Consider the following 55,336-nt stretch of genomic DNA (forward strand, 5'->3'; position numbering starts at 1 on the left):
CAAAGGCAGGCACTCGGTTAGAATAATAAACAAGGAAATAAAAGCATCCGATTCGAAAGAAACCGGCTGAGTTCCGAATACATACGTTTTTTGAACATGCTGCTTAGACCACAAGCGGACAAGAAGCATTCGTCCCTAAAAAATTCATGTTTGGGCACCCAGTTTCTAGGTACCCTTATTATCTCTCCGGATGAGAGGGTGTCAGGAACTAATTCAAAAAACCCGGAGTCAAGGATGATCTCTCTATCATCCTCCGGGACAGGGGGCAGGCGGCACTTGGTTCCCAAGAGTTCTGGTTTCCGGTTGTAGATCCGGAATTCTCTGTTCTCTGCCGTAGTTGGGGCCTTAACCAAGTAGAACCGGTGCTTCCAGTCCGACCATTTGGATGGCTTGTCCAAGGTCATAAGGTATTTGGGCTGGGTGGTCAAGGTATACCAGGCTCTCCAGCCGCCTGGGCTCCTACTCAAGTAATGCATGTGGGCAAACGCCTCCCAGCCGGGGTTGAGGCCCTGCATCTCGCAGGCGGCGATATACCCTAAAATATTTACTTATGAGTTGGGGGTTAATTGCCAGAGACCTAGGCCATACCCCCTAAGTATGGCTTTTATTGTGTTGTGGAGAGGGAAGCGGACTCCGGCCAAGAAGGCCGCCTCGTAGCACCCGAACCAAGCGTTCGCGTTCGGTTGTTCATCCTCCCACCATATTTTTCCCAGAGCAGATGGGATTTTTATTGTGTAGTCACCCCCCAGCGGCCGCCGTTTGATAAAATTTGGCAGCGCAGCTCGCATGAGGTCGCGGTCCTTAGAGGAGACGACGATCATGAGAGGATCGTTCCTATTATCCCAAGAAGGCCTCTCCGCCTCCTCGCTATCCTCAGATTCGGTTAAGTAGCTGCTACTGCTACTTTGAACGCGACCGGCATCAGAGCCGGCTGGGGAGTTGGAGACCTCCTTATCAGAGCCTGCTTGCTCTCTTGTCTCATTAAGGGGAGCAGTCTCCTCATTTAAAATGCTATCACCCGGGGTGCTAGGAGTGCCCCCGGGTGAGCCTCTCTGCTCTACCTCTCCTTGCTCTACTTCTCCGCCTGAAGCTTGGACCTCAGGCGGCTGCTCATCTGAGCTCCCACTTCTGTAGTTGGGATCTCTGGCAGTAGACCGGATTCTGGCCATTGTGTCCTGCACAGACACAGAGTCGGTCGATATGGGTGTTGAAAAAGGGTTGTCCCAAAGAACAGAGGCGACAGACCCAGTTCTAGACTCAGCCGTACTAATAAACCGGCTGAGTTCACAGCTAGGTTCCGGGTATGGGTATAAGGGGTCCATCTACTTATGGGACCAATGAATAAAAATGCGAGTAAAAGACTCAAACGGAAATATATGAAAAAGCTAGAAAGAATAGAGACGGTACCTAGAAGAAAATCTGGAAATTCTTTGGGATGCTTGCGAAGACGCAGGCGGTTCAAAATCCGGCTGGGTTTCTCTGATTACCCTCGCGAAAACCTTTAGCTAGCTTGCAACGACCCAGACGGTCTGTAGACCAGTTGCTCTCAACAAATTTCAACTCCGAATGCTCTCAACTCTTAAATTGCCGGCTGCTCTCAAATTTTCAGAAATTTTGCAAAGTTTGTAAATGAGAGCTCGGGGGGCATCTTCTCCTGCTTATAGGATTTGTCCCGGAGGGTGAAGAGTCGTGACTCTTCGCCTTCTGCTTTTCCATCCTTCAAAAAAGAATCTGAAGAGCTAAAAAAAAAAAAAAAAAAAAAAAAAAAAAAAAAACCATTCACCGGCGCCACGTGGCACCCTGCCACGTCAGCACCAGTGAGGGGCAAATGTTTGGGGTAAAAATACCCTAAACACGTGGCCCAATGGCCTAGTGACGCGTGGCACCCAGCCGTTGGTCAGCAGGGTTCCAATCCTCTGCTGACACGTGTCCTCTAAACCCTAAAAGGGGAACCATCCCTTCCCCACTATAAATAGTGGAAGGACCCTCATTAATGGGCATCTGAACATTTATTGCTTACATTGAATACTCCTCAAAAAAAACAAACACCTACCCCGAGCAATATTAATTGCGGAATTCTCCCATTACGCGAGAAGTAACTTCAACAATACGTGCATTCTACCTCCCGTATCTTTACTAACTTGATCGTCGGAGGCGGAGCTCCTACCCCCAGGAGTCTTCGTGATTTTGCAGGCACAGGCGTCGAAAGGCATTCTTGGAATTGTAACTCTCCCGCAGGACACATCAAAAAACCCCGAAACACACATCACTTATAGCATTCCCATTTACGAAATAATTAAGTATGGTAATAATAAGTTGAACATATAACTGATCAAGGGCATCTCACCCGAGAGCCAAAGCTGTTCATATACAAACAAATCATGTTATAAAATTTTAAGAATTTTTTTTAAAAAAAACCCTTAAAATACAATATTTAGATATATTTTTTGACAATTGTAATTACATACGCAGTCTACAAGACATTTTCACACACTCGTCATCTTCAATGCATGGCTGTAAGTGAGGTGACTATATAAAGTCAAATTCTAGCGCTTTATCATGTATTAGAGATAAACCTTATATTAACGAGAATATGGAAAGTAGACGAGAAAGAGGTGACAAACCTTTTCTATCTGAACAACTCTCGTTTAATATTAACCATCAAGCACTAAGAATCAACCGGATTAAATGCTCCACTAGGTTAACCGATCAAAGTTTCAAAAGACGAAACTCAAGAGCCGATCAAACCTCATTTATATCACTTACCCTCTTAGACTCTCACTCCACAAAACAAAAGTCTAAGTATGACTTTAATTAGTTGAACATATAACTAATCAAAGGAATCTCACACTGGAGCTTAAATTGTTCATATATAATCAAATTAGGCCATTAAAAAAAAAAGATTAAAAATACAGTATTTATATATAATTGACATTTGTAAATACATACGCACTCTATAAGCCATTTTTTACACACCCTTCATCTTCAATGCATGATTGTAAGTGAGGTGATGATATAAAGTCAAATTATAGCGCTATATCGTTCACAGGATATAAGCAATACAAGTATATTACAAAGAATAAAGAAAGTAGACGAGAAAGAGGTGACAAACTTTTTCTATCTATAAACTAGTCTCATTGAACAATAAGAATCAAACAGTAAGAATCAACTAGAGTGAATGCTCCACTAAGTTAACCGTTCAAAGCTTTAAAATATGAAATTCAAGAGCCGATCAAACCTCATTTACATCACCTACCCTCTAACACTCTCACCTCACAAAACAAAAGTCAAACGTATTAGGTTAAGCCCGATCCAAATCACCCATTACTGACCCACACAACCAAGGACTGGGCTTCAAGTTCTAGGCCTTCAACAAACCACTTTACACAACTGGATTCAGCTATCATCATCCAGCCTGAGCAATATCAATATTTACAGATTTCTTTGATATTTTTCTGATTTATTTCCATGTATTTGATGATTTATTCTATCCTTAAGATTCTGAAAAAAAAAAAAAAAAATAACAAGGACGAGTGAGCGTAAAGTTTTTATATATATATATACACTTATAAATAAAAAAAAAATATTAAAAAATAATTTAAAAAAAAAACAGAAAAAAAAAACGCCTCCTTCGACGTTCTAATCTCCCCAACCTCTCTTTCTCTCTCCTATAAACACCATAACTATATACATACAGACTCAACAACAAAACTGAGCTCTGTTGTTTAACCCCTAAAAACATCACTTTTTTTTTTTTTTTTTTTTTTAGTTTTATTCAAAAAATTTGTTCTTTTTCTGCTTTAAAACCCTTAAAAATTCACCCCCATTTTACTATTCTATTCCATTGGAGGTTAATTTTCAGATAATCAACCACTTCTACAGAACTTTATACCATTAGAGGTAATTTAATTTTCTGGGTTTTATTCTAATTTATGTTTTATGCTGTTTGTAATTATTTTTTTGCATGGATTTTGATAATGGGATCTTGTAGCTTTTTTAAATAGCTTTTTTTTTGGGTGAATTTTAATTTTTGGGTTGATGAATTGTGGGTTTTTTTTGGGAATTCAAAAAGGTCATTGTTTGATTTTTCAGGAGAATGCAATTATGGTATATGGTAATTCAAGGTCTTGGAGCCGCAGAAGAGAGTTTTTAGTTTCTGAGTATTGTGCTTCTTGTTGACCTTAATGGCAAATCCAGGAATCAAAGGTTTGATTTTTGTATTTTTATTTGCATTCAAATTTAGATTTGTGTGTTGGAGACGGGGAGTCGGTTTTTATTGATTGAGACTTAATTTCATGATTTTGTTACCATGTTATCTTGTTTGATTTTGTAATGTACATTGTCTTGTTCAACTTAACTAATGGTTGAGTGGAGAAAATGAAATTTTTAATTTATTATAGCGCCCTTAGTTTCACAATCATGGCCTATTTGAAATCCTGTAGTCCTTTATACTGTCTACTAGTTTCGTTTTTGGTATGGATTGTGCATGCTCGATTGCTGTGATGAACTGTATTGGTCCACTGATTTAGATTACCTTTGAATCAATTTGTTTAATCAAGTCTTGTACGGGCTTTAGATTTTCGTAACACTCCACTTGAGGTCACTATGGATAGAGCTGTGCCATTGTATATTATGTTGAGATTTCTAGATGGATTTGCTATTGAGCCTTAAGTATAGGTGAGTAGATTCAGTATAATCTCTTAGTCGGTTTTCCATATTAGTGTATCAAAGGTTTGATGTTTGTTTTTGTATCTGCATTTACAGTTAGATTTGTGTTGGAGACGGTGAGTCGCCTTTATTGATTGAGACTTAATTTTGTGATTTTGTTTCCTTGTTATCTTGTTCTTCGTTTTTGTAATGTACATTGTCTTGTTCAACTTAATTGATGGTTGAGTGGAGAAACTAAATTTTAATATATTATAGCGCCTTTAGGATCACAATCATGGCCTATTTGAAATCCTGTAGTCTTTGGTACTGTCTACTAGTTTCGTTTTTGGTACGGATTGTGGATGCTCGATTGCTGTGATAATCTATATTGGTCCACTGATTTAGGTTACCTTTGAATCAATTTGTTTAATCAAGTCTTGTATGGGCTTTAGATTTTTGGAATACACTCCTTGAGGTGACTGTGGATAGAGCTGTGCCATTGTATATTACATTGAGATTTTTAGATGGATTTGCTATTGAGCGTTAGGGATAGATAAGTAGATTCAGTGTAATCTCTTACTCGGTCCAAAAAATATTACTTCCATATTCGTGTATCAAAGGATTGATGTTTGTATCTGTAGCTGCATTTACATTTAGATTTGTGTGTTGGAGACAGTGAGTTGGTTTTATTGATTGAGACTAATTTCATGATTATGTTTCCATGTTATCTTGTTAAGTTTTTGTAATGTACATTGTTTTGTAAAACTTTGGACTCGTTTGGCATTGCTGTGGTTTTCTGTTTTTTTGTTTTTCAAAATCACATGATAGATGTCATATAATGAATAAAAAATTAATTAAATTTATTTAAGTCATGATAATTTTGAAAACTGACAACAAAAAGGTGGAAACATTTTTTTTTCTTGTTTCATGTTATTGGTTTTTAGTTTTTAGAAAAACAAAAAACTGAAAACAAAAAACGATGCCAAACAAGCCCTAGTTAATGGTTGAGTGGAGAATCTATATTTTTTATTTGGTAATACCACCTTTAGGTTTACAATCATGGCCTATTTGAAAGCTTGTAGTCCTTGATACTGTTACCAATTTTGTATTTTGTACCGATTGTGCATAGTAGTCCACTGATTTAAAGTTTTGGGGAAACAATTTGTTTAAACAAGTTTGTATGGGGTTTAGATATTTGGAATACGCTCCTTGAGGTCACTATGGGTAGAGCTGTGCCGTTGTCTATTACATTGAGATTTTTTGATAAATGTGCTATTGAGCATTTAGGATAGTTGAGTAGAACCAGTGTAATCTCTTAGTCGGTCCAAAAATTAGTGTACTTCCATATCAGGTCAAAGTGGGAGTTCAGGTTGAGCGCTTTAATCTTGTTCCTCCACCTCTTTGTGGTACTTATTAATATCAATGTTCTCAAATTCTTGCCGACCTTGCTCTTCGTTCCACTTGTACTTTTATCATGATGAAAATATTCTTAATGTAGAGCTATCAGCCATCCTGGTGAAGCCCATAATCATACTGATATTGTGCACTCTAACAGTGGTGGTCTCTTTTGCCATTTCGTTGTACTGTTTTGGATGTCATCCCCCCCTCCCGATACTTTTGTGATTATTTACTTTTGCATTGCTGTTGGTTGGTAGCACATGTGCCAATAAGCTTAAAGCTTAGTAAGTCTTTAATTGGCAAACACTCACAACTGTGTGCCATGGGTTGATTTCTGGTTGTAATATCTGTTCTTGGTGTGCTTTAGGGTCTCCTGAGATTTAGATTGTTCACTCTGCCTTTATGTGTGTGTGTGTGTGACTGTGTGGGAGGGGGGTGTTAGCTTCCAACTTTACACTTCACTCTAAATCATCAAGGCCCACCCCTTTTGCGGAACCTCATTTAGATTGCACCATACGTGCCCATATGCATGAACCCATGTAAGATAAGTATAAGGAGCTCTTGAAATGTTTGTAAAAACCAAGGTTTAGCTGTTAGTGAAAGGCATGCTTCTTACTTTTCAGTAATTCAAGCAAATTAAAGCAGGACTGTTGGGCTCTTTGCCTTTTGGTCTTGTTCAGGTAAACTTTTCTAGAAGTGTTCAATTTGATGAATCTCTTTGGGATCATTTGTTTTGTTGATCTTTACTTCGCTTTTGAGAGCTTGCAAATCCCTGTTAATATGCCCCGTCCTTGCACTACAATGCATCGGATCTTTCTACCATGAAGGCATGAAGGTTAATGATCTTCTCAATAACTTAACATTCTTTTGGAATGAAAGGGCTTTATTTTTATTTATTCAGATTACAGTGGTAAATTTTAGTAGGATAATCATTGAGGATATTTAAAATGTTTACTAAAATACTTTGTTAAATTCTTTGAGGATATCATAGTGTTCCTGTGATTTGTCAAGACTTTGCAATTTTTAATATGTGTATGGCTGAGAATGTCGCATTTGCAATTATTGTCCAATGTCAAGACTCAAGTAGACCTTTTATCACTGCCTACATGCTACTATAATACTTATGATTAGAGGACATGCAGGCCATAAATTTAATAAGCACGAACAATTTAGTATATGTATTGTAGTTGAGGGAGATAATTGAAGCTGGTCATATTATGTCTCATTTATCCTGGTAAGAAATCGAAGATTGTTAATCCTTTATGCACTTCTCTATTCTTTGGTTGGGACTTGGGTTTGAGAAGGGGTTTTTCTAGATGATGCTTATAATTATAGCCTAAGACATCAGAGTTTTGGTCTGTTCAAATCTTGCATTTTTATTCTTCAGTTAGTTTTATCTGGATTAGCTCGTGCATAAAATTTATATGTTAACAACGTTATTTCCTTAATCATCTTTAAAAGTTAAGTTTTGAAGTGGTTACATGTGCTTGTCTGCTTCTGTTCAGGAAATATGGCTCTTGAGAAACACATCCCTGCTAGAAATCTGACTGCTAATGTGAAACCTTTGAGTTTCCCCCTTAAAGTCCGGGAAAAAGCAGCTCTTGCAGATCCAGAGACGAACACTGATTTGGAGGCTGACATTGATGTTGATCTCAGAGAAATTTATTTCCTTATCATGCATTTCTTGTCTGATGGGCCATGTCAAAGAACTTGTGGACAATTTTGGAACGAGCTTCTTGAGAATGACCTACTACCTAGAAGATACCATGCTTGGTATTCTAGGAGTGGGATTCCTAGTGGTGATGAAAATGATGACGGCTTGTCATTTCCATTGAGTTACAATAAACTAAAGGAGCGGTATGTTTCATGTGTATTTTCTCGATCAAAAGATTCAATACAGATGATCTCTCAGCGAAGATATGCTGTAACTATATCACTGTACCATTCGATTATGAGATTTCTCTCACTGGGTTGTTTTTCTTTCTGTAGGTATGCTCATATCGGAAAGAATCACTTAATAAAGCTTCTGAGGCAGCTATTACTTAATAAAGCCAATCCACATGGTATTGTTGCAAGGAATGTACCAAATGCAGCTGATGTTCCTACACTTTTGGGGGCTGGATCATTTTCACTCTTGGCCAGTATGTTCATGTATCTGCACATCTATATTTTTGTTAGTATTCCTTTGAATGATTTATTGTTTGTTTAGGAGATGCAATTCCATTGTTACAAGTGTAGATGCTCTGATGAACCTTGTATATATATCTGAAAAATACAGCAAACTTACGATTAAGAGTAATAACTTTATTTTCCCCCACATTTCCTTGCAGATGATGGGATCAAAGGAGACAATGAGATTGAACCACCGCCTGTTTTCATGCGTTGGCCTCATATGCAAGCTGATCAGGTGCGTGGGCTGAGGTTGAGAGAAATTGGTGGTGGATTTGCGAGACACCATAGAGCACCATCTACACGTGCAGCCTGTTATACTATTGTAAAACCATCCACTATGGTGCAAAAGATGCAAAATGTAAAGAAAATAAGGGGACACCGTGATGCTGTTTATTGTGGTAAGCTGTTTCTCCATTTAATCCTTGTCCTGAGTCTAGCTTTTACTGAGAGCAGATTTATCCCTTTTATTTGAATTTTCAATGTTTTTGGTAGGGTAGAAAATACTTCCTCCGTTCCACAAATATTGCAACAGTTACCATTTTATGAAGTTTTACAAATATTGCACCATTTCCCTATTTACACATGTTTTCTCTCTTTCTCCTCCCCACATGGGTCCCTATCTGTATTCCTCTCTATCTCTCTCCTCTTCTTAAAATCTGTGTCCTTCCCCTATGTTGCAATATAAGGGGAAGTGGGGAACGGAGGAAATGTTATTATAATTTTTATAGTCTATTTGATGTCTAAATTTGTGGTAGTTATAAGCATGAATACATCAAAGAATATAGGGGAAAGCCTGGCTCTTTTCTTGGTTTAATCTATTAGTTTTTCTCTTTGTACTCTTCTCATTTCATGATTAATGTTAGTTAAATGCTGGTAAAGTAATTTTCAATTTGGCTACTAGTATGATGAGTAGTTTGTAATGTTGTGTGAGATCAAGAGAAACCGATACCACATTTCTATCTGAGATATAGTTGATGTATCCTTTATTCCACATTTTCTTTGCTTGTCATGCTATTTATTGTGCTATGACTGCTATCCACTTTGAAGATCTGATCTTTCAGATTCTTTTAGTCTCTTAGTGGTTTAGTTTACTTCACCCACTGATTGTCCAATATGCTTGATGCTAATTAGGCTTGTGATATGGCTTCATATATTAATCAGAATTTTTTACAATTTTGGCTAACATTGAAGTTCACATATCTTGCTTTAATTTTTCATATAAAGAATCTCTGAAATACCACCAACAACTAAGTCATAGTCCCAACGTGATTTGAGATCAATCGTAATAAAAAATTGTCTTTGAAAAATGAAACAAGAAAGTAAAGAGAATCTCTGATGTACCAGGCTCACATATCTTGCTTCAACTTGTGAGATACCAAACTTTTTGTATTGTGGCTTTACATACCACTTAAATTTGTGAATCTCAAGTTTTTGTTACCCCAGTCACTAAATTCTTTTCCTTTAAAGATTTTTATAGGGTTTGGGGAAGGGTTATGAAACTTCCATTTTAGTCAAAGGAGTAATTGCTAATAAAGCATTGGATATTATTGCTTTGATATTGTTCTGCTGGTACTTTTTTTTTTTTTTTTTGAATTGTTATTAATGCACAAGGATTTTTATACAAAGCATTGGCTTTTGCAATTTATGCAACAGAGGGGTACCCCGACGGTATCCATAGCATAAGACTCAGAAAGTCAACTTTTTCTGGAATCAAATTCAATAAGAAAGCCTAATTCGAGAAAACTTATAGTAATTTTATGTATTTCTTTCCAACCACAACATCCACAAAATTGCCATACAAGCAGATTGTCGTAGTTTTTTTTTTCCTTCCCGTGTGGCCTCCAATCCAGTATAACATGTAATTGTTCCATAATAAAAACTGTACAAATCCACACCAACCATATAATTTTAATGGAAACAAACAAACATGGCTTCCAGTCTCTCCACCACAATAAGTTTAACGCAAATGACTTCAATTCTGATGGATTTATTTGGCTTTCAAATCTTCTACTTTGTGTATTTAGTCTTTACAAAACAGCTGTAAATTTGCTAAGTTATTGAGATTATTTAAGTACTTATATCTGATATTTTGTACTACCCAATTCCAGTTAAGGTTTTGACCCATATTTACTCTATTTCAATTTTCATCAACACCTTTTACCATCTTACCCCTCGTTACCCCAAACTGTATCTACCTTTTCCATCTCTCTTACTTTATCGGCTTTTTCAGACACTGACCAACCTTATTTCTTTTCTCTCTTGATTTATCCAACTTTTTTTCACATCCACTCACTTTTTTAATAATTTTTTTTTGTTTGCGATTATGTATTGAGTAGAATAAACAAAAAATTATGGAGCTTTTATTTTTAGTTGTCAAGGAGTAATCTCTCTTTTTTTTTTTTTTTTTTTTGGCAGCTGTATGTGACCGCTCGGGAAGGTTTGTCATAACAGGTTCAGATGATCGCCTTGTGAAGATTTGGTCCATGGAAACTGCTTATATCTTGGCCAGCTGCCGTGGGCATGAAGTGCGCTTTGATGCTTTCAATTATTTTAATGATTTTCAGACAGTTGATTTTTTATTCTTATTTTGTTTCTTATTTACACTTGCTATTATCTAAGGGTGACATCACTGACTTGGCTGTGAGTTCCAACAATGCTTTGGTGGCATCTGCTTCAAATGATTGTATTATTAGAACTGTGAGTGTCTGGTTCTCATGCAACTCTGATATTACAACCATTGTCTCTTGTCTCCTCGTATAGAGTACCTTAATCTGTTCATTGTGGTTTACATGACAGTGGCGTTTGCCAGATGGGCAGCCAATTTCTGTTCTGCGAGGGCATACAGGAGCAGTTACTGCCATTGCCTTTAGCCCAAGGCCTAGTGCTATATATCAGCTTCTATCGTAAGGATTGTCCTGCTTCAAATTTTCTTGTCCTGTTCTTACATCATATATTGCTAGATGTTCTTAACTTTAAAGACTAGTTCTTTTAAACCTTGTGCTGTGTGAGCTAGGAGATATTGGTATTACATTATTTACTTTTTTTTCATTGAATCATTTACTTTTGTAGATGTATCTCATTTCTTGTTCAACGTTATGTGTCAATTGTGTTTTCTTTATCCGCTTTTTTTTGGTGAATGGAATGTGCCTATTCTGCCTAATGTGCTTTACACATAAAGTTTCTGGTGAATAAAAGCTTCACATGCTACATTAAGGGGTAAATATTACCGCATTAATTATTTTGCAAGTTACTGATGACTTAAGCTTGTTACCTATGTAGCAAGCTAGCAAAATATTGGTCTTCCCTTGTCCTTATTAATGTTATATTGCAACTTGTTTTGTTCTGTCTCATGGTGATGTTAGAATATATCTAATATACTAGACTTATGTAGTTATGTTCGATTTTAGTTATCATATCACTTTTCAAATTGCACTATCAATGTGACAACTAATTCACATAGAGAGTTGCTGTCTCCAATTTCTCAGCTAGCCATTTGCTTGATTTTCTCATGTGTTATGATTCATACACTGTATTTTCTGGTCTGTAGATCAGCTGATGATGGAACATGTAGACTATGGGATGCAAGGTACTCGCAGTTCAAGCCACGTATTTATCTTCCCAAACCTCCTGATGCAGGTTGACTTTTACTTCATTTGCAGCCGGTTGTTTGTTATTATGTATTTATTAATAATTTTTTAATAAATTAGTAGAGTGATTTACTGAAGCTGGAAAATGTTGTAGGAAAAAGCACTGCTGCTTCATCCATCGCTGGTGAACAGAATCATCAGATCTTTTGTTGTGCATTCAATGCTAACGGGACTGTCTTTGTGACTGGTAGCTCAGATAATCTTGCAAGGGTACGTTCTATTATGCCCGAGGTTTAGTTTATCCAAATTGAAACTGTTTCATGTTGATTTTATGAAGGATATGTATTGAACTTAATCTATATTTCACCTTAGTTAGCTGTGGCTAGCGGAAGGCTTTTATGAGATGCCACCCTTCCTCTACGCCCCCCCCCCCCCCCCCCCCCCCCCCCCCCCCCCCCCCCCCCCCCCCCCGCCCCTCTTTTCTGTAGTTTAACTGTATAGTAAAATGTGAATGAATGACTAAGAAGGAGGTGGAAGAAGGGAAAAGGAAAGGGGGCAGGGGATATACTTCAGAATAATGATAGCTTCCTTGATTGTCGCTCATTACGTGGGTCTATAAAGGGTGGAAGGGCTATCTCTTATTGGTGGGTTAAGTCTTGCCTGGTCACTTTTCCCCTTTCTTCTTTCTTGTATTTGTTTTTTTTTTTTTTTTTTTTTTTTTTAAGTCCTTGAGGAGGTGCTTTCTTCAACCAAATCAGGAATTAGGTGTGGGAAACTGGTAATGGAATAAAAAAAACTTGAACCTGCTGTTTGGTACAAAATTTTGCACCCGAATTCCATATTTTCAACCCTTTTAAAACTTATACCTTAATCCCAAGGAAGAGCAGAGGGATGCCCACAACCTGCACCAATACCAAACACCACAACTGTACTTACCAGCGCCAGTACCATCCCTATAAACTATAATCACTTCTGACTCTCTTCCCCCCCCCCCCTCCCCTCACCTCCCAACATTGCAATCAAGAGTTACAGATTATATTTTCCCGACCAAACAACTGGAATCAGTTTGAGGTTTGATAGCCAGCCCGATACCTGATACTAGTGCCAAAACCAAACAGGGCATACATTTTCGGAAATTTCCTGCACCTTAGCACAAGTACCTCGCATAGTGTATTTAAACCATTGTACCGTTTCTTCTCCCATTTGTCTTCAATAGAGGTCACCCTCACGTTATCTATAACGCTTTGCTTTTGAAACTGCGTGATATTGAGTTATGTACTGCACTTGAATAAATTCTAGTAATGAAATCAATTTTGTTTTCCTGCAGGTCTGGAATGCTTGTAAATCCACTACCGACAATTCAGAACAACCTATCAGTGAGATGGATGTTCTCTCTGGCCATGAAAATGATGTTAATTATGTGCAATTTAGGTCAGTTCACTTCAAATTACTGTAGCTATAGGGTGGTTTGTCTCTGTAGTAGCTGGGTGCTGATAAGAGATGGGAGCTTCAACATTTCTTACAGCCAGGATTGGGGTGGGTGGGGGTTGGGGGGAGTTTAACCAACTTTTAAGCTCATGGTTGGGGTGGCTACTTTGGCTTTAGCCTGAAAGAACCCAGAATTATATAAATGAATGTTGATATGCTAATTATGTCTTGCATGCACTTTATTGGGTAGTGTTCAGAGTTCTATTTTCTAGTTGAGATTGACTAAACTTGTTATGTTTTTGCGAAACAGAGGTTTCCCTTTTTATTCAGATTGTCCCTTGACATGATTGGATGCTGATAAGTTGTGCTTTTCTACAGTGGTTGTGCTGTGACTCCTCGATTCTCTGCTACGGATACAACCAAGGAAGATAGTTTTCCCAAATTCAAAAATACATGGTACTTAAACTGTTAACCATCTATTTGTTTCCCGGTTTTTCGCGTGTACAGTGTGGTTGATTTCAGTGAAAGTTTTTTGCTTTGTGACAAATACATCTCCCAAATTTGGCAGGTTTTCTCATGATAATATAGTTACCTGTTCTCGTGATGGTAGTGCAATTATCTGGATTCCAAGGTCACGCAAATCACATGTGAGCTATGGCTGGAAATCATTCTTTTTATTAGGTGATTGGATTAATTCCTCACTGAGAACATGTTTTCCTGTCAGGCAAGAGCTGGGCGTTGGACTCGGGCATATCATCTCAAGGTTCCTCCTCCACCCATGCTTCCACAGCCTCCACGAGGGGGTCCAAGACAGAGAGTTCAGCCTACGCCTCGTGGTGTTAATATGATTGTGTGGAGTCTAGATAATCGATTTGTCCTTGCTGCTATCATGGGTAAGTTGATGAAATTTTTTGTTCAGTTAAATTTCTTAAAAAGGTGCTTTAAGAGCATAAATGTTTTGTAACTGCTTCAGGTGATCTTCTGTTTGATTTACCATAAGGTGGTATTTAGATATTTTATTAAACTGCCTTTTTAATTCACTGTACATGTAGGTATTTGCTTCGGTTTAGCCGTCATGTCGAATGGGGTATTAGAAGGATTGTGTTGCCCATCTTTTCTAGGAGAACCAATTTAAAGATGTAATATCAAGTTAATAAATAGATGTGGATCCCCGTTCAATGCTTTTATCTATTTCGATTATCAAATACTTTCTCTAGCTCACAGTATTTGTCATTTTAGAGCTTTGCACATAAACTAAGGAAAGCAAAGTGAGAGTATACATACTTAGTATTTGATTAAGCAATTGATGTATTTTTCTAATCTAAATAAATTTATTGAAATAATGATAAGATTAGTTATGAGATTCAGGAGAAAAAGGGGGAGGAGGATAAGTTGGACATGGCTTTTTGTGGATTACATTGCTAGATCAAACTAGTAGAATTTACCCAGTGTAGATACATAACTAAGTTAATTTTAAGAAAATTCCTGCCCTATCAACTTCCAACAGTATTTTTGGTCATATCTTCATGGGGCACTTATGTTTGGAATTGTGTATACAAATATCAGGGGTTTTATGTGGTACTTTTATTTTCACAGCCTATTCCATGATGGCCATTCATTAAGGGAAGTGTATTGAGAGTTTTACACTTATATTGAAATAGGAATTTCTTGTTTGTAGTGTGTTATACATCAATTCTGAGTGTAAACAAGGCACATGGCTAGTATGTGTTTTTCTAGGGCTTGAGCTTGTTTTGTTGAGTGATGTCTCTGTTGGTTGAATCTATGGCTGATGGTGCTAGTTAGAAATTTTAAAGCATCTTTTATTGGATTTGCTTATTGAATTTGCTTGTTCTACACTACAACAACAACAACAAAGCCTTGTTCTAAACTGTAGATAAAAATTTTCTATGGTGCTATTATGTTAGTGGGACTGGTTTTGTCTCTTGACCTTATCTATATTACTATGTCTGCCTTTTTCTCATGACAGATTGCAGAATATGTGTTTGGAATGCTTCTGATGGTAGCTTGGTTCATTCATTGACGGGTCATACCGAGTCGGTAAGTTGTGGTTTTCCTTCCAGAATTCCAGATTGCATTGCACTAATTATCAGATTTGGATGAGCGGTTTTGTTATCTGTTAATTTGTCTCTTCTTCCTCCCCTCCCCCTGCACCGATCAATGGTTCTGGAAGGGGTAATGTGCATCAGACTGAGATAATCAGTGGTACCATTGCATGTTATACTCCTCTTTGCTGTCCCAGTGGCTGTCCATGTTGCCCTTCTTGCAAATATTTGTAAAGTTACTAATGTATGCCTGAGTATTGTGACATACACTCCTGCTCTTTAATATGCATTCTCATCTTGATGTTTCATACCTGAATAGCAGTAGGAAAGGTTAGCCGAACAAGAATTTGGGAATTTGGAGTTTAGTTAAATATGAGACCACATTCCAGCCTTTCAATTCATGTGCTGTAACATTGACTATGACAACTTTCAGTTTCTAATTTGTGTATCAAAGAGAGTGCCTAAGTGCTAATACTTGCCTAAGGTACTGCAAGGCTCACAGAGTGATTGCCTCTTTGGACCTTGAGGCCCTTGAGACAGAAGAGGTGACCATATATCTATTGGTATTTTATAAAAAGGATATCATGTGTTTTAGTGTTTCTTTTTTTTTGTTTTTTTAAATCCTGATATATTTCCTCTTGTTTCCTATAAATCGCAACAACTTGAATCACATTTGTTGGCACGCAACTTTGGCCATTATTATCTTTAATTTTTTGATATTTCAAAATTATATAAAGTTGAATCATTGAAAAATATACATTTTTTCATAATGATCATAGTACTCGCACTTTATTCCACTTTTGGCACACTCATTTCACCACCTTAATTTTTTTTTTTTTGTGCTAATAGTAAACATTGAGAACATTATGTAAGGGTGAATCTATCTTCAATTTCCTCGTGCATTGTAAATTGTCTATCATGTAGTTGTACCAATACCTTGTTTATTTCACTTGTCTGAGATTTTATGATTGTGTGACATGGAAAAGTGTTTGTCCTGTATGTTTCTAATAGACATATGTCCTGGATGTTCACCCTTTCAACCCTCGCATAGCTATGAGTGCTGGATATGATGGGAAAACCATAATTTGGGATGTAAGTTTCAGTGAACTTTCCTTATATACATTCCACCAGACTTGTGTGCTTAGTCTTACTAGTACCGTTTTATTGCAGATATGGGAAGGAAAGCCCATTCGAATATATGACACTGGACGGTTTAAATTGGTTGATGGAAAGTTCTCAATGTAAGTGGTCATGTTGGCTTTCGTCTGTTCTTTTTCTTGTGCCACAGTGCTTAACTGCTTGTTACTGCATTTATTGTCATATGGAGATGCATGTGCCAGCTCATCTGAATGTCCTTTGTTAGTTTGTGTTTTCTCATATATATTTCTCTCTCTCTCTTTTATTTCTTTAAATAGGGATGGGACCTCAATTGTACTTTCAGATGATGTTGGTCAACTTTATTTTTTAAGCACTGGTCAAGGCGAGTCACAAATGGATGCGAAATATGATCAGGTACTAAGAGAAATTACTCATTTCCTTATATTTTTATCCTGTGTAAGAGAAAGTACCTTTTTTTAATATCTTATAATTGCAAAATTTGCAGTTCTTTCTCGGGGATTATCGTCCACTTATCCGAGATACTAATGGAAACGTTATTGATCAGGTTAGTTTGTAATATCCATAAGGCTTCCATAATTCTTTATGAATGATTATAATTCTCATTTTATAAAAATATAGTTTCTTAAAATAATAGTTTGCTGTTGTGAGCTGTGGCTGTACTGGCGTTATGTTTAGGAGTATTCATGTTGTTCATATGCCTCTGTGGATATGTGTTTTTGAATTATTGATCTCTCTTGGTGCAGGAAACTCAACTTCCTCCTTATCGAAGGAACATGCAAGACCTTCTTTGTGATTCAAGTTTGTCTTTGTTCCCATCACTTTATTTCAAGTGGTTAAGTAAATATTACTTTGTATTCAACATTATTGATTTTTGAGATTTATTTTCTAGGCATGATACCATACCCAGATCCCTACCAAAGCATGTATCAGCGAAGACGGCTTGGAACTCTGGGCATTGAGTGGCGCCCGTCTTCTGTACAGTTTTCTGTGGGTCCAGACTTCAGTTCAGGCCAAGACCATATGATACCCCTGCCAGATTTTGATGTATTAATTGATCCACTGCCAGATTTTGTGGATGTCATGGATTGGGAGCCAGAAGTAGTAGTTAGTGATGATACTGACTCTGAGTTTAATGTTACGGATTCCTTTGGCGGCAATGGAGGACATATTAGCTCAGCATCATCCGGTGATTTGGAATGCAGTGAAGAAGACACTGATGCTGATTGCATTCACAGAGATAGTGTTCGTAGATCAAGGAGGAGAAAGAAAAAGAGAGAAGTACATTTTCTTATATGTTTTTTTTTTTTTTTTCACAAAAATAATCTTACTCCGTAGTTCTCAATGACACACTTATCTTTTTACCTACATAATATTATGTCTATTCATGTGTGTACATTTTTTTGTTTTGCAGACAGAGATAACTACTTCTTCAGGGAGGCGTGTTAAAAGAAGAAATCTGGATAAGTGTGATGGTAGTACCCACAGAACCGACCCAAGCAGGAAATCAAGAAATGGGCGAAAATGGTCCAAGAAGAAGTCATTAAAGGCTTCAAGACCCCAAAGAGCTGCTGCTCGAAATGCTCTTAACTTGTTTTCCAAAATCAAAGGTACTACCCCAGATCTTGATGAAGTTGTATATGACTCTGAAGGTGATACATCAGACAGTGAATCTGTACTTGAATATTCTAACTTTGAGGGTGAGGAATCTGATAAGTTTAGCCCAGATGAGAGAGCAAAGAATCTGAAGGGGAAAGAAGTAATGGTTGATGATTCTGAGGGTACATCTAGATCTAAAGTGTTCCCTGGAACTCACGAGAGTGCTGGGAACAGGAATAAATTAGTTCTAAAACTTCCAGTTCGTGATCCAAATCGAGTTCTATTTGCAGGTAATTCTATCCCGACCTCTGGAAATCAGATAGAATTGGCAGGCTTTTCATCTTCAGCATCAGGTGGTCCTTTAGAAGTTGGAAAAGATTCAACCCAACAGGACATGAATTACTTACATGGCAGTGCAAACCTCCGTAGATATGATAGACTGGGTTGGCTAGGTGGATTAGGCAATGATGCCATAAAATGGGGTGTGGTCAGAGCTCGTACTTGTAACAGAATTAAATTGAAAGGAGCTTCTGTATTGGTTGCTTCTGGGTCTAGTTCTTTCAATGACAACCAAAATGAAACTGATAAGGAGCTTGGGGCAGATCTAAAATCTGTAGTTGAGCGAAGTGATGATAATGTCAAGTTGCAGGAAATTGCACAGCATAATCATGAGCATTTAGGGAATCCTAATGGGTTAACTGATGGAAATATTATAGAGCTGTCTGATTTCAATAGATCCCTGGCTTCTAATGGAGTGCAGGATGAAGTTCATATGGCTACTGGGAATGGAGCTCCGTGCTCAAATAGCAGTGATGCAAACAATGTGTCTACATTGTTGAGTATTGCAGAAAAGAAGGCTGCATCAGATTCAAACAATACTTATGAGATGAAAGCTATACCCAATGAAGGGGATGAAAAGAATGGTACGATTCTTGTGGAGCAAAGATCTGGTGCTGAAGAGCTTGAAGAGGAAAACCCCCACATTAAAGATGGTTTGGATGGTAATGGAGAACAAATTTTGGATGGAGATAAAGCAAATGCTAGCTCTGCATTGCTAAATTCACAGGCTTCACATTCACAGAAGACTGATAAGATGTACAGTGCTGTTTACAGAAGGTCAAGGTCCTTCAAGGCAGTGAGGACATCTTCAGATAGCAATGTTGTTCATGTTGGTGAAAATACCTCAAATGCAAGCTGTCAAAGTCTGAATGGAAGTGCTGATACAAATGGTATTATGGTTAATGGCATTAACCAGGCCCAATCTGTGGAGCTTAGGGACCCAGTTGAAGAGCAGTTAACGAGATCGGTAGAGAGGTCAAGAAGAATTGAGGATTCTGCATCGAACAAGGTTGATCGGCGTCCTCGAGAAGAGTGGGGATCTAGTACGACTGTGGGACTGAGGTCCACAAGAAATAGGAGAATTAATTTTATTCGTGATGCTAGTCTAACGGATAGGAGGAAGTCAAGTCAGTCACAAAGAAAATTATCCTGGTTGATGCTTTCTGTTCCTGATTGTTCTCGATATATTCCTCAGCAGGGAGATGAGGTTGCATATATGAGGCAGGTAATGATTTGGTATCTGGATTTTCTAAAGGTTATATTTGTCTAAATCCACCGTACTGTACCTTCCCCTCCTCCCCCTCTTTTCTTTATTTTTTATTTTTTTCAAAAGTTAAATTTGTCTTGTTAGGATGAATCTGCTCTTCTATATTGTCAAATGAGATTGTTGAATAAGGGATACTATGACTTTTCTTACTATAGATGTTTGTAGGAGGGTACATTGGTAGTTGTTATGTATAGAGAATTGACTAAAGCCAGATATTCTTTCTGATTACTCTCCATCTTTTGTTGATGTTCTTGTAGGGGCATAAGGAATATATATCTTGTAATAGCTCTTCTGTGAGAGGACCTTGGGAATATTTGAAAGGAGAGATCAGAGCTGTGGAGCTCTGCAAAGTTATTGAGCTAGAGTATTCTGTTGTTCCAGGCTCGGGTGATAGCTGCTGTAAAATGACACTTGAATTTATAGATCCATATTCTAGTGTCTTAGGCAAGAAATTTAAGCTGACATTACCAGAAGTTTCAGATTTTCCGGATTTTCTTGTTGAGAGAACAAGGTACGAGACTGCTATTGAGAGAAACTGGACTAAGAGAGACAAATGTCAGGTTTGGTGGAAAAATGAAGGTGATGGGGATGGTAGTTGGTGGGAAGGTCGAGTTCATGATGTGAAGGCTAAATCCCTTGATTTTCCTGATAGTCCCTGGGAAAGATATATCATTCGATACAAAAGTGATCCAACCGAAATACATGAACATAGTCCTTGGGAACTTTATGATGCTGGCGACACTCACTGGGAGCAGCCTCATCTTGATGACCACACCACAAAAATACTGCTGTCATTTATTGCTAAACTAGTGCAGTCAGGAAATAAAGCTCAGGTAGTGACAGTAGATAACTCTGGGGTTGATTTGATAATATATCAGTTTTTTTGGATTTCTACTTCTTGGAAATTGACCTATTTTTTTCATAAAACTTTTCAGGATATTTACGGGGTTCAGAAATTGCAGCAGGTTTCTGGGAAGTCAAATTTCTTGAATAGGTGAAGTACACATGAATGCTAATTTGTTTTTCTGCATGATGTCTTCTTTTCTTATTGTTACATTGAAAAAAATTTCTAAGGGAACCCTGATTTTTGCCTCAACAAGTATGTGAATTGCAATAGATTATGATATGTCAACATCCATGTTTTTTCTTGGGAAAAGATCCTTTTAATTCAACTGGAATGACCTGAATTGAGCAAAAATTGAGACTTGAGAGATTGTTTTCCCTAACTATTTTTATGTACCATGAAAGTAGTACATAGTAGTTTTACTCAACCAATGGAGTGGTCAATTAGAGAGATCGGAAAGGAGTCGAAGCTAAATACATGATGAGCCATTGCTCTAATAAGCCCAAACACCGATTTCTGCAAGCTCTTTCCTTGTGTCTACTGCCCACTGAGATTCTGACTTTTGTTAAATTTGACACAATCATGTTTTTGTAAATATGCAGGTTTCCAGTGCCATTATCTCTGGAAGTGATCCAGTCGAGGCTAGAAAATAATTATTACCGAAGCTTGGAGGCAGTGAATCATGACATAAATGTTATGCTGTCAAATGCAGAGAGTTATTTTGGGAAAAATGCAGAGCTTTCGAAGAAGATTAGACGGTTATCAGAATGGTTTGCAAAGAAGTTATCATCATTGTAGCATTAGGGATCTCTCCTAATACAATTTTGTAGAGGAATATTCAGTTTATTACAAATTTTTAAGTATCAAACATTCTGTTTTTCATTTTTTTTTTTATTTTTTTTATTTGTTTTATTATTCTGTTTTTTCATTGTAGATATGTAGCAATTCATAACCCTCAATTAGGCGCCCCACCAAAGAGTTAGTTTCTCAGTGGGACATTCTTTTTAGCTTAGGAAATAGAGAAACAGGTAGGTTGCAATTACTGCCAAATCTGTATATACATACTACAGCTTAGAAAATGAAAATTAATCTTAGTTTTTCTGGCGAAATGTATTCATGTTCTTTGAAAAAAGCTGGAATGCAACTCTTGATTTTGCCAAGATCAGATGTGGCTGTTGAAGCTCTAAAGTGGAATGTAAGGGCTGATGACTGGTCCAAGACCGGACCAGACCAAACACCGGAATTTTGAAATTCAAGAATCGGAGACCAGACCGAACCGGTTTGGAACGGTTTTTGATTTTTTCTATATATTTTATAGTTTTTACTACAAAGTATGATATTATGGAAAATAGAAAATATAAATCCAATTCTGCATTTTAAAAAGTTTGTGACAACTCTTATGAATATTGTTTAGACAATTATACTCTTTAAAATATTTAACTCATTTGTCTTCATTAATGTTTATTGCCTATTTTTTTTGAATTCTTAATAATGGATTGACAACATTTATACCCTTAAAGATATGTTTACATATTTATCCTTATTAAATCGATTAACAATTAATTTGTGACGTAAGGCTAAATTGAAAGAGCTCTCCAAATATGACATTACGCGCGTTAACCACCTATAAGGAAAATGATTATTAAATGTTTATTTTGATCGTCTAAAATGAAATAACTCACAATATAAAGATATTTGTAGCATATTGAATATAAAATGAATCATTTAAAAGGTTTATTCATAATATTAAAAAAAAAAAAAAAAAAAAAAACACTGATCCAATCCAAGACTAGTTTTTTAAATTTCTTGATCCAGAGAATGAACCGGTTCCTTCGGTCCAGTCCATCTATATGGTCCGAACTGCTTTTTGAACAGCCCTCAATGTGTAAAACGAGGTGGTCATAAAGCTAGACACGATGAAAGAACGAAACCATAATCCCATTTTATAGTATGCCCCCTTTTAACACATTTGTAGAGTCAAGGCCTCCTTTACCCTTAAACTATAAACCAGATTGTGTAACTAAACCACAAATGTTAGTCCTGCTGTTGGTTTTAGAATATACACGATATCAGGAACAGCTGGTAAGAGCAGATTCATTAGCATAAAGTTGGGACGATCAATCTCTCCAGCGATGACCACAGCTTGGATTGCAGCAGACAAAGAACAACGTCATACCTTCCTCTCCTCTAGATGTTGCCTGAACAGTAAATCCCATGTGAATTGAATTAGAAAATTAACTTGGTTGTCAAAAAAAAAAAAAAGAAGAAGAAAATTAACTCAAATCAACCACTGAAAGGTTGTTCATAGTAAATTGTAATCTTAGAACAGCAAGCTGTAATAAATAACTTCAGAAGTATAGCAATATAAAACTGAACAACTGTTCATTGAAATGTCATACATTTTTTTTTCTACTAATATCTCATGTCCTAAATTAGATCTAATTCTGCAAAAGCATGAAATAATCTAATATATCATTGTAAAAGTGGTGAACCAGGCAAAAACATACCCCCCCCCCCCCCCCCCTCTCCCTTTTCCATGGTGCCACAGCTCCACCCTGCCCTACCTGACATGGATATCTAAACTTTGCAGGGACAGAATGATCTGATCAGTAAGCACTTACACGAATCTAGCAATATCTCGGAGATTTGCAAGATTCAGAATATTGTTGTCTTGATTCAGTAAAGATGCTATAAGTATCACAAGAACATAGTGGCAAAGAGAATTTAGTTGGTAGCAACAACCTAGAAACATAATGTCGTAGCAACTCTTGCAAAATGGCAATCACAATAGGCTTAGTCATAGCAAGTTTTTTATTAAATAGTTTAGCTCCCCTTCTCCTTTTCCCCGTCTAGTGCTGAATTTAGATTTTAGAGTGATAAAATGAATAAATTACTGCATTGTGAGTTCCATAGTAAGGTGCTCAAGATAGCAGCCAAAGATATTGTAGGTGAAAGGAGTCCACCCACAAACTCATGTGCTTACAAGGATTACAACCAAAACTTAAAGTTCACCTGGAAAAATACAGCCTCTCCATGATTGCATTGAGTACAACGGACTGACTTCGTACGGGGAAGAGTTGGATCTGCAGCTACATCTTGTAAGACCTGAGTACGTTCACCAACAGCATGATGTATCTCATTTCTGTATACGCAATTGTTATCAGCAACCTCCTACATGAAAGATAAAGATCATAGGTAAGTTAGCAAGCAGCCAAAGTAAAGAGTTCGCAAAGCAGCTATGTGAAAATTACAGATTCAGAAAGCAGTTTGAATGCTGCAAATAGACATTTCACCCTGCTATACTAGATTCAGTCATTGGGTAATACGGTAATTCACAGCGAAAAACCAGTCACCAGTACATAATTTCAAAGGCGACTAGTACAAAAGGACAAAATGATGAGCTCTTTACTGCTAACGCAAAAAAGGAAAAAAAAATAAAAATTAAAGGCTAAAAGAAGCACCAAAAGAGCTCCATCCTCACATCCCCCTCCCCCAACAGAAAGGCCGAAAATAAAGCAAACAGAGCACTGTTCACCTTTTTGAAAGAAGTGCAGAAGTTTGCGACATGTATCAGGAATCTCAGGACATAATCTAATCAGAACTTCTGACTAACCCAAAGTAATAAATGATTATAACGATAAAATCTTATATCATAAACAGAGACTTGGCTTCTATTAACAATATTAAGAGACTTTACTAATGTTTCATCGTAGTAACACAGACTTTGAAGTTCAAAAAATTAGAAGTCACAGTTGAAGATATAATGAATCACATACACTAAGAGGAAATAGAAACACTGAAAATGAATAAGTATAAGACCATGATTGCACAATCAATTCCATTTATATCCACAAGATAATGTATAGAACCAATACCACTGCTATGCAACACTCCTACAACAAGAAAAGGGTGTGGATATTGCCAAGGCAAAAAATCCACATCCAAGGCCAAATTATCTACCCCTACCCAATATTTATGAGAATCTATATACATCAAACTTAGAAATTCAATGAAATATTTTGCAATCTTTTGATAATCTTTTGTAATATTCTATTAACTATAATTTTAGTAGCTAAATATTCCAATTAAAATCATTCCAACTAATTATTCTGGTCAAAATCCGCCATTAATTATTAACTTTTGGTGTAAGAAGACTAACACCCAGCAAGTCTAATACTATTATTTATGTAGGATATATACTTTCATAATCACTCTTAAAATCTAACTTTTGGGCATTCTAAAAGATTGGTTTCAAAACATTTTTTAGTAGACAAAGGTTTTAAAACAGCTATACTGTTTAGGAAAAATTACTTTAAATAATCAAACTTTTGCCCCATTCTCCCAAAATAAACCAACCTTTGGATTATTCCGGAATAAACCAACCTTTATATCCCATCTTCCCATATCAACCCAGCACGTCACCAAGCCGATATAGCCGGTTGCCATGTCTACATGTCATTTTCTTATTGGTTTATTTTTTAATTTACAATTTTTTATTTTATTTTTTTTAAAAAAAGCCCACCCCACTTCTTTCTCTCTCCTCTCTCCTCTCTCTTTCTCCATGACCACCTCCTTCAATACCACCATACTTCCCCTCCCACTTACTCGCCAACAACATCACTACAACCCACAACAACCACCACAAAACCTGCCCCAAATCCCCACCTTCCTCCATTTCCGTCACCCCACCACAAACCCGGCCGAAATCCCCATCCACCTTCATTTTCGTCACCCTCGAACGCTTTGACCACCATCAACGCCAAAATTAGCCACCGCATAGGCACATACTCCCTTTAACCACCACCAACACCAAAAAAAACCACTAATCGATCTTTCTTTATCAAAAAACCACCACTTGCAATTGAAGCCGCAACATTCTCCATTAAAACCACCACCTTGTCCACCGTGAATTCGCTACCGCCCAAAAAAAAAACGTTTACCTCCATCCTTAAAGCCACCTAAATGACAGAGAAAGAGAAAGAGAGAAACTAGTGCTTGATTTAAGGAGGCTAACAATTCCCCTACACTTCTGAAAGGAAGAACAGAAAGCGGAATGGGGATTGATGGAGGTGCGGTTGGCGTGGGGGAGGACAGAGAAAGAAGAGAGAGGGGCAAATTTTTTTAATTCTTGAAATTAGAACTAAAAAATAATTTTGAAGGTGGTCATGGAGGAAGGATGAAGGAGGTGGTCATGGGGGTGGATCTTTGGGTAGTGGTAACGGAGGAAGATGGTGGGATGGAGGAGAAAGAAAGGGATGACCGATTGTTTAGGTAACCGGTCATTTGGGTTCATTATGGGAAGAAGGGGTATAAAGGTTGGATTATTATGGAATAATCCAAAAGGTTGGTTTATTTTGGGAGAGTGGGGCAAAGGTTGGGTTATTTAAAGTAATTTTTCCTATTGTTTATATATTTTTTTGGCAGATTATTGGTAAACATAATGTTCAAAAAATTTAGTTAGTTGTAGTATTTAGCTTTTGATATTAATTATTGGCAAAAGCAAAAAAGATTATTAAAAGATTACAAAATATTTTATTGAAGCAATATATTTGACATATATAGATTCTCATATATGGTAGATAATTTGGCCTTGGAAGTGAATTTTTATGCCTGGGCAATATCAGCACCCCAAGAAAATTAACCACATTACTCAAAGGAAAGGTGTTCCCTCTCAACCGCCTTTCAATTCCTATAATATGCAAATTGGCCATCTTCATTCATACTATGAAGCACTAGTCCATATTTTTTCTTGACAATATTTAATACAATCCTCATCTCAAGTTGGTTAAGTATTGCCGCCATCGATGCAAATTTAAAGTTATAGTACAGCTTCCTACATCCAAATCCCTCACTCTTTTCGTAATCGAAACCAATGTCATAATGCCAAACTATAAACCCAGTTAATATGACTATAAGATCAAAAATCTTATAGCACAAAAATTTCAGCTTTTATCATTTAATGTAAAACCCAACAATGTTTCAAAATTCAACTACTCGATATTACAAATTAATGTAAGAACAATTAAGAATCAACAAATTCCTGACTACAAAACCCTAATTAGTAAACTTAAAACTGTAATTAAGAAAGCTAGCAAACAGAAAAGGAGAGAGAATTGAAAACCTGGTGATCGCAATTTCGGCAAGCGTAAAGGAGAATCTTGTGATCTTTGTCCTCCTTTGGGTACAGAATATTGTTGCTGTTCATTCACGCACAAACACAAACAATAAAAAATTAGAAAAAAATAGAAATTTATCAATATTAAAGCAAGAAAATTGTTGAATTAATTGATTAAATTTAATTGCAGAAGAAGAAGATGAGAAGATCACTGACCATTCGCGGCAAAATTTCATAGTACTCATCTTGGATAATGTATTAAGCTCGAATAAAATCAATTGGGGAAAATTTGGAGAAAGAATTTTCGGAAAATCAGATATCGGAGAAAAAGAATTGGATGCCCTAATTTTGCGTTTTCTTACTCTTGTTCTTCAGTCTTCACTAGCAGCGGAGCTACGGAGCTGAGGTTTTAGAGTTTAGTAGCCCGGAAATTAGTTACGAGTTTTGTTGGGATTTAACAGTTAATTAAACTTAAAAGCCTTATAGTTACTCCGCGTATACTACCTCCGTTTTTTTAATTGACACGTTTCAACTTTACCACTTTTCACACACTTTCTTTTAAGTGTGTTTTGTAATCTATAGTCATGTGGAAATGTAAAATCTTGTTAGATTCTTTATAGTACATATTTTCAAAACAACTTTTTATAATTTTGTTTATCAATAATTAAAGATATTAATGGTTGAATTTATGCATGACAAACGCGACTAAAGTAGTAAAGTCCACTAAATTACTAAAAAGAAATGGAGGAAGTACTTGGTTTCTACCCATGTGATACTTGGTTTCTACCCATGTGATGTACGAATATACTACGTATATATTTTTTTTTATGTATTATTAAAGTTATAAATCAATCTTATTCAAATGGATAATGAAACTTGTATTGTTGGCCTGAAAAATTATAATTATGGAGATTATAGACTAAATTGTCGCAATTTAATCAATTTGATGTACTAACGTATGATTATAGATGTGTCAAAATCTGACCCGATCTGAAAAAATATCCGATTTAGGTTTCGATTCGCATGAACACAATAATTTAACATGACTCAAGTTTGAAATTAAGTTTGAAATTAGACCCGACTGACCTCACCAAACCCGAACCGAACATCCGAATTGACACCAATTGGCATAAAAGGTTTATCGAGCATAAATGGCATTGAAATTGTGAAAAACTATATTTAGAGAGAAAAAAAAAAGGTAAGAGAGTCTCCTCTCTCCAAATGGATGGATGGAAAAGGAAGAAAAAAAAAAAAATATATATATATATATATATAAACAAAAAAATTGGAATCCTTTCAATTTATAAAACCAATGTATTTAAAAATGTTTGGATGCAAATGAAACCCTCATGCACAAGAGATTTAGTCAGCCAGGATCATGTATTACCAATCGTTGAACTTACAACTAAACATTGCTAAATTGTGAAAACACCAAAATTAAATCTGATGTAGGTTTCCAAAAATACAATTTAGAATGATTAGAATCATGAACAGGTCAGCAGATACATCAGCATAAAGAGGTGGCAATCAATCTCTCCATTTATGACTACAGGTCGGATTGCAGCAGACAAAGAACAATGTCATACCTTCCTCTCCTCTCAGTGTTTCCTGGATAATTGCCCCAAATGAGATGGATTAGAAACATATAGTGAAATTCATCATGGTATAACTGAAAGTAGTATAAATTGTATTCAGAGAAAAGCCAGTCCCAGGTTAAGAAGTATGACACATAAGAATCTCATGTCCTTATTGAAACCTAAATGTCCATGATGAGCATGAAAGAATTTGAGATATTATCGTTGATAAGTGATAGGACAACTTCCACACTACAATCTGCCAATCCCCCTGCCTCTCCTTTTTCCAAAAAGAAGTAGAAAGAGAAGAGCTAAAAGAACTTGCATGATTCTTTCAGTGTCTCAGAGAAAGACCAACAAAATTCAGAAAACTGACGTGTTGAGTCAGTAAGATGCTATATGTATCATACAAATGGCGTCAAGAGAATTTAATTGGTAACATCAATTTAGAGAGCAATATATCTTGTTAAGTGTTGCAAATTGCCAATCAAATTACAGGCTTGGTTGAATCTTATTAGCCCATGCTCATTTTTATAACATGTTTCCCCTTTTACAAATTCCCCCGGTCCCCCCAAGTTAGCACAGCATGTAGAACTTTGCATTTTACTAAGGAACCAAACCACAATATGAGGTCCAAATAATAAATTGATCGCCACATCATAAGATCCAAGAATTGCCACGATAAGAAAGTAAAAAATTGATCACTGCATCATAAGTTCCATAGTAAGGGTGGTCAAGGTAGCAAACAAACATGGTGCTTGGTCATAACAGCTGACATATCACATATCCTTTTAAGAAGAATAACCAAAATTTGAGGTTCACCTGGTAAAAGACAGCTTCTCCGTGATTGCATTGAGTACAACGGACAGACTTGGTCCGGGGAAGAGTTGGATCTTTAGCTACATCTTGTAGGGCCTGAGTACTCTCTCCAACAGAGTGATGTATCTCCTTTCTGTATACGCAAATGTTATCAGCAACCCCCTACATGGAAAACAAGGGTCATAAGTAAGTGAGCAAACTGGCAAAGAAAGGAGTTGGTTACGGATAAGAAAACATTAGCCATGCTTATAGCTTTTCATCCTCCTATCATCAAGTAATAAATAAATAAATAACCACCATAAGCGCCCTCCCCCAATGAAAAAAGGTTGACAATCAAGAATAACAGAGAAGGCCAGCTTCTAAATGAAGTGTGGATATGCAACACCAATAAAGCATTTTTATTAACTAGTAAATGCAATGAATGATCGTGCAAGAATAGAAACTTTTCTATCAATTCTTTATGAAAGCATCTAGGTTTATAATGAAACTAGAGACTGTCTTTCTCGAATTAAAAGTATGACACATTTTTAACCTTCCATCTTATAAAGCAATAAAAAGCACATACAGTAAATGAAACACCAAAATTACACAATTATAAGATAATGGACACAGAAGAAAAATCAATTTCATATAGAAAATAAAAATAAAAAAAACTAACCTTGAATGATGGCTCACTTGAAGCAATATGAGCACATACAGTATATTGAACAAGTCCAAGATCAAGGTCACATCAGAAAAAATCAATTCCATTTATATCCAAGAGATGGCAATAACACTACCATGCAACATTTCATCAACAAGAAATTTACTACAGGAAATTATAGTGAAGGTATTCCCTCCAATCGCCTTTCATGTCCTCTAACAATGCTAAAAACCAGGTTCCACAAGCAAAGAACACATCTTTAATAATTTAGAAAAAGAAAAAGAACACTATTACAAGTCACACTATGACACTAATAATATTGGTAATAGCCTAGTATTAGTAGATGGGTGATTTATCAACTCACTTACTTAATCGAAACAGGATTAAACAAACCCACCTACTATATCCTAACAGGTTGAAAACCTTATTCCAAACACGTAATATTCATGTCGGGTTGTAAAATCTTGTCATTCATGTGATTTAGTCACTTAACATACATTTATACAAGTTAAACAGGATCATACTAGGAAGCATAAAGAATTTGATTTATTTCTATATTATATAATTTCTATGATAAACTAGAAACTATCCTCTACTCATATCCTTATTGAAGTAGTACTACAGCCACGGCTCATCCATGCCATTTCAAGCAAGAGAAATACAAATTTCCAAATCCTACATCCAACTTGATTATTCTTCGAAGGCGAAAACAATGGTATGAACTTCCAATTCATAAAGCTAATCAATATTAATATAGTTCAAAATTCATAAATCTTCTTGCATGCAAAATTGAGCTTTTTAAAAAAGTTGCTGCAATACTAATACCCAATTGCATTGCCATTTATACATTCATAAGTACAGCAAAATTAAAACAACAGAAACCCAAATTAGTAAACCTAATAATTTAACCAAGAAAAGCTAACAATTAGTTCAAAAGGAGGAGAGAGAAAGTTGGGCGCAACCTCATGGTGGCAGTAGCGGCAAGCGTCAAGCAGAATCTTGTGATCCTTGTCCTCTTTTATGTACAGAATATTGTTGCTGTTAAATTACAAACACAGTTCAAAAAATAAACAATACCCCCACAAATTCCCACTAGAATTTAAGTAGAATTTAGCAAGAAATCTATTCAAATTGATGTTAAATTGTTACATTAGTAGCAATAAAGATGTGATCTTGACAGAAGAAAATGAGAAGAATACTAACCATTTACTGCAAAATTTCATGGTACTCATCTTGGAAAATGTGGTTAATTGGAAAATTTTGTAGCCCTAATTTTGAGTTTTCTCACTCTCTCTTCAGTCTTCACTGCTACCCACTAAGTCACTAGCAGCCTGAAGTGAGACAAGTGTGGGAAAAGTGGGGTTTTAAGTTGCTATTCGGAATTTAGAACTCAAATCAATTATTTAAGTGGGTGATACAAATGTTTTGTTTTAAAGCATAATGATTTGATTAAGAAAAATGGTTATTTAGTATCCATATGCTTTTGTATCGAATTAATGAAAAGGCTAGGATTACATTGGTGAGGTGAGTAACCGATAATATTGTGTTAACTTAGCAAGTCCTACTAAACAGAGGAGAGAGACCAAAATGTTGGAATCTTTTTATGTGCCGCTACAACCAACTCAAAATATTGGGAGGGAAAGCTGGGTAGCACAAATTTTGATCTTTTAGCAAGCGGAGTTGAGCGGGATAGTTTCCCTTGACCGCCAAACAATCAATGGTGAATTCCTCAATAATGATCTAGCATACAACGACAGCGATAGGAGGAAGTGGAGAGAAAGTCAGGATATTAGTTTTTGATGTAAAATATTAAGAATTACAACCGTTTTTCATTAATTAGGTAGTTAAAAGTATAGGTTGAATTTAAACTAAAAACGAGCACAACAATCTAACTTATAATTTTGTATTATTATTACTCGTACTATTATTTCTTTCTAAAATCTCTCTCAAACACCATCATCCTCTAACATAATGTGTTCTGCAAGAAATTGAAGATTAAAGGACTTCCCACATAGGAGAGCACCAGCATGCATGTCAATCAAGACACTTAAATATCTGGTGTTGAATACTTCTCCGGCTGTAATCCAATGATGCAACAAGTATTAAAAAAACATAAACCTAGGCGCGAAACTATCACTACATGGCTATCATCTATGTTCATATATTTGAGTATCCACAAAATGTTCTACGTACTCTAGCGGTGAACATAAACAACAACAAACTTAGGTTGCAAAACAATAGCAGAAGCCAATACTGCTACATCTAGAAAATCCCAGTAAGCATATTAGCAGCAGTAGCAATAGCTGCTCCAGTGATTGCAGATTGCACAACTTGCTCATGTGTTGTATCATCAGTCGTAAGTGCAAGAGTCATGCCTGTTATTGCTCCAGCTACAGCACTGTTTTTCTGTGTGAACATGAAAGAGAAACAGTTAAGATACTTGATACTTGATACATTATCTACGGAGTAATCCTCAAAAGATAACATCACCTGTCCAACTCCTAGTTAAGCTGAGTTGCACATGTACAGCTAGAAAACTAGAAAAGCATATCAGCAATTCAGCAAATGAGCTATTATATTGAGCATTAAGAAGCTACAATTGAAATACCTAGTACTACAATTATATTTCCGATAAGGAGGAGAAAACAAGAGTGTCGTGATTACCCAATCGTGATAACCACAAGCCTCATTCAGCCCATAAGTCAGACCAGAAAACACCCCTGCAGCCAACCCTGCAACGATGAAGCGTGTTTGTGAGCCACCAAAGTTGTTACAATAAAATGGCTCCAAAACTCATTTTACATAAAACCTTGAGTCTAATGAACAAAAAATCCATTGAAAATGATGTACTCCTAGAGTCCTAGACCCCTAGTACATTCACACTACTGCAGTACTGCACAAACAAATTGGAGTTGATCTTTACATGTTTTACATAGAGAATAAACTTACCCCACTGAAAAGTCTCTTTGCCTGTACTTTTTACCTGAAAAACATTATAACACAAATAATTAAATCAATCACTGTAATAAGGTAACTAGTTACGGATATATTTACGCCTGGCACGCACATTTGGCTAAGTCGATATATCAGCTAGAATGCCCATTGATGATAAGGTTATTAGCAAGAAAAAGAACATGAACAAACAGCATGCTTTGTTAATTAAGTTGCCACTCTTTAAGTCTGTATGTAATAACACCACAAGATTAAAAAAAAAAAAGATTCGAGAGCAATTACCAAAGCCTCAATTGACTTTCTGTTGGTCTCTCCTGCACAAGACGATTAACAACAATTAGTTTGTTTATTACTAGCTTACAAAGCTGCATTGCATCCGCCACTATCCACAACTACTTACGATAGAATATATGATTACCTCTAAGATCTGGAAATCTTTTCTTGGCACCATTACCATCTGTTGAATCAATTCCCACACCTGGTTCACAATTAATTCGTTAAGTTCGAGTTGAACAAGTACCAAATGTAGTCCACTTCTTATGCTAAATGGTGGCAAGAAGTTTCGGTGTCATAACTAGGCCAATTCAATTCAGCTAAGCACTCAAAGCATTCAACAAGAAAGCATGCCAGTATGTCAGAGAAGTTTTACCCTCAACCACAGTAAAATAAGCTTCACGAGACACAGCCTGAAGAGCTCCAATCTATACAAACCAATTTATGATTAGAAGTTTCATCAAAACAAAGAACCCAAGTGTGCATTAATTTGGACATAAAAAAAACAGTACCATTTCTTAAAATCTTAGAAAAAGGATGCACATGTTCTTAGCAACAATAAGATGACATTAACAATTCAATCATTCGTTACCAATATGTCTAGAATTAGTTCACATAAATGTCAACTTATCATGATATTAACAATAATTTACTAAATGTGTTTATTTGGTTAAAGTTTTTTTTTTTTTTTTTTTTTGTTGTTGTTGTACTGGCTTTTTAATTACTCATTATTTGACATTTTATTTGTTTAAGGCCAACACCCAAAAAGCCAAAATCATAATGTACACCCGAAAGTACATACAATCCTATGTAAAAGTACATACTTCAATTCATAAAAGAAGATTCAATAAAATTAACATAGAAATATAATACTATCAAAAAGAACTTTCACTAAACAAACAGAAAAACAATATTAATCGACAGCATAATACACGTCATGTTCCCGAAATATACAATCGGAGAAAACATACGTACCCCAGCAGCTTTAATAAAGCTATGGGCAATGCGGTTGAGAAGAGGATGTCCCAAATCAAAGTAACCTTCTTTCTCAAAGCTTCTCAACTCATCCATGACTGACATTTTCCCCAAATTATCAATACTACTATTAGCTGGTCTAGTAGTTGCTGTTACAGTTACACTACTCATTTTCTACTTGTTATTTTCTTTAATGTAATTCTTCTTTCAAAATTCACCGAATTTTGAAGGAATTGGTTGATGACAAATTCACAAACCTTGTGTGTCGTGTCATGGTCTGCATGTTACGTGGAATACGTGTAGGTTGATGAGAAATTGAAGATTGTGTAGTGTTGTACTACGTGGCAATACTTGGTCAATTTCGTGCCACCTTTCCAATTACCCCATCAAATTTTGTATTTTTCTTTCATAGATAACGTAACTCATTCTTGGAGATTATCTGTCATAGTGAAATAAACCATTGTAATGATCTTAATTCATTTTCTTATTGTAATTGAATCTGTTGTAATTGAACTATAAACTGACGTCCTTGCATATGATCCAATATTTGTTTATCTATTATAACAAGAAATATTAACGGTTAATAATATGCATTGATACACATGAAAATTAAAACTTTGCCAATAAAAAAACTGAAGGAACGAGTAGACATACTAGAGAATTGAACGCTATACAAAACTTTCAAGATGTGAGAAGTTGAAATGTTTAGCCATATTTTTTTCACTATACAATCCATTTTAGCTAAATTATACATATAACTTTAAAAGTTACACGCCTCATTCGGCAATCTATTATAACTATACAATCTATTTTAGCTACATTATGAGCCTTCTTTAGCAATATGAGAGGAAATTATCTGTAAGATAACTAAAGACGAACACTATGAACACTTCCAATGAGGACGGCTTCAAATAATAGTAGTGAAGTACTATAAAAATAATGTACAAGAAGCATCTATTAAGAAGATGAACTAATGTTCCGAATCAAGGTCACTACTCACTAATAACTTTATATTACAGTGATCACAAAATTGCAACACTAACAAGGAAAATATGCGCGATGGCAAATTATTGATTGCCACTCTATCAGACGATTGTGATTGCCAGGACGAAGGGAATGTAGGAGAGATTGCCAATAACAAAAAAGATTAGGACTAAAATGAGTTTTACAGAACCCACCTTTTTTACTCGGGGAATATCAATGCTAAAGCAAGTTTTTACAGAGGCAACTTGTATATGCTCAAAACACATACCAGGAGGCCAACGCTTGAGGGAAATAATACATTCTTTCTTGTCATCTGACGGTCTTCGTTATAGCTCTGTACAAAATCACCCCTCTATATATAATCATATATGAACCCAACAGCACATCACTCGCTTGTCTCACCTGATAAATCTGCTCTGCTGATAGGGGTGCGATTCTCCTCTAAAATCAAGGAACAGATGGCCATTCAGTTCAAGATACATAAAGCAACTGTTATCTGGTAGTATATCCGCTCGAAATTGAACATCCTGTGATAAAATCAAGATCCATTTACCACCATCTCTGATGAGGAGTTTGTGGGTAAATGAGGAAGTTCCTCCCCCTCCATTTGTCCATTTTCTCGACTTTTAGATGAAGTACCAGAATTATTTGGAGAAGTAATGATCTCTTCGCTTCCATTTTCATCAGCCAAATTATTTTGGCAAGTAATGATCTCTTTGCTTCCAACTTCATCAGCCGAATTATTTGGAGAAGTAATGATCTCTTCGCTTCCATTTTTATCAGCCGAACTGTTTTCATCATAGTGATTTCTAACTACTTCAGCTTCTCTCTTTTGACCATTGTCCATGTCCACAGTACTCTTTGTATTTGAGCTTTGGGAAGCATTATGTGCAATACTCGCTGCTTTTTTGTTGGGCAAAACTGCCTGGCTGAGAGTCGTGCACAAGGAAGCAAGAATGCTCTCTCTTGACACTTTCTTTTGATCAAGCCGCTGCTTCTTGACTAATCCAGGCTCCTCCTTAGAAGCTACCTTCCTCTTCATACTTAATGACTCTAGAATACCTTCATCCTCATCAGAAGCTTCTGTCTGTCTTTTAGGTGGAGGTTTGTAATCTTCATCATCCTCATCATCATCATAATCCACTAGTCCACCAGGTTTAGGGCTGCAAATATTAACGTATAACTATTATATACAAGCGGCAATAGTAAATGAATAATATCTGCAGATTCAATTTACCTTAATGTTGCACAGCTAGGAGCAGAACCGTTGGATGAAATAGGATGCTCTTGTACCCTTCGATTGTTGTTTGACACTGAAGCTGATGCAGTGTCTTCCTCATCACTGTAAAATGACAATAAATCTTACTTTATTGTAAAAAAAAAGTAGAAGCGGAAGCCATACATCAATTCTATTATATTGGACAGGATTACAGCAGATACCTATCCTCATTGAAGTAGTCTTCCTCTTCTTTCTCCAAAGCACGATCTTCAACCTGTTTTCTTGAATCCACATTTACTGCAGATTTTGTTCCAACGCTTTCCAGGGACTGCAAAGTCTCAGATCAGATAAGTGCATTCCAGAAGATAGTAGTATAAGACAACAATTATCTAACAAGATACCTGCTCATATTTGACTCTCAAAGATTGAATAGAAGCCAACTTATCAAACTTGCTTAGCTGACTCCAGAAAGATTCCACCAAATACTTGAGCAATGGCTTCACACTTTCCTGCAAGAAACTTCACCCCATCAGGACTAGAGCTCATATGACATCATTTATCAGCAACAAAGTGTGAAAATAAAAGTGCAGCAAGCACCTTGCGTATGTACTCAAAGAGCTCCAAAGCTGCAGAATTGAGCAAATTATATCGATCACCATTAGCAACAAATGCATCCACTATGGGTTTGAGAAGGTTGCGTCTCATAATATAATTATTAAGATTTTCATCCTGCAAAATAGCATAACTGTTCAATTAATTTCCAAAAGAATCAAAGGTTAACAAATCACAGCTTTAGGCTTAACATGAAGTAATTTAGAATGGCTCATGATACTACCTCAGTTCCTATTGATAATAATGTAGCAAATGGTGGTAGAATATCAATTAAAGGATTTAGTTATTGCCTTATTGCAGTGGTGATGGCCAAAGGGTAAAGCCACCAAGGAGGCTCTTTAGATGCAATGGCCACTGAGATAATGTCAGTGAATTTAACGTTTAAATAGCTATTTGTCTAAGTTAACTAGACCCGGTGAAGATGGAACACCTTTGTTTCAGCATTAGCAGCCAAAAACACCAACAGAGAGTAGGACTGCATCTAATGAAGTCATAAAGATACAAAGCAACAACACCGCAAAGTTAAATATTAAATAAATAAATAAATATTAATAATAATTAATAAATAAATATTAATAATTGATTTGGACATTATTATTGATCAATTAGCCTATATCTACAAGGCTAACAACGTTACAAACAAACACTTCCACAAATGTGACTTCGTTACGAAATAATTTGGTGGAGAATATTTTCGTCATTGATATCAATATTTCCGGTCAAGTACCAATTTTCTGATTTTTGACAACCAAAAGCACAATGGCTCAGTTACTTGAATGATGTGATAGCTTCAATGCCTCATAGAAATCCATGAATCTCACTTAGCATGTCATCTATCCCACACCTACTTGGAAAAACTCACTTACGTAGAGTCATGTTAGCCTGTATGCAGGCACCAAAAGTCCGAAGCGAGGTAGAGAGCTGAGACCCCTAAAGCTCAAGAGTCTTTTAGGATTTTACCATCTTCAAAGGAGGAAAATACATCTAGCCCTGATACAATACTTATATCATGACTATATGATCTAATAAAATATAATCTCACTTCAAATTTAGTAATAAGCACCACATGTCAGGTAGGTACTTCCATGACTACCATGCGTAGGCACAACATGCCCGTAAGGCCATAACACAATTGAATTCTCATTTTACCCAAAAACCCATATCCAAATATCAGACAATGCATGGCCCTGTTTTTCACGAAGAAGATGTAAGGCCCTCTTTTTGATGAACTTAACTTATTTTTACTAAACTGAAATTAATTTTACACTGAAATTAATTTTCCTAAACCGAAATTATTTATACTGATTCTCTGTTATATTTATTCTTTAAATTTACTGATTTTTACTAAATTGAACTAAAATTATTTTTACTGAATATTATTTTTTTAAGGTGAAGCGAACAGGGCCTAATTCAATTGTTACTTGTATTTGATCAGACTGATCACTGCTTGGTCTATTGTATATCCAAAGGCTCGAATACCACATCACATAAATATGCTACTATACAAGATAGTGATTCCCGAATAAAAGGTAATCAACGAAACGATCATGGCCAGGTCAGGCTTTGGCTAAAATGTGTCCTATATTGGGCCAAATAATTCTTGTCCAAGCCCACTGAAATCGGGTTGACTTGCAGACCAGGGTTAGACCTAAAAGTGCATTTTCACTGTCCAAAGACCAGCTTTTCTATCTTAAAAGTCTGAATCCCGCATAATTTCTGGACTAGGTCAGACTGGGCCAATTGATGATCAGCTATCCTTAACAAGCAAAGCAAAAAAACAAATTGACTGCATTTTTTATATAATTAGCAAATTTGCCCTAGTCTTAAAACTAACCCTCAAAGTTTAACTAATCAATGTGAGATAAAATGACTTACATTACGAGAAATCACAGTGCGGACAAATCTAACAGCAGCAACTACCAGATACTTCTCTCTTCTCCTCGTCAGATATAAAACTTTGTCCATGGAATTGTTCAGCAGGAAGTTGCACCTGCACCATAAAAGAAAAATAATAGATATTATGCCAAATCAGAAGCAACTAAAAATACCAAGATATAATTTATATCACTGGAAAAACAGGAAAATGAATATTTACTTTATCTTGTATAGATGATGCACAACGCAAAAGCACAACAGCTCGCACACGCTCAATAGAATCTCTGGCTTTGTGTAGCTGTGTTTATCCAAATTTTCGACATCAGAGTTAGCTAAAGTCTTGCCTCCACCAGGGCAAGAATAAGTTATGGCATCAATTAACTGCCCCAAATGCCTTTCGTAGAAAATCTCAATTATAGTATCTCTCTGCAATGCAATACATGATAGGACATGTAAAGTATCATCACGCATGCAAACATAAAATGAAAAGAAGGAAGCAAGAAGCATGAGAAAGAAATTCAAGCAAAATTCAGGGACAAAGTATTTTTGTAAAACTCTGCAAATAATATTTCAAAAATAAAAATCAACAACCACTATTTTACAGCTGCACACATAAATTCAACCAGGTTGCAAGGGAAAGAATGTGTAATTTATTGTTGCTCAACAATTATACCAATAGTTTATACAATCCATTTTAAAACTCGGTTATCTGGATTTTATATAAGAAAATATATTTTATTAAACATACACAAGCATTGTACAAGTACAAAGAGGACAGGGTGTCCTCCCAAAGATACAGAACTAAGATTAGCCAAATTCCTTTGTATGTCCCCAGTAGAGTAATATGTTATTTAAAAAGTCCAATTAATAAGTCAACACAAAAAAACCCAATCGGAATGTCATAATTACATCAGGAACAAGCTTAAACTATATCCACCACCTTAGAACCCATGAATGGGTGCACATAATACAAAATAAATAAGTACAACATATATAATGGAGACAGATTAAGATAAAGGAGGGTTAAAATATAGTTATTCAAGACTCATGCCCTATCAACCATTGAATAAAAAATATGGTTCCAGCCGTGATCGGGAAACAATCGCTATGTCATGGTGTAATGTAGGTTAGCAAGTTCATGCACTGTTTATTAGGAAGGTTATTGCCTTATAAAATACAGTAAAAGGAAAGAATCTCACTGATAAAAGTATCGTTAAAAGGAAATCATTTAGTTCAGTGGACATCGCAAATAGATAGGTAGTTAATTACTTAAAACATGCTAGATAGGAAGGCATAAGTGACATACATACCTGCGCTCCTGACAATGTGTACGAATCTAACAAAGTACGAAGGATTTCAAGAAACTGGCAGTGCATATTATCCCCAAAATCGGTAAGCAGACCTTGGACCTAAATAGAATAAATAGTCATATAATCACAGCCAGTTTTTTCAAATGTGATAAGAGTATTAATAATGATTCCAATTTACTGCATGCTTCAACAATTTTGGCAACATAAACAAGAGCAGAGAATCACAATAATTGTCTATATGTTGCAAAATGAGTTGGGCAGATAGAGTTATCTCAGTGAGCCAATTTAGTTATGGTTTTGGGTTGACAAAAAATCAACCTAAAGGACTGACGCCATAATAAAATCTTGCACTCTTGCAGCTGTTACGAGGTTCGATCCAATAATAATCCCATTATATTCTTTTCCATAAATATACTTACCGAAACAAATGAAACCAAGAATAGTTCATAAAGATCACAACAGTAATAAAAAAAAATGACAAGTTCACACAACAAAGCAATGATATATAGTGGCTATAAGTACAAAATCCATTCGCATATAAAAAGTTAAATAGTCGATAACTATAAAGAACCATTACTTTATCTAAAATTCATTATTGCAAACGAGGATGCTGATGCAGCAATATATCAGTATTACTGCTCAGTGTCTACATTAATTGTTATACATTAGTCTCAACACTCAAATGTAATTAAGAGTTTGAAACCTGCAAGTAGGCTTTCCTAAGACATAAGCAGCTCAAAAACTTCTTTAAATTGTATTATCTCTCATAAGCCTTTTCCAAGTAAAAATAACTATCATAAAGATCTTATGCCTATAATTCTAATAACCCACTAAGCATCTGAATGGACGCATGGCAACCAATGTTTACATCAATCCGGAATAGTTTATAAATCATGCGGCTGGACAAAAACTAATTCAACAGCATGGGAGAAATGAATTGCATTAATTGAGCAGTTGGGAGGTCAGGAGGCCACTTTAAATTCTCCAAATCAAGATGTATATCTTGACGACCAAGGGAACACATATCAACACAATTGCCCAAAACACAAAGTGTTTTTTCGTATGTAGAGAATAAGAAATCATAGAAATCGCAGTTTCAATATTACTCACTAAAGTACAAGACTTCTACAATGTTTTACTAATGCAAAGCAACTTTTCTTTCAGATAAGAGTGGATTGCCAAAATAAACCCAGATTATATGTAATGATATCAAAGTCATTAATATGCGTACCAAAAGACCAAGAAGAGGAGTTCCTTCAGGCCGGACAACATAACTACGCAAAAGGTTTGGATCCTGATTCAAGAAAAGTATAAGGATATCTGTCCTGCATGCATCAGAAGACATGTCATTAGGGTTTATCAACAATATGATTATAAGTACAGCCTTAATAAAACATTTTTTTCGTCACAAGTTAAAGAGGAATTTTGGTCAAGAAAGACCAAAGAGAGCAACCATGCACAAAACTGTCAAGACCAAATGGCAAGGAACCAGAAACATGTCCATGAAAAAAAATATAACTAGAAAAGGAAGCAAAATCTCCTTACCCGGTCAAGACAAGTCTTTTGTCTTCACTCTGCAGAATGTCACTGATGATGTCAAAAAGGCCTTCATTTACGAGATCCCTACAAGAATTTCAAGGTTAGAAAAGATAAATTAAGTAAGAGAGTAAAAAAGTACTAGCTCAAATGCTCAAAAATAAGAAAATTCTTTGTGTGTGTAAAGAACTTTCTTAATTGGTTTAATTAAGGGGCTGATTTTAACTATCAAGTTGCTGATTAATTTTATACTTCCTCCGTTTCTTTTTAGTTGACACGTTTCTTTAGTCACGTTTGCCAATGCACAAATTCAACCATTAATATCTTTAATTATCGCTAAGAAAAAATTATGAAAAGTTGATATTTTGAAAATATATATCGTGAGGAATCTAACAAGATCCCACATGACTATATTTTTCATTATGTATAAAGCACAAAACACGGTCAAAGGAGATTGTGTGAATAGTGCTAAAGTCAAAACATGTCAACTAAAAAAAGAGGTAGTATTTTAAAACATATAATCAATAATAAGCAGGCAGTTATTTGGTGGGTGTGCACCTTTCAGATTTAATAGGTCTTTTTTTATTTATTTCAAAAACGCTAGGGATTAAATTGTTTCATCTTATCTCAAATAGATTAGTTAGTCTATAACTCCATAAGGATCCTCTTGCGTACACATTTTCCTTCAGATTATGATCAATGCGAAAAGCAGCCTTTAAGGATCAAACCAGTCTAAAGGTTCTTAGGGGCCTAAGCAAGAGTAAATTAACATAAAGGTCTATTTACAGTTCTTAATGAGAGCAAATAGAGTTCATATTTATAATACAGAGATAACATGAAATGTGTATTGAATAGTTTTACTATATATAAAAACCCAAAAGATGCAGAGCGGTAAATAGTAAATGTATACTAAGAGGTGTCAAGCACTCAAGCCTGTATGAATACAGAGCTGGCTGAGGATATATGCGCCCCCAACTCTTTACAGTCACAAGAATCAGATTGAAATAATAATACAGATCAAATAAATCAACTAGGCAAGAACAATAGTTGTCAATCTTCAGAATGAAGCAATGAACCATTACTAATTTCGAGGAAATTATTGAGTGCATCCAAACAATCAAGAATATTGCTTGAACAAGACAAACTTGAAACCATAGTAGTTAAATACCTAAAAAGTCGAAGTTGCTGAACCATTTGTAGACTCTTGCTTAAAGTGCAAAACTCATGCAAAAAATAAACCTGCAAAAAAAGTTTCTTGAAACAATCACAATATAAAGAGGATGAGATATTACATTAGCCTAAATTTTCCAGTTTAAAAATCAGCTTGAAGTTTATTGGCCCAACATTGTTGGCATTATACTATTGCTGACAGCTCAGTTATGTTTCATCCAATGGAATTAAGGCTGAAAGTTTAGACGGTCATTCTGAGTCTCAACATATTTTACTTCAACTTCTCATTTTGATTTCCATATCAATGACTAGGTATAGACACTTGATACTCTAACAAGGGTATGGAATCCTTACATGACACTACAATGTTTAATCGGAAACTTAATTTATCATAAACCACAAAATGATGAGATGAGAAGTATTAATTATTAAACATGTCAAGGAAAAGAGAAATGATATGCATACACACAGATGGGATGAGATAAGAATTGCAACAAGAATTAAAAATCAAATCAGCCTGAATCAAGTACTTGTACACTAAGAGCTGGTAAAAAATTCCTATAAAAATTAAGAATATGTTCCGTTAACGGCAAGTCCCCGCACTCTAGTCCAATTTTAGGAGTCTTGTGTCTGAAATTGTAGCCATTACATGCCTAACACTAAGAACACTCGTTCTCATGTCTGAGTAGCATAAATGACAAGTCTATAATTGATGACAAAATATTAAAAAAAAAAAATATATATATATATATATCATCCTCTTTATATTGTGATTGTTTCATGATGAATCCATTACTTCCAGATTAAAAGCGACCTAGCCGAAATTACTTCCCATAAGCTCAGCTAGATGAATCCATCTCGACCGTACACATGCAAAGCATCTGGTAACCTTTCATTTGTAGTATAGTACTTCAATAATTACCCCCCACCCTACCTCATTGGCAGACGACACACTGTATTTACTCTCACTAATCTCTAAAAGCTTTTTCTTTCTCTAAAATACGTTCTCTTGAGACTTGGTGAACAACTTAGGCATAGGAGGGGGTTTCCCTGGTTAAACTCCCGAGGGTTGCTGATGTTTGTTAATCCTGGCAGCGCACGAGCATCCAGAGTCCCCAGGTCACAGACTCGGAACACTATGGATACATTTTTAAAGCAATTTTTGCGACATATTATTTAAATGGTGACAACATCAAACCAGAACATAACTAATACTTCCTCCGTTCCCCAAATATTGCAACATGGGAATTGGACACGGATTTTAAGAAGAGGAGAGAGATAGAGAGGAATTAAGATAGGGACCCATGTGATGAGGAGAGAGAGAAAGAAAACATGTGCAAATAGGGAAATGTTGCAATATTTGTGAAACTTCCTAAATTGTAATTGTTGCAAACTTTGTGGAACGGAGGAAGTATGTGACATCACATAGGTAACATGTTTTGTTTCAATAGTCATCAAAATACCAGATTCTTCTTGGAATCCACCGATGTGCTGGGTGATTTCAACCGTGAGAACAGTTCCTGAATGAAAGTATTGTCTTCCTTCAATAACGAAACTACCTGCAAATAGAAATTCAACCTGAGGCAACAACAAAAATTAACCGCACTGTACAAGATTTGAAAGTATGACTTACAACACCATTATTTGCATGTACAATGGAATTCAGACTGGCAATAGTTGCGTCATCCAATACTCTAGTCAAAGCCACATCCTAACAGTTATTAAAAAGCTCTAGTAAGAACCCTCTGAGAAAAAATTGAGAACAAATAAGCAACTGAAAGAAATTCAAATAAAAACCTTCAAGTAACCAATTCTGTATGTTTGGTGTATCTTTGACAAGATTGTGGGATCTTTAATCGGTATAGCCTGAAAAAATATAAGAACAAAACATGGCAATGCATAAATTAAAGGGGTGAAATGTGTTGCAAAGCTGATTCCACATGTTACAATCTGACATACTTCGCCTTCTTCAAATTCAAAACAGAACTAAATGACAGTTCAACTCACCTCCTTAAAAACCACATGCTCCATCAAAAAATCCCGATGTCGAACATGGGGGACATCCGGATCATCTATAGAAAATTTATAAAAAAAAACCTACACGGATCAGTCATTAACACATGATACAACATGTAGGGCTCACATCTACTACTTTATATTTAAAACAAATAAATAAATAAATCTTGTTAGTAGGATCAAAAAACAAATTCAAATGCAGCATAGGTTGCCCCATGTAAAAAGCATTTTCTCATTGACCAATTTTAACAATCACTCAACATTGCCTTTTGAGGACCCCATGCAGTCTAACTAGTACACAAAAACAAGGTGAAACATATACCAACAATAATTAAAAACTAGAATCAAAAACATATGATGAAACGAGTTTCACCAAAAACTCCCATCAGCATTATTTTAGCAAAAAGATCACAAAATGCCACATGTAAGAAAAGCACAGCCAAAGACCAGCCAAGATAAACATAGAGATATGTGTAATATGTTCATGGCTATCAGACTTCTGTAAACTGATATAGATGCCCACAAGGCCACAATCAGATATCAGAATTAGAGATTAACTCTATTCCTTTGTGTTTCTTCAATGGAATTATTCTTATGCCTTAACCAATAATGTCACTAAAATGCTACCTTTTTTTTTTATTTAGCCAAAGATGCTACTTTATCCCACAACAAATCAAGCAAGAAGGCCTCTTGAAAAAATACAGGCATTATGCTACAACCACGCACTCCAAAAGTTTGCCAATACAGCAGTGCACAAAAGCAATTTCTATTTCTAATCCCTCCAAAACCCCCTACCCCCACAAAGTGAATGTGTGGAAAACCCGAAACATTGAAAGGTCATACCCAAGACTCTTCATGCAAGCCAACAACTTTTTCAGTTTCTCCATAGATGATATGCCAATGATAACCCTAAAAGTGAAGGATATACATGTGAACAAGACTCGTTATATTGAGGAGGATTGCAATTTTTATAACACTCATTAACAGTGGTGAAAACCTATTCCTGAATCATTTAGGACACTCATTCGGGATGACACCACTACATAATGAACTAAAATTGACAGGAAAAAAAAAAAAAAACTTACATTCAAGACAGCCAATGATATCCATGATGAATTCATCTCCAAAAACCTTCTCAAAGATCTGCGGACTATTGAGCATTACTGCAGAAGGAAACACAAAATCACAAATAGCAACACACCATATCACAAAGTTAAAAATAAAACAAGAAAGAACTAAGGACAAAACAACTAAACTACTTTTCACATAGGCAGAGAATACTTACGAATGCCTTTGACAATTTTATAAATAATATGAAGACTGTCAAGATTCTCAAGGTCCTCAGAAATCCTAAACAGGTTCATCAGCTTCCTGAAAAACTCTTGCTGTAATAAATCAAAAGGTGAAGCTTAAGAAACCAGCTAGAAGAACAAAGAACAATAAAAGAATAATAGACAACAGAACTCAACTTGAAATCAACCATGTAATAACAATATAAGAATCTAGGTAAACCACAAGGGTGAATCTACTATAACATTACATGACACAGGATTCCACTCATATTTGAATACCGTGGTTTACCTAGATTCTTATATGAATTGTGAGGACAAAACCGCTAATCACAGGAAAACCACAGGTCTCTGTTCAGAAATGCCCAATCAATCAGCTAGATAAGATAATAAGCAGATCAAAGAACAAGTTTCCAATACTCCCTCCATACCAATAACCCTAAATAAAATAGGTTTGTACACACTCTAGAGATCAATATTGTAATTTTAAACAACTTTTATTAGAGTTGAAGAATGACTCCCTCCGATTGTTTAAAGGTCTACCTACTTTTTATTCAAATCCGTTACTCAAAATTCTTCCTACTTTTCTATATTACGATTTTTGGCAAAACTTTTCCGTCACTTAGCCTACCTCACGGGCCTGTTAACTCTATTTTAACACTACCATGTCTCTAAAAAACTTACTATTTCTTACCAAAAAAGTCAAACAATGGGACCCCCTGCTAGAAAGAAAAGTCAAAAAAGGAACCTACTTTCCACTATATCCCTTCTTTCCTTGGTTTTGTTGCGACATTATATAAGAACATCAATGTAAAAACAGAGGAAGATAAATGCATTGACAGTGTTATATATTAAAAGAAAATGTTTTCATTAAAGGTGATTTCAAAATCGTATGTAGTACAACTATCTTTATATAAAAAAGAAGAAAAAAGAAAAAAAAAGAGTTGAAAGCATGACCTAATGACCAATATCATTTCCCATCGACAATTTGAACTCGAATGGAGGATTAGAAAATTGAAAGAGTGTTGTTGAACAAAAAAAAACAGCTTACAAACGAAATGGTGTCAAGAGAACTACTAGCATATAATACACCCATTAAGCAAGATTTATAAGCAGCAAACTCACTTCCTACACACACACACAAGACGGGACATTATTAAAACGAGACTTTATCTAATGGGTGTATAAGCAATTATATAAGGAGAAACAGAGCAGCAAAGTTGACTGGAGGAAAAAGCCATACTTACATCATGCAATACAAGTTCCGTCAATCGCATTTGATCCGTAATGCCACTCTCTACCACAATCTGCTGGAAGCAATGGAAACCAAACCAGATAAGAATTAATATTCAAAAGCACACATAAAAGATAAAGAAGGTCAGGGGGCAAATAACCTTTCATTGATGCCCCATTTTCAACAATTTTTAGAGTAATTTTTAAATAAACATGATGGGGACTGGGGAGCCCTCTCTCGCCCATAACCTCCCCCCCCCCCCCCCCCTAATGACACCTACAGTAAAATTCATAGTTAAGATATAACAAACACTACTCCATATCAAGATAGGAAACATTTTCATAGAGGGCCCGGAGAATTGATAGCAATTAGCAAATGCCACATTAGAGGATTGAGTCATTACAGCCGAATTTGCCCAAGGGCAACTGCTTCATGGGGACATGCAAGCTACACAATTGCTTTCTTGACTTACACATAAAGGGCTAATCTCATTATTAGATTGGGTACAAACAGTTTGGAATGAAAGGAGTAGTTCATTTCTCCACCAAAAGAAGATGACCTTATACTTTCATCAATATTACTGTTGCATCAAATTTTATAATTTTTCAATACTAGTGTTCTGTGCAAGTCAAGAAAGCAGTTGCCATTAATAAAATTGATATCTTGACAAGATCCAGTAGCATGTAGAGATTTGAATTTGAGAGTGTATAATGCTGAAGTCTCATCAACACAAGCAATACTAGCAGTTAGCAAAATAATATTAATTAAAAAAAAAAATAGACCTTTAATATTAAAGGGAGTGTTGACAGCTCCACAGCAGGAAGCTCTCGTAACTCACTGTTCACACTGTGGAAGGTATCATCTGAAAATCACAATGAAAGTAAACCATTAAGAAAGTATAGATACTAAAACGGATGTCATACCAATCAATTGTACATATGAAAGCATCCACAATTAACAAACAGATAATCAGATGCAAAATGAAGCCAACAAAGTCAGTTATTATTGAAATTAGATGCCAGCACAGAAGGAAAACTGGTTGAAGCAAATTAGCCAAACGCTCTAAGATGAATGCATGTTAATATTATTTTTGTATGTAGATGATGACTCAACACCAATTGGTGTCTGTCAAGCAGATGGACAGCGCTTTGTAGGCAACTTATCACGGCATCAGTTAATAAAGCTACAAAAATAAGTTAAATCTTAAAGAGTGAAGATGTGGTATAGCAAATTAGGTCCAATCAAAGTTACCTGCCACCAAAAAAATGTGAGAACATGGTGTATCGCTGCACATTAGTCTCTATCTCAATAATTGAGGTCCTCAAATTGACATGCAATACTTGATGATATGGCCCCAAATAAGAAAACCCAGTATGGTTATGATTATGATCATGGTAGCTAAAGCACCATCTTGGAAACATTATCACAATTCACAACTAAGTGGCATATTTGAAGTTAAAAGACTGTTTTCATAATCAAATAGTAATTCATGTTGCCGTTCTCAATACTTATGATTACAAAGTTCAGAACCAATAAAAAGTCCACATACAAGTACATACAAGTCACAGACTAACGAATCCAATGGCCCCATACCCCTCCAATAAATAATAACATATGAAAAGAATCATTGTTTAAAGTACATATAGAGCTTCATTAATGAAAAGACCAGCAAAGCAAAGGCTGATCTCAGAGAATTTAGCCAAAGTAATGACTGACAAATATGCCCTAAAAAGAGCATAATCGTGTTTTCAGCACATCACCCAGCTATTGACCGTAATATCTATGTCCTGATTTACTAGTTTCATCTTTGATTGACAAAACTGGGATTTGCCATTCAAATCCTAAACCTAGAGCCTTTATCAGTTTTTTCTCACACACCAATAAACCCATCTAGCACAAACAGATGGCTACATTACAAAGGTTCAATGTTAATATCCCAACATATGAGACACAGATCATGCACCGCAGCAATAAGGAACTCTAGATGAAATGCTAGATCTTGAATTGAAAACAATGCTTCCTCTCCAAACTCCTCTCAACTTATGCGAACCCTATATTGCAACCATATTATCCCTTAACCCTCACCCAAGACCCAATCAATGATATCTCAGCCACGAAAAAATCTACTAAAGCCTAATGCACAAAACAGAATCACACCCTTGCTGACACATGTACCAAACATAAACATTAAGAATGGTGATACCCAACGGCAGCCTCACACCTAGGAGAGTAAAATCCAGAATTATCACATTCCCCAGCCATAACCATGACGGGCAAATAGGCAAATGTGTACTCCCTCCGCCCCTTAAAGATTGCTCTATTTTTCTTAATGGGCCATCTCCCACAGAACATTCCATTTCTATTAAATAAAAATCCCACTACTTAAAGTAAACATTTGCCGGCTTTTTAAATAAAAATTTCCCTTTTCAGTGTCATCACCCTCCCTAACTTAGACTCCATCCATATAATTGCCCCTTTCAATTAACTGATTTCTTTCTCAATCTTTTCCATCTTCCTTCTGTCTTTCATCCATCTCAACCACTTCTATTACTCCCTCTGTCCCATGATATAATTCATGTTTTCCTTTTCTGGGGTCCAAAAATGTTATTCCTGTTTCATTTTTTTTCCTGTTAAGACACTATAAATGTCTAAATACCCTCATTATTTTTTTTCAATACTCACTGCACTACCCCATATACCCTCACATTTCTTCTTGTTATTTGTGCCCCACTCATCATCATGTACTTTATTTATTTTCATGTACTTATTATTTGTGCCCCACTCACATTTCTTGTACTTTTTCTCTCTTTTTCATGTACTTCATGTACTCTCTCCTCCTATTTCTTAATTTCCATAAAATATTACAACCGAGAACTATATTATGGGACGGAGGGAGTAATAAATTTCAAGATCCTTCCCCCTCTTAGATTCACTTCAATTTTTATAACAGCTATAATAACTTTCGTCAATCTCTATAACAACTCGTTAATATTAGTACAAAACTCTCAAAGAATTATCACGGAAAAAAAAAATGCATAATCATCATAAATTTCCAAAAAAATATATATATTAAGAAAATTTCTGAGGATTGTGTGATTTTCATAGGTGAAAGAGTAATAACCAGAATATTATTAAGTTCCAATAATAATCTTCCTCAATGGCGGAAATAGACAGCAGTAGACTTTTGTCCAAAACTCTTATAAGGATTAAGTAATCTTTTGAAACCTTGAACTCTTCTATCCAGAAATTTCCCATCACCAATTTATCATAGTTAATGTCTGGCACAGGTAACAAATCCTAACAATACTTGCAGTATACATAGCGGTAATAAAATCTTAATGATTTATAAATTAACTTCTATTCGTAATAAAAATCCTACTAGGATGATAAATGCAACTAATTTTTCAATGAAGATTCCAGCTACCCTTGCATATCACATCGTAGCAGTTCTCAGTGTAGAGCATGGCAACAAATGACTGATAATGATTTACTTCAAAACTATCTAATATCACAGACATTTCAAACTGTCAAAAATTGTCACATCAAAAGAAACAAACATACACTAACCATCAATTCTTGATACTATTTGCTGCCTTTTTTAAAATTTAATACAGGGATAGTTCACAACAACAATCATCACACGGCAATGAACTTAAAAAACAGTAATCAAGTAATATAATGAGAATAGAAACTGAAAGTAACAAAAGGATAAACTTACGATTAAGAGTAGTAAAATGCAGATTTCGTCGCACGTTGCATATGTGATCCCTGCATAAATCAGCATATAAGGGCTAGAGCCAACAAAAAAGTTCCAAACAAACCCCAAATATAAAAGAAGTTTGCATTACCAGATATAAGAACATCCAGCAGTTTCCTGGAAGCTAAGGGCTAATTCGGTAGAATATTCTGGATCTCTCCAGGAAATAATTGTATCTAGAAAAGAGAAATATATCAAGTTAATGCAGAATATATAACTCAAAACACAATACTAGTGTACACAAACTAGTACCTTCTTGTTTTCTATAAATGTCGTCTGGGGTGATCCGGTGCAAGAGCAAGGTTTCATTATCCTCTTCATCAATGACAAACAGACCGAGATCTTCTGACCGCTGCATTAAGCATTATCTTGTTACTGGTATAGCAGTGTAACTAATGTATAATATTAAGAAAAGGAATAAAACCAACCTCCACATAATCCACAGTGACATGGCCAGTTCCCTGATCCTCCCACTTGCCATCCTCATTCAGACGATAGACTTTGACCCGCTGAAGGGAACAAAATATAAATATTGCAGCAACAAAATTGAGATTTTGAGACAAAATATATCAAATCCATATCCGCGACAGCTCAGTAAAAAAAAAATGAAAACTAGAAAGTTGCCACAGTTAGAGCAATATTTCAAAAAGGATCCTGGCGATTTGGCCAAATCCACGATCACTAGTGATTTGGTCAAGCGCGTTAGCACATTCCCTGTAAGTAATTAAGAACCAACTTGACAACATAACAAGTTAAACAACAACTCTGCCAAGCATATGAAAAACAACATAAATGGCTATACCAATCAAAATTAGAGCAGAATCAGTTGTAGCAGGATGTCAAATAGTGTAACACTATTGCAAGACCAGCATCAAATTTTCAGCTATATATCTACAATAGAACTCATTTCACAAAGTAATACTGCTAACTAGAAGATGTCAATAGGAAACCATCCATCAAAACTTTGACATACGATTTCATTCCCTAAGAAACTTCCATTCTCTTTTTCCTATCTGGATTTTAAATAACAATTCAAGAACCCACACACATAGTCTATTACAGCTTAATTATTAGCTTCAGATTATACTGATAACCCAAACAATAAAAGTCACAAATTCTTTCATCAAGAGAGAGAGAGAGAGAGGAAAAAAAAAAAACTCAGTACTAGTATACTACACCATAAATACAGTGAAAAATGTGAAGTAGCCTACAGGCCACGGCACATAAACACAAAGAACTCACATTTCAACAATCAAAAAAAAAATATCTAAGTTCAGCACTTGACTCCCCCAATATCCATCCATATTCCTGAGCTCACACTAGCCCTAAGGCCTTGGGAATTGGGATATGGGTGATACCTTATGTGGTAATTAGGATGAGGTAGTGATTGTGTGCAGAGGAGGGAGGACTGGGGAATTATTACACGCTAGTACGCTACTAAATGTGCACTCTCTCCTTACCCAAGAAATCCCCCTCTACCCCGAGGATTGTCAAGCACATCATCAAGTGGGGGTTCATGAAATTACGAGCATCAAGAGTTTCCACCAAGCTTCTCAAACAAATAAACCCTTTTTCAACCTCATTAACTAAAAACAAAAACAACTTGACTGACATCCACAATTAGAAACCTCGTGGACCACCAGCACCAACTTCACAACCTATTCCACAAAGTCACAAACTATCTTTTGTAGTAGCTATCACTCATTGTAATTATTATACGCTACTATATGTGCACTTTCTCCTTACCCAAGAAATCCCCCTTTACCCCGAGGATTGTCAAGCACATCATCAAGTGGGGGTTCATGAAATTACGAGCATCAAGAGTTTCCACCACGCTTCTCAAACAAATAAACCCTTTTTCAACCTCATTAAATAGAAACAAAAACAACTTGACTGACATCCACACTTAGAAACCGCGTGCACCACCAGCACCAACTTCACAACCTATTCTACAAACTATCTTTTGTACTAGTTATCACTCGTTGTAATACGAAGAACTTCTTTCAGCTGTTATACTAAATGCTATCTAGGCGTATTAGTTAAATTTTAGCTGTTTCAGTTATCTATCAAAGAAACAACTACTTAATCAAGTGTTCTCTACAAACAGCTATTACAGTACTAAAGCAAACAACTATTGCAACCCAAAACTCTAATACCTAAAGCTCAAAACATCATATTTAGCATAAGTGTTTAAATTAGTCTAAACACTAAAAGCTACTATCGAAAACGCCCGAAATCGCAGTCACCACCTACCTATCAAGCACACAAATTTGCAGCAACTAGGGTTTCGCCCAACCAAATAAACCCTAATAAAAAAAACGTAAACAAACTGTTTCATCAAGTAGAAACGCCGCCAAACACAACAGATAATCGAAACGTTTCGAAAACCAAAAACCCAGAAAAAAGCATAAAAACCATACCTGATGCTCCCGAGAACATCCAACAGCTACTAATCCCAACTCACGCTCCCTCTCTCTTTCTCTATCTCTCACGCGCCGCCGTTCAATACAATTCTTGAGATCTAGGGTTGCGTCCATTGAGCCCTAGATCTGTAAATTCGAAGCACCGATTGAAAAGGAAGGGAAATTGGAGGAAAAGCGAGCTAAATTAGGGTTTAATTGGAATTGGGGAGGCGACTACCATGAAAGTTGAGCTTCATCGAGTGGCCGGCAATGGCGAGAGAGGAGACCAAAGGGGGGTTGCGCTCGCGTCGAAGTGTTTTTGACTCTGAAAAAATAAAAGGAAAAACAAAATAGAGGAGAGAGAAAGTGAAGAGAGGGAAAACTTGTTGAGACACATATATTAGTAGCACGTGGCAGTTTAGTTTAATAGTGGTAACCAAGTAATTTTGCTTAATCTTAATCTTAATTCTTCCAAAAAAAAAAAATTTAATCTTAATTTAATCTTATCTTAAATTTGATCTTAAATCTTTAAAAACTTGCACAAACTTTTATATGTGGCTCGCCACACTGTGTGCCCAATCATTATGGGGGTTACTTTGTTAGTGCTATAGGGGTTACTCACTCGGTCAGGGGTTACTTGATCCGTTATGGGTTACTTGGTCAAGGGTTACTAAGTCGGTTAGGGTTACTCGGTCAAGGGTTACTCACTCGATCAAAGGTTACTCGGTCAAGGGTTACTCACTCGATCAAAGGTTACTCGGTCAAGGATTACTCGCTCGATCAAGGGATACTAAGTCGGTCATGGGTTACTTGGCCGATCAGGGATTACTTGTCGGTTAGAGGTTACTTGGTGTGTGTCCGTGTGGCCAGTCGCACACAAAAATTGTTCTAAAACTTGATGTTGATCTTTAAAATTTGATCTTAATCTTTTTGTTTTTTTACTCGTGTGGGTTAGTAGGTTGGATACTTTTAAAAGTAAGGATCTATACTTATATTAGTTATATACTTAGTATCTTGATGTTGATCTTTAAAATTGCTTGTTGAAGCAGAAGCTCTTTGCTTGGGCTATGAGACCGAGGAAGAAGTACGGGATCACCAATGTGATGTTCGAGTTTGATTGTAAGCTTCTTATTGATCGCCTCACTAAAGGAGCAGTGTATCTCTTAGACCTTATGCTTTGCTTGGCGATATGATTGATATTAGTGCTTGTTTTGAGTTTATCAATTGGTCTATGTTTGTAGAGAGGGCAATTTTGCAATTCACCACTTAGCTAAGCTAGTTTCGTTTGGTATTTTGAACAAATATGGAAAAATCATTGCCCCAATGAGGTTTTTTTGTATGTACTCATGGATACTTTATCCTTTGATTAATGATAACTAGCTTGGTTTCCCTAAAAAAAAAAAAAATATATCACCAAAGTTATCCCAAAAATACACATGTCACACCCACAATAAAAATTTTCCCTTAAAAAAAATTAATGAATACAAACTTCTAGTAATTTATAAAAAAACAATTTTTTTTTCTTACAAATCATTAAATAAACATTGTAATTCACAATTAGGTTAAATAAAAGTTGTGCATTGCACGGGACTTAAGCTAATTACAATTAAGAAATCTCCACCCACGAAGTACTAGCATATATAAAGTGCCCCAATTTGACTAGAACATTTGTCTATGCGAAAAACTTATAAATAATTATGAAATTTTTTTACTATAATATATATATGTTGAAACGATATGATTCTATCAAGGACTCCTGTTGTTTGATTTTGTTATAAAGCTTAAAACTGGTCAAATTGATGTTTATGAAAAATGCAAAAGTCAAATTAGGGTTTTTAAGAAAAGGAAGGGAGTATGTATTCATTGACTCAATTGTAATATATTAAGTTAAGAAAATTATGAATCACTATTATTCAACTTAAAAAAAACAATAAAAAAAATAAAATTATTAGTAATGTAGAAATTTGTAAGGAAATCAATAGTAGTGTAGAAATCAATAATAAAAAAATAAAAAATAAACAAAGTAAAAATAAAATAATTAGGTCCATTTTTACTTTACTTTATTGGATAGTAAGTTGGAATTTGTTTAATACTACGTAGCTCGTATTAGATTAGTTGATC

General features: G+C 35.8%; 5 protein-coding genes across 8 annotated transcripts; 1 reads left to right on the forward strand and 4 right to left on the reverse strand.

The window, feature by feature from the left end:
* Positions 1–3,552: 3,552 nt before the first annotated feature.
* On the forward strand, positions 3,553–21,569 carry LOC110697202 (PH-interacting protein-like). 2 transcript variants are annotated; one of them, XM_021874549.1, is made up of 25 exons: positions 3,553–3,900; positions 4,093–4,206; positions 7,551–7,902; positions 8,035–8,186; positions 8,376–8,615; positions 10,633–10,742; positions 10,837–10,914; positions 11,014–11,120; positions 11,765–11,853; positions 11,959–12,074; positions 13,132–13,235; positions 13,611–13,688; positions 13,801–13,879; positions 13,957–14,125; positions 15,220–15,290; positions 16,307–16,387; positions 16,466–16,536; positions 16,711–16,807; positions 16,899–16,958; positions 17,158–17,212; positions 17,304–17,692; positions 17,826–19,574; positions 19,874–20,449; positions 20,552–20,610; positions 21,063–21,569. In XM_021874549.1, exons 2-25 carry the CDS (start codon positions 4,185–4,187, stop codon positions 21,256–21,258), a joined length of 5,100 nt encoding a protein of 1,699 aa, XP_021730241.1. In that variant the 5' UTR covers positions 3,553–3,900; positions 4,093–4,184; the 3' UTR covers positions 21,259–21,569. The 2 variants fall into 2 exon arrangements, with proteins under 2 accessions (XP_021730241.1, XP_021730242.1); XM_021874550.1 differs by lacking the exon at positions 3,553–3,900 and having other exon boundaries at positions 3,926–4,206.
* A 657-nt stretch (positions 21,570–22,226) lies between these two features.
* On the reverse strand, positions 22,227–27,023 carry LOC110697204 (DNA-directed RNA polymerases II, IV and V subunit 9A). Its single transcript, XM_021874553.1, has 4 exons — positions 26,792–27,023; positions 26,582–26,657; positions 23,473–23,631; positions 22,227–22,658 (listed from the first exon to the last, which is right to left on the reverse strand). The coding sequence occupies exons 1-4, from the start codon at positions 26,818–26,820 to the stop codon at positions 22,578–22,580; spliced, it is 345 nt and encodes a 114-aa protein (XP_021730245.1). The 5' UTR covers positions 26,821–27,023; the 3' UTR covers positions 22,227–22,577.
* An 810-nt stretch (positions 27,024–27,833) lies between these two features.
* On the reverse strand, positions 27,834–31,232 carry LOC110697205 (DNA-directed RNA polymerases II, IV and V subunit 9B-like). Its single transcript, XM_021874554.1, has 4 exons — positions 30,815–31,232; positions 30,574–30,649; positions 28,972–29,130; positions 27,834–28,183 (listed from the first exon to the last, which is right to left on the reverse strand). The coding sequence occupies exons 1-4, from the start codon at positions 30,841–30,843 to the stop codon at positions 28,103–28,105; spliced, it is 345 nt and encodes a 114-aa protein (XP_021730246.1). The 5' UTR covers positions 30,844–31,232; the 3' UTR covers positions 27,834–28,102.
* Positions 31,233–31,502: 270 nt separating this feature from the next.
* On the reverse strand, positions 31,503–34,048 carry LOC110697203 (outer envelope pore protein 16-2, chloroplastic-like). 2 transcript variants are annotated; one of them, XM_021874551.1, is made up of 7 exons: positions 33,812–34,048; positions 33,213–33,264; positions 32,982–33,041; positions 32,846–32,877; positions 32,561–32,594; positions 32,276–32,343; positions 31,503–32,017 (listed from the first exon to the last, which is right to left on the reverse strand). In XM_021874551.1, exons 1-7 carry the CDS (start codon positions 33,980–33,982, stop codon positions 31,874–31,876), a joined length of 561 nt encoding a protein of 186 aa, XP_021730243.1. In that variant the 5' UTR covers positions 33,983–34,048; the 3' UTR covers positions 31,503–31,873. The 2 variants fall into 2 exon arrangements, with proteins under 2 accessions (XP_021730243.1, XP_021730244.1); XM_021874552.1 differs by lacking the exon at positions 31,503–32,017 and adding an exon at positions 32,102–32,148.
* A 631-nt stretch (positions 34,049–34,679) lies between these two features.
* LOC110697206 (serine/threonine-protein phosphatase 4 regulatory subunit 3-like) lies at positions 34,680–53,596 on the reverse strand. 2 transcript variants are annotated; one of them, XM_021874555.1, is made up of 24 exons: positions 53,234–53,596; positions 51,242–51,322; positions 51,066–51,165; positions 50,905–50,989; positions 50,775–50,824; positions 47,839–47,918; positions 47,070–47,132; positions 45,819–45,918; positions 45,619–45,696; positions 44,525–44,589; positions 44,315–44,383; positions 44,151–44,228; positions 43,981–44,076; positions 42,516–42,586; positions 41,357–41,434; positions 41,043–41,136; positions 39,812–39,910; positions 38,722–38,927; positions 38,502–38,616; positions 36,612–36,743; positions 36,416–36,523; positions 36,236–36,342; positions 36,033–36,137; positions 34,680–35,958 (listed from the first exon to the last, which is right to left on the reverse strand). In XM_021874555.1, exons 1-24 carry the CDS (start codon positions 53,348–53,350, stop codon positions 35,334–35,336), a joined length of 2,802 nt encoding a protein of 933 aa, XP_021730247.1. In that variant the 5' UTR covers positions 53,351–53,596; the 3' UTR covers positions 34,680–35,333. The 2 variants fall into 2 exon arrangements, with proteins under 2 accessions (XP_021730247.1, XP_021730248.1); XM_021874556.1 differs by having other exon boundaries at positions 47,070–47,129; positions 53,234–53,595.
* Between the last annotated feature and the right edge of the window lie 1,740 nt (positions 53,597–55,336).

Source organism: Chenopodium quinoa, unplaced genomic scaffold (assembly GCF_001683475.1).
Source record: "Chenopodium quinoa cultivar QQ74 unplaced genomic scaffold, ASM168347v1, whole genome shotgun sequence".
Taxonomy (NCBI): Eukaryota; Viridiplantae; Streptophyta; class Magnoliopsida; order Caryophyllales; family Amaranthaceae; genus Chenopodium; species Chenopodium quinoa.

What these genes read in the sequence shown, in the direction of transcription:
- LOC110697202 (XM_021874549.1), top strand. Translation starts at nt 4,185, where the DNA reads ATGGCAAATCCAGGAATCAAAG. An exon ending in CCCAAATTCAAAAATACATG is followed by an intron (nt 13,689 to 13,800) that starts GTACTTAAACTG and finishes CAAATTTGGCAG; the next exon opens with GTTTTCTCATGATAATATAG. An exon ending in AAGTCAAATTTCTTGAATAG is followed by an intron (nt 20,611 to 21,062) that starts GTGAAGTACACA and finishes GTAAATATGCAG; the next exon opens with GTTTCCAGTGCCATTATCTC.
- LOC110697203 (XM_021874551.1), bottom strand. Translation starts at nt 33,982, where the DNA reads ATGAGTAGTGTAACTGTAACAGCAACTACTAGACCAGCTAATAGTAGT. An exon ending in GAAAGTCAATTGAGGCTTTG is followed by an intron (nt 32,595 to 32,845) that starts GTAATTGCTCTC and finishes AATGTTTTTCAG; the next exon opens with GTAAAAAGTACAGGCAAAGA. An exon ending in CTTGTGGTTATCACGATTGG is followed by an intron (nt 32,018 to 32,275) that starts GTAATCACGACA and finishes ATGTTCACACAG; the next exon opens with AAAAACAGTGCTGTAGCTGG.
- LOC110697204 (XM_021874553.1), bottom strand. Translation starts at nt 26,820, where the DNA reads ATGAGTACTATGAAATTTTGCCGCGAATG. An exon ending in ATGAAATTTTGCCGCGAATG is followed by an intron (nt 26,658 to 26,791) that starts GTCAGTGATCTT and finishes GTGAATGAACAG; the next exon opens with CAACAATATTCTGTACCCAA. An exon ending in GAGAGGCTGTATTTTTCCAG is followed by an intron (nt 22,659 to 23,472) that starts GTGAACTTTAAG and finishes TTTACTGTTCAG; the next exon opens with GCAACATCTAGAGGAGAGGA.
- LOC110697205 (XM_021874554.1), bottom strand. Translation starts at nt 30,843, where the DNA reads ATGAGTACCATGAAATTTTGCAGTAAATG. An exon ending in GCCGCTACTGCCACCATGAG is followed by an intron (nt 29,131 to 30,573) that starts GTTGCGCCCAAC and finishes TTTTCCATGTAG; the next exon opens with GGGGTTGCTGATAACATTTG. An exon ending in GAGAAGCTGTCTTTTACCAG is followed by an intron (nt 28,184 to 28,971) that starts GTGAACCTCAAA and finishes GCAATTATCCAG; the next exon opens with GAAACACTGAGAGGAGAGGA.
- LOC110697206 (XM_021874555.1), bottom strand. Translation starts at nt 53,350, where the DNA reads ATGGACGCAACCCTAGATCTCAAGAATTGTATTGAACGGCGGCGCGTG. An exon ending in TACATGCAAATAATGGTGTT is followed by an intron (nt 44,077 to 44,150) that starts GTAAGTCATACT and finishes TTCTATTTGCAG; the next exon opens with GTAGTTTCGTTATTGAAGGA. An exon ending in CATCATCTATACAAGATAAA is followed by an intron (nt 38,617 to 38,721) that starts GTAAATATTCAT and finishes TTTATGGTGCAG; the next exon opens with GTGCAACTTCCTGCTGAACA.